The sequence below is a fragment of the Aulonocara stuartgranti genome, assembly GCF_965226115.1.
Source record: "Aulonocara stuartgranti genome assembly, chromosome: 8".
In the NCBI taxonomy this organism is placed as follows: Eukaryota; Metazoa; Chordata; class Actinopteri; order Cichliformes; family Cichlidae; genus Aulonocara; species Aulonocara stuartgranti.
Window position 1 is genome coordinate 25,442,919 of NC_138959.1, and position 53,296 is coordinate 25,496,214.

General features: G+C 39.9%; 2 protein-coding genes and 3 long non-coding RNA genes across 6 annotated transcripts; all 5 read left to right on the forward strand.

The window, feature by feature from the left end:
- The first annotated feature begins 8,884 nt into the window (after positions 1-8,884).
- Positions 8,885-10,752, forward strand: LOC309712881. Its single transcript, XR_014278441.1, has 3 exons — positions 8,885-9,041; positions 10,259-10,351; positions 10,457-10,752. It is a non-coding gene; the product is annotated as an uncharacterized lncRNA (long non-coding RNA).
- Positions 10,753-15,028: 4,276 nt separating this feature from the next.
- Positions 15,029-15,735, forward strand: LOC309712789. The gene is made up of 2 exons (XR_014278380.1): positions 15,029-15,201; positions 15,275-15,735. It is a non-coding gene; the product is annotated as an uncharacterized lncRNA (long non-coding RNA).
- Positions 15,736-16,218: 483 nt separating this feature from the next.
- On the forward strand, positions 16,219-21,157 carry LOC309712788. The gene is made up of 6 exons (XR_014278379.1): positions 16,219-17,056; positions 17,841-17,968; positions 19,226-19,320; positions 19,416-19,718; positions 19,799-19,843; positions 19,953-21,157. It is a non-coding gene; the product is annotated as an uncharacterized lncRNA (long non-coding RNA).
- A 2,614-nt stretch (positions 21,158-23,771) lies between these two features.
- Positions 23,772-28,067, forward strand: LOC309712876 (uncharacterized protein). The gene is made up of 6 exons (XM_082544042.1): positions 23,772-23,867; positions 23,961-24,227; positions 24,344-25,581; positions 26,836-27,201; positions 27,307-27,431; positions 27,524-28,067. The coding sequence occupies exons 3-6, from the start codon at positions 25,485-25,487 to the stop codon at positions 27,668-27,670; spliced, it is 735 nt and encodes a 244-aa protein (XP_082400168.1). The 5' UTR covers positions 23,772-23,867; positions 23,961-24,227; positions 24,344-25,484; the 3' UTR covers positions 27,671-28,067.
- Positions 28,068-30,050: 1,983 nt separating this feature from the next.
- On the forward strand, positions 30,051-43,802 carry fdxr (ferredoxin reductase). Of its 2 annotated transcripts, none has more exons than XM_082543068.1 (12): positions 30,051-30,105; positions 30,881-30,978; positions 34,085-34,180; positions 37,249-37,371; positions 37,464-37,577; positions 37,724-37,825; positions 39,532-39,639; positions 40,493-40,577; positions 42,054-42,253; positions 42,334-42,505; positions 42,591-42,764; positions 43,269-43,802. In XM_082543068.1, exons 1-12 carry the CDS (start codon positions 30,090-30,092, stop codon positions 43,397-43,399), a joined length of 1,419 nt encoding a protein of 472 aa, XP_082399194.1. In that variant the 5' UTR covers positions 30,051-30,089; the 3' UTR covers positions 43,400-43,802. The 2 variants fall into 2 exon arrangements, with proteins under 2 accessions (XP_082399194.1, XP_082399195.1); XM_082543069.1 differs by lacking the exon at positions 30,051-30,105 and adding an exon at positions 30,112-30,496.
- Positions 43,803-53,296: the final 9,494 nt, after the last annotated feature.

Here is a 53,296-nt window from a genome sequence, read left to right on the forward strand (position 1 = left end):
ATATGGAAATCCAGGCGAAATCAATAAGGACAGGACGATTGTGAATGCCAGCATTAGAAAGGCTGTCGACCTCTTTGATGGAGTGATTATTGAGCATCCGTGCTTCAGGTTTTTCAGCAGCTCAATTTTTTTACCCGACGGAGTTCATTTCTCCAAGAAAGGAAATGAACTGTTTCTGACAAGCATCCGCACGGCCATCCAGAAAAGTCTTCGGTCACGTCACTGAAAAGTGATTTGAGACATTTCTTTCACAGTCCAGAAAACCATACGTTGTTCGTTTTAGGTAATGTGAACAACATATAGCTAACGTGTGCTCTCATTTTTCTTTTCCTCTGCCTCTCACCCCCCAACCAGTCACGACAGATGGCTGCCCCTTTCTTAGCCTGGTTCTGTCAAAAGTTTCTCCCTTTTTATAAGGGAGTTTTTCCTTTCCACCGTTGCCCAGTGCTTGCTATTTAAGGGGATCATTTGATTGTTGGGTTGATACAGGGCTCGCAAAATCGCTAGCCCGACGTCCCAGGGCTAGCAATATCTCCGGTTGGGTGATTTTGGTCGCCCAACCGGAGATATTGCTAGCCCTGGGACGTCGAGCTAGAGATTTTGCGAGCCCTGTGATAGTTTAGAATTTAATTGGCTTAAACCAATAAACCTAAAACTTCAGGTGAGGGGTTCACATAGTAGGGAGCACTACAAAAATTACAAATAAAAACATGTAATTGGCGGCAAATCAAAATAAAGAAAGCAATTTTTTAAAAACATCTCTTACTGCTCTGTTTATTTCTTTAAATGAACACTTGTACTTTTTGTCATAGAAGAATAAGAATATGAATATGAATATGAACACCAAGGCGTTTCCAGGCCAGCCAAGAGATATAATCTCTCCAGCCTGACTTGGGTCTGCCCCGGGGCCAAATGCCTGGTTGCACCTTTGCCTCCATGGGCACCTTAACTCATCACTTTTGACGCAGAGAATGTATTTTATGAACTATGATTAGTAGGCTGAAGCCTTTTACTTCAGCTGTGATTGTTTTTCTTATTAAGATATATATTAATATGCTTTTTTAAGGATCAAGATGTGGGTTTGTTTTTCCAGCTTCATTAACAGTTGTTTTTTCAGAGATCAGATGTCCTCACAGGTAGGGATGGGTATTGATACGATTTTCACGATTCCGATTCCATTTTCGATTCTGTTTAACAATTCGATTCTTTATCGAGTCTTTTTTTTTTTAAAACACTGAGGTCGATTAGCTTAGAACTTTGTTTTATATCTTCTCTTTGAACAAGATAGAAATTTAGGAGTAACATGGCCTTACAAACCCAGCAGTGAGATCTTAAGAGATCCAGCCTATGGCTCTTCAATAGGGTGTCACAGGGTCCCCAGGAAAAAAAATTGTAAATGTAAAATAATAAAATAAATATTCTTCTGTAGCAATAACAAAGTATAACATAAATTATTCTGTAGCAATTACACAAGAATATCCAGTAATGTCCCTGCCTACAATTAAACACATTCCAGCATCTGCTGTGGCAAATGGGTGCAAGCCTGTGACCACAAACTTATACGGCTGCATAAATGTCTCGCAGCGCCTTGGCGTGCGCACTCACAACAATGGTTGAGCGTAATTGAAGTCATGTGCGGACTTATTTTACCTCCACAAACAGCTGAGACGTGGTTTGCGATACATGTGGCAAAAAAGTGCCCCAAGAGTGAGGTGTTGTAGCTACACTAGGGAGACATTCAAAAGGGCTGTTGGGGGTGGTAAATACATTTTACAGGGTTTATTTATCGGATAACATACGTCAAATGTCACCATTATTATTGGCCGGCCCAGAAACAGCGGGGGTGTCCAAATTCAGAGGCTGCTTCCACCTGAGGACCCGGCCTTCGTGGTCTAAAGAAAGCCGGGTAGTACGTCACGAGCTCCCTCGGTGGAGTGAAACTCTGCCGTCTGCTCCTTGCTATCTAAAATATAACCGGGCACTGACGTAAACTCTTCTGTTTAATCTTTTTCTGTTTGACGTTTATTCAGCTGTGTGAAACCCCGGAGGAACCCTCCCGAGGGATTAATAAAGTTAAATTTAATTTAATCTAATCTAATAACTTTAATCTCAGCCAAACCGATTTAGTCATGAACAAATAAAACACTGAAAAAGCCAAACAATAACATTTTTAAGTTATCAAAGTGACTTATATATCATGTTTAACCCGAGTAGCGAAAGACCGCAGGGGTTTGAAGACGATGTGTCGGTCGGCTCAGATATTTGAAGTTTACACAGCTACATTCTCACCTGAAAATATGTTAAAGGTTTTTTTGCAACCCAGAAAGAGAAATAAGAGTAATATTAAAACTAAGTATCTGCTGCCATTGTTGGAAACTGGAATTGGCTGGGCCGTGCTATGAATTCTGCAATATGGTTTTTCAATTTTGTTGTCCTGGAAAATCGGGAGAAATTCAGGAGAATGGTAGCTCCGGGAGATTTTTGGGAGGGCACTGAAATTCGGTATTCTCCCGGAAAAATCGGGAGGGTTGGCATGTATGGTTGTGGCAACATCACTAACCTTGTCAAACACCTCAAAGTAAATCATATCACAGAATATGACGAGCGTATGTTGGGGCGAACTGAAGAGAAGGACAGGGACAGGTGCTGCTAGGGCGAGACAGACGTCTCTCACGGAGTCCTTTAGTGCTGTAGGCAGGCAATGTGTTCAAATAGCACACAACTTCAGTTTTTTTATTTCTATATGATGAACCCTGCATTATTAAGTGATAAGAACAAGTAATCTGATGTCCTGTAATCATTATGATGCTATAATTTGAGATACAATAAATAAAATAAGTTTTTGTACAAAGTATCGGTATCGGATCAGTATCGTCGATACCACCCTGAATATTACTTGGTATCGGATCAGAAAGAAAATCAGTGGTATTGCACATCACTAATTTCCACAGAAAATCGTGACGGTGCCTCTGCACTGTAAAAAATCAAACTTGCAATTGCTGAGCTTACAGTCATTTCTTTCACAATTCAACAATAAAAGCTGAGTTGCCCCATAATCTCAAATACATTAAGGGTTTCAACTAATCCTTTAATGTTTTGGAGCAAAAGATGGTCTCAGATGAAATTTATTGCTGGCAAAATGAATGAATTCAAGTTTTACATGAGTTGAAGCTGTTGGCGCCTTTCTGCGCCTGAGCACGCATGCGCATCTCATATTTGTGGATACTACGGGGTCTACTTTGCACTTTTGCAAGGACTGAAAGCCACCTGGCCGTCTGCCTTAATGCAAACACGAGCAGTGTTGCCAACTTAGCGACTTTGTCGCTATATTTAGCAAGTTTTCAGACCCCTTAGACTTTTTTTAGAAAAAAAGTCGCTAAAAAAAGACGTGAAAGCACGTATCGCTTTTACTCTCAAAAAGCAGCGGGTGCTGTAACGCAGTCAGTTCTTCTTTTACTCTTTTACTCTTATGCTGTTTTGTGGATCACAAGGTTTAAAACTACTTATAAACACACACACAAAGTAACTCCACCAGAGTTCCAATTTCGTGTCACTTGCCGGTCCAAGCCCGGGTAAAGGAGCAGGGTTGGAATTGTGACATTAAAAAAACAATAATTGCTAAAAGAAATTTAATTTGTAGTTCTAAATAAACTCTAAATGCATTTAGAACGTTTTTTACTCACTTTATGTCTCTTCCACGATGTTATTTCTCTCTCCAACAACATAGGTTACAATTAGATTAGCATGACCAATTATGCAAATTAGGTGATGACGTCATTTAGCGACTTCTAGCGACTTTTAGGACAACCAATAGCGATTTTCCTTACTGAGGAGTTGGCAACACTGAACACGAGGCTTTTTACACCAGGAGCTGGATGCAGCTAAGGTGTTCATCTCAACTTTCATCTCAACATATGAACTTTCTACGGACCGCACTAGCAAACACTCACGAGTAAAAAAAAAAACACCCCTTCCCTATTGGTGTTACTTTTTTTTTTTTTTTTTTTTTTGCCTGTCCCGTTTGGCTCTTTTGCCATCAGAATTATTGTCTAAAGGCAAAGAAAGATGCCCAACGGATTTACTTTACCAAATTGACCATCCCAGCCTTGCCATAATGGTCCATTTGATTCACCTTTTATTGTTTATTTTATTTTCACTTACTGAATATGGGACAGACTTGACTGGGGGAAAGAAGGGGAGAAAGAAAGAGGGAAAGAGAAACAGCTGAGAAGAGGGACGGGGGAGAAGGGCAAAAAACAAAAACCAACAGAATGGGCAGAAGAAGAAAAAAAGAAAGAAAAAAAATGCATATATCGATCACCTGGATCACCTGCTGAGAAAGAAAAAAGAAAACAAGCAGAAGAGAACAAGAGTAATAGAATAAATAACATCACAATGATATATGGGAATATGACAGTAAATACTAAATATTAAACATTACCGTATTGTGCAAACACTCTCCACTTGCGAGTAAAAAAAAAACACCCCTTCCCTATTGGTGTTAGATTGTACCATGTCAGCCAATTTAAAAAAAATGATGTGCCACTTAGTTGTTTAGGGAGAGGGGGAAGTTTTAAGAGTGACACCTGCGACGGAAAGCGGGCGAGCAAAAGAAAGAGAGCGCGAGTTTTCATATGTGAGACATTAGTGACGTTTAGCGTGTTTGGAGGCTAGAGTTAATGTGTAGTGTAGTTATTGTTTTGTATTGTGTGTCAGTTATACTGCTGAATGTCACATTTGCTCCAAAAAAGCCATCAAAAGCAGATTCCAGTGTAAACGCGGTTCCCACATGGAAAACAGGACTGATACACCTCCTGTTGTCAGACCTGCAGGGTCTTCTGTCTTATACTGCACACAAACTATTTTTTGGACTGGCACAAATAATTTGTGTGCCTTCTTATTTGATGCAGAACACCTGATTGTTCTGTAAATAGATTTAAATGGTTATATAAAAAATTGCATTTTTAGGTAAATAGTACCATATAACTTTGTTTGCATAACTTGTGCATGAACCTGAAGTTCCCAAATTGATATAAAAATTGTTAGTTTTCAAAAAAGTGTCCTCCTGAATGGGATTATAAGATAAGAAGCAGCGCTGTGTGTTTGGCAGATGGCAGGTCATGATGGACAGTTCAACTCTCATCCCACTCATGCCACTTTTTGTTATAAATGTTTTCATAAGTGTGCTACATTGGTTTTGCATCAAAATTACTTTAAAAAAAACCGACAAAACCATGAGCAATTATCTGGAATAACTCATTTTAACATCTTATTTCTTAAGGCTGTATTTTTAGCAACAATTAATGTGTTTTTAAAACAAAATGGTAGGTTTATAAATGAGACTGAGTCTTATTTGATTTCCTTGTTTTAGGTCTCAAACATAGTCCAGCATTGACGAACCATCAGTTTGGAAGGGTTACCGATATTTGTTCGCGACGACGAGACCAAACTCTTCTTAACATGTCTGGTGAGCATGCAAATCTACTCAATCTTCAGTTTTGGTTTACAGAGACTTATATGTACTGTTGTTAATTTTGCATAGGATACAGATCCAGTTGAGAGGGCAACCCGAGGTGTTACGGCGGGCATCCTCACTGTTCTGGAGGACTGCGTGGGACCCAACTCGCAGTCCACAGGGGTCAACACTGCCATTGTTTTGGAAGAGGACATTATTCTTGATGATCTGCCAGACCTTCCCACTGCCTTTGCCTACCTGTTTGGCCTACTTTATGGGCTCAACATGGAGTTTCCCAAAGAACTCAAGTACACATTTGTTTGCTGTATGGAAACCAGATAGAAGAGTTCACATCCTGCCATCTGATGTTTTCATCTGTTTGTTAGTGACTGTCAATCAAGATAGGTTTGATATTCTGACTGACAATACCACACCTTTAAAATTGGATGAGTAACATTTATTACAAAAATTTGACCTTTTTTTTGTTTTTGGAAAAGGACTTTATTTGTGGCTGAATGTTGTCAGTATGTTAAAAATGGCTCATCTCAAAACATTGTCAGTGGTGCAGTTGTGTTTGAACACAATATAGTTATTTGAAAATCAACATTGTGTAAATATTCATTAATACAACAGGGAGCAACTTATGAAAACTATAAAGGGTACTTTTTCTAGACTTTAGGAAATTGATTGGCAAAACAAAAAAAATGTTGTGTAAACTTTAGGAAATACATTGTTAAAACAATAAAATATGAGTTAAGAAAAAGCACAGTTATTAATCTTGTAAACACAAAAACATTAGTTGAAGCAACTTTTCTCCTAAACTTGAAATTATAAGTTATCCATCAGAACCCAAAAGTGTAAATGCAGTGGGTTGCCTTGAGTTTTTTTTTTTTTTGTTTTGTTTTTAATATCACAATGATATATGGGAATATAACAGTAAATCCTAAATATTAAACATTATTGTGCAGCACGTAAGATCGACAGGCACACAGTGTGCTTTGAGGCAGGAGCCAAAAAGGGTGTAGTTTGTGTGTGTGATCACCCGTGTGTACACCTGTGAGCATGGACGCGCTTGTTTTTTTTAAAAGGTTTCTCCATGTAATGATCTGCTAGGGAGTGTGGGGGGGCCACAGCCCCGTCCTCCAGGGCATGAAGCAGGTATGGAGGAGATCAAAACTCCAGACATCCAGAGGCCCCCAGAACACAAGAGACCAAGGAAGACCAACAGAGGGGCAGCCGCGCCACTGTCCCAGAAAGAGCTGAGGAGAGTCCCAGATGAGGGCTCACTCAGCAGCTGCGGAGCAGAAGCCAGGGGGAGTTGCAGTGACGCGCCCGTGAGCTCCGCCGGCAGCCAGCTGTGCCTGAGTGACCAAGCCCCAGACCAAGAGGCCGGGGACACCCCACCTCCGAAGTGGCCCGAGCGAGCCCCAGGCTCCAGGCCCCAATAAGCGGCCACCAAGGAGTGAGCCGGTGTGTACCCGGACGCCCATCCCCGGACACAAAGAACCACCAACGCACCGATGTCTGAGGGAGTCCGCCACCGGCAGGGGAAGTGGTGGTAGGGGGAGATAGGCCTCCAAACCTTGGAGGGCCTGAGATGTCCCCAGAGAGGTGGCGTCTGATACCCAACCTGACATATAGACACAGACATACAGGCACACACAGACACAAACATCCATTCCCACCCTCATGCTCTCATATGCACTCACTCCACACTCAACCAACGTGGAGACAGACATAAAGAGACGCTGTACACACGATCACACTCCCCAAGCGTACTCTACGAACCGGGTCTAGGTACCCTTGCCCCTGGAGGGGGGAACTGCACCCAGACCCAGGTGGTGTTACCCTTTTCCCTGCGGTGGGGAGAGGCAGACCACCCCGACTCCGCAGCAGCAGGGAGGCCCCACACTCCAGACCCCAGAATTGAGTTTTTAAGTTATCGCAACAATTTTTTTTTTTTTTTTACAGTGTGTGACTGTATCGGAGCCAACAAAATCACAGTGCCATGTAAGAATTTTTTAATAATGTCAGGGTTAAGAGATGAAAACTCCTGCTTATTTCTTTAAATGTCCATTTTAATATATAAATGACCTTCTGCCCACAATCCACCCCCGGTTTTGTAATATTTTTGTTATTCCTGCGAAGCCTGACGTGTCCTGTGGATTGAGACCGATGAACTGAATTGCATTGAACCTGGATGTTGTCTTACAATCGCAGCAGGGTTATTCAAGTGCAGCATTCAAGTTGCTGCCATTCAATGTGATCACTGCCATTTGCTTTTGATTTTTTGTCTTTTTTTTTGCTTTTCTTTTTTGTCTATTAATCCAATTAAATTGTCTGTTAAGTATGGTGTTGACCATGAAGTAGGACAGGCTTCAGATAGACCAGAGGTCAACTGGATGTAGCCCCAAACAGAAAGTCACTATGAAAGCAACAAAGACAGCAATTATCAGGTGTCTCCCTTCATAAATGCAGGTGTGGCGTATAGAGGAGAAGAGCCGGAGACCAAAGGCAGTCGGCTGCTAGAGGAGGACCGATCACCAACCACTTACCAATTCTGCTTGAACCATCAAGTGTATTTAATTCTGGCCCAGGGAAAGACGAACCATGGAATAGTGAAATCTCAATAGGTTATTCTTACTTTTAACCACCTGGGGGAGCTTGTCTGTATTTGCCTGTGGCTCTTGTGTTGAGCCCAAGGGCACATGACGATCCAGAGATTAACAAAGAAAAAAAAATGATGCTGAGTTAATCAGTAGAGAGACAGACAACCATTCAAACTCACATTCACACCTGTGGGCAATATGAAAATCCCTAGTTAACCTAACCTCATTAACTGCATGTCTTTGGAAGCCAAAGTACTTGGAGAGAACCTAAACAGACATGGAGAGAACATCAAATTGCAGACAAAAAGGCTCCAGGCAGATGGCGGATTTAAACCCAGATGTTCTTGCAATTAGCCAAAGGAATTCCTAATAATCACTGACCCAGCAAACAGACCCACTTGCCCAGAGTGGGCAGCAACGGGATGTTAACATGGAGAGAGAACAACAGAGACACAGGCCCCAGTTCTGCTGTAAAATGCAGAGCACATCTCAGTCCAAATGTGACAACCTATTGATTGGGCTACCTTCACTAAGTAGAGAGGGACCCCCTGTGGAGCCCTGCAGTATACCCACAACAGGCCCACACTTAAGGCATGAGCTGCCCTTGACAAACAAAACGTAGTTTAACAAACACTCCCTTGAAAATGGTCAGTTACAAGGCCTGGGATCAAAATAAGTTATTAGTAGCCAATATCCAAATTAAAAAAAAATAAACTGTGGATAACTATTTTTCTATTGTTTTTCTATTCTCTTACTTTTCTTTATTAATGACCCCAAAACTGGTAGCTGGTGGTTTATTCTTACCTGAAGTGCCCCATTGGTAGAGTTCATGTTGAGCAACCTGTCTGCTTCTTACTTTCTCTTCTTCAGGTAACTCCCACTGGTGTCCTGTGGCAGCTGTGAACTGGATTAATGCTGTCTCTCCTGGTTTTTGAGTCATTCTCAGATACCCTGCAAGGAGTTAAGTTCCCTGCTAAGTAAGTATTACTTTTCAGTGAACCTAGTTTACCAAAATTGTCTGCAAGAGATGGTATAAATTGCTTCTTTTCCCTAGAATACGTAATGAATGATATGCTTGGTTTTATTTGGGTGATAGAGAGCTGCTGATGCAAACAGATTTGCTTTGATCATTTTAAACAGATATTGGGAGAAATATTTTATATTTAAGAAAAGTGCCTTTAGGTGAGTTTGTGGAAACAAAATGTTGCATATCAAAAGTAAAAGTACCACTCTTACCTGTCTAATTTAATTTTTTTTATTAATTTAGTCAAATATGCATTGCTTTGATCTGTATAAGTCACATCCATTACATTTTATTATTTATTGTTTGTTTACTATTTGTTTTGCTATTATTTGCTTTTATTACTTTTAATAGATGATGCCTTTAAATTGTAAATGATGTGGATGCATGTGCAGGAAGCTGGCTGTTTACCATGATGACAGATGTGCAAACTTAGATCAAAGCTACAAAACTTATCATATTCCAACCATCTTAATGTGGACAGAATAATTGTTAGTTGAGGAGCTGCAGCTGTCCGATGAATGCAGAGGTTTAAAGTACAATATTATTCCCTGAAATGGGAACAAAAGTCTACTTTATTGGGAAATTAAAGAGAAAAATTATTAAGGATTACTGTGTGCTGCGGAGTATTGTTGATCAGCAGACTCCTGATCAATGTACTGTGACACACAATGTTGTTAGTAATGTACAGCCAAAGTCTATCACAACAAAAGATCAGGCATCAAATATTACAGAATGGAGTATCTTCATACCTAACCTGGTTTCAGGTGTCTTCCATGGATCAGTTATTCCACTTTCTGTTTTTTTGCAGGCTATCAGCATTCTTACTATTCTTTAAGGAAGCTGTCGAAACTTGTTGCAGGGTTTTTTTTGTAATTCCACATAAAACGATCGCGCTCAGTAAAAGTGAAGTGTATTGTGTGTGCAAGTTCCTTTTGAGATGCTCACTGATTGCACAGCTTTAAACAAACTAACCTGACAAACACTGAAGCTTAAAAACATTCAGCTTTTGTTAGAGCATTTTAAAAGTTTGCTTTCACTCATTGTTTGCATAAATGACTGCTATGGTTGTTTTCTCAAATTTTATGATGATCTTAAATTACACAATAAAAAATAAATTAAGACTACAAAACCCTGTTTCTAAAACAGCAACACTTTTTTGCTTCCTTCCAGTTTTTAAAGACATTGAGGCTTCCAGGATGTTCTACCTGTGCATATGCTTGAGTCTGCTCTTTGCTCTACAAAGCACTGTATCATCAGATCAAGGTAATTATACAATGTGTGTATCAAAAATAGAAGTATTGCTATTCATGTAAATGCATTAGAAAGAAGAAATATAATAATATCATTTGGTGCTTTTTTTGCTTTCAGCTGTGTCAGTGAATTGCAGCAAGACTGCAGAAGTTAGACAAAGTGTGACTCTAAATTGTACCATAAATTGGAAAGATGGCTCAAACTGTAGCGTTTTTGATATATATATACCGTGGAGAACAAAAATGAGCCCATACAATGTTACAGGAGTTTGACAAAACACATCTGTAAAGGGGATCGTCTGAAGTATGTCTCAGTGACCGTCCCAAGTGTCACGAAAGAGATGAACGTTACAGTTGAAATCAGGTCAGGCTGTGGTATGGCTAAATCCCATCCTGCACAACTATTCCCTTCTGCAGGTTAGTAAGTTTCAGTAATATCATCAGAAATATACAGTACTGTGCAAAAGCTTTAGGCAGGTGAGAAAAAATGTTGTAAACAGAGAATGCTTTCAAAAATGGAAAAGTTAATAATTGATTTTTGTCAATCAACAAAATGCAGTGAATGAACAAAAGAGAAATCTCATTCAAATCAATATTTGGTGTGACCACCCTTTGCCTTCAAAACATCATCAATTCTTCCTGGCTAAGAGATAAGAGATAAGATAAGAGGAGCCTCTGTTAGTCCCACACGTGGGAAACTAACCACAGATTTTCTGTGGACGTAGGCTTCCTCACATCCTTCTGTCTCTTCATATAATGCCAGACACACACAATGATATTGAAATCAGACCTCTGCGGGCGCCATACCATCGTTAGGGGTCGTTGTCCTGCTGCACAATACATTTGGGGCCAATAAACAATCATTTATATTTCTGAAAGCATTCTTTGTTTACAACCTTTTTTTTAACACCTACCTAAAACTTTTGCACAGTACTGTACATTTACAAGAAATATGTCTGTGAATTAATATTTTGTATTTCAATTGTATTTCATGCTCATGTTAACTGTACTTTAATAAATGTACTTTACTTTGTCAGCTTCAGGAATGCAGGAGAAGTCACATGCGATGGCCGTCGTACTCTGTGTTTTTCCCACAGCTGTGTCCATTTTCTCTCTATAGAAGTCACAGACACACAGAAATGTAAGTGGCACAGATTCTGCACTGTGAATTAAAGACTGATTGTGGTGTTATGTGGCATGTATTTGATGTATGAATGTGGATCCACCTGCTTCCCAAAAACATTACTGTCATTACTCGATAGGTTTATACAAACAACAACAACGAGCACAGCTGCAGCTGAATATTGTCTGCTGTGCTCCTGAGAGGAGCTTTGTTACAAAACTACTGTTTACTTTCATTCAGTGATGTGTGAACACTGCCTCTGTACTGTACACAAGCCTACAATGTCTCCAGTTAATGGTGGGATAGTGTGACCACAATAAATTCTAAATATTGTATAATCTGTTTGTTTGTTTGTTTGTTTGTTTGTTTGTTTGTTTGTTTGTTTGTTTGTTTGTTTGTTTGTTTGTTTGTTTGTTTGTTTGTTTGTTTGTTTGTTTGTTTGTTTTTGGAGGGTATTTTATATTTGATTACATGTGGAATAAAACCTGAAAATCTCTCTGTTACGTCCCCCCACCACATTACAATCTAGCATCTACAAACTGCACCTTGACTAGTGTACAAAGAAATCTAATTGTGTTACTGTAATGTGGCCAGCTAGAAACAGACCCTGATGATGTCACTAGGGCTGTCTCAGCTATGTCTGGAAAACCTGTGCTGCAATCTTGCTGGCTGTTTTACAAAGATCATAGCCACTCCTTAAGCAAGAGGAAATTATGAGATGTCAGATAAATAGTCAATTTTCAGTCTGCTTGGACAACCACATATTTGATTCTGGCCCAATGTACGATCACAGATAATTCTTCCATTCAGCCAAGGAACTGGTCAAAAACACGGCTCCATTTGAAGCTGAGCTGACGGCACATGTGTCAAAAGAAAACCAAGACATTGAGAGACAGAGTCAGCGAGGAAAAAAACAAACAGAATAACCTTATTTTATGTTTTTATTTTACTAGTTAATAAGCAAGTGTACCCCCGGGTCCAAAACATACATACAAATACACTATACATAAGGGTTAGAATATAATATATATAAATGCACAAATTAATTACATAATCACGTTGAGGCAGTTACCTAACAGCAGAAGCATAGTCCAACCTGTTATAATACTTTGTGATATGTCGTTATATATGATGTCATTTTTATCTATTTGTTTACAAACGTCAGGAAGTCACAAGCAAAGTCAGGCCGATGTCACAGAATGTCACATGATATTAAATATAGGCTGGCAAATCAGCATCTCTCAGTGGGCAATCATAATACAGCAGTTTTCTTTTCATTTGTGGATTAAAGCTGCTGTTCATATTTGTGGCCACCAAATGTCACCAAAGAAGCATGTGTTGAAAAGCTTTTTCAATACATGAGCCGGTGCTGCAGAAAGCTTCATTTGGCCATTACCAACTCCTCATAATAAGAAACAAAACACCACAAAAGTTCATACCAGGCTTCACTGCTACAGTAAAGAATAACCCTTCCTTATAAAGCAGCAAAGTCATCAGGAACAAGTGTGCGATTCACACAAGGTGTGTGGAGACCAGTTTCTAGTTAAGTGACGAGGATGGAAAGAGAGAGGACAAGAGGTTGTGGAAGAACAGAAAGAACAAGCGAGGTGAAAAAAAACATTGTTTAATAAAACAAGGGTTTGTACAGTATGAATTCAGAAACTTTAATATAAAGCAACTCTATTACCAGTTTACTTCATGTACAGGTATATTGAATGGCAGCCTGAGTTTCTAGTGTCTGTACTGATTAATGCTACTTTAAGTGCTCAATGATTTGTATGTGATTCTGTGTAAATATGAGACTGCACTCATGTTGTGCGTGTATCTCATCTGATCTGCTTTGCCACAAATAGTTCTTTACCTTGAGCCCTTGCCTTGGGTATGGTAACTAAAGGCTCCACCCTGAAAAGGGTGGATGAGATTGAAATGTCTGATTATTCACTCTGAATTATTCTTAGACACTACAATAGGTCATCCAACTGATTAGGTTGCTTTTCAAGATAGCCTTATAATGTTTATTCAGTTGAGTTGAGGTTTGATGATGAGGCTGATTACATTTGCAAACAGCATATTTCATTAACATAAATTACAAGGCACTGCATGCATAAAAGTTTCAACTTAGAATCTCCCCCGCTGTCATATATTTGTCATGTGAAGCTCTAAAAAGTCTGAACCTCTCTGAAACAAGAGCTGTCTCATTTCAGTGTAGACACTCTGATGATGCTGAAGTTGATGTAGCCGCCATTATGTCGCCCATTTGTTTTGGGTTTTGCGTTTTTAGCTTCAGTGCTACCTCCTTGGCCCGCATAAATATTTAGAGGCGAGGCTAGAATGTATGTCACGAGCTAACATTCGCAAGTACCCCGAGGAAATGCAGTTTCCTCTTTCATTTCTTGAGTGTGCGTCTTGGTTAGCATGAGCATGCTCAAATGCAGAATCAAAATAAGTATATTTACCTGGTACAAAAAGGTGTTTTTAGCATCTGGCTTCCACTACAACTCAACAACATTAGTGCTGCTGATATTTACTTGTTTGTGATTTTGTGGACGATTTCCTGTCTTTAAACTGGCAAACGAATAAGATTAAGTTCCTTCAGAGGGCGTTCAGCACAGATTTAGATCACACATTAGATTGTTGATGTGATTGGCACTCTGTCAGTAAAAGTGAACTGAATCGAAATAGTTTGGCTCAGCATCAGCGCTACAGTCATGAGTAAACGTTTCTGTTCTCTCCGTGAGATTTCTTATGCAACACCTGCTTTGGCACCTATTTCACTTGTAAAGTGAAATAGGTGCCAAAGGAATGTAAAACCTGCTGCAGGGAGCTCTGTGAGGATTTAAATGACAAGCCGGCAGCAAGGTTGATGACTTCCTGGAGTTTTTTATCACCTTTACCCAGAAAAGTAGCTTAGAGTCAAAAGACTCTGCAGTTGTGTGGTTCCGCACACATTAGCTTCAGCTGCTGGTTTGTTTGTTTTGGATTTTTTTTTTTACATCAGTCATGTAGATTTATCATGTAGGGTTGAGTCATCCTGCAAGAAAATGGTAATGTTAAATAAAAGCCTTTGTGAATAATAAAAGGATACATTTGAGTTTTGTATAATCTGTTCAAAGTGGTTTCTGTTTTACAAATGCAGTGAATGGCGGTGCATTGTTTAGTGCTGGCACTTTTTCTGCAGAGTTTGTGAACAGGTCAGAGCTGTTGTTTGTTACGTTTCTTTGTTCTCCCTGTGCCTGTGTGGCATTTCCTCCCAGCACTCTGGTATCCTCCAAAGGCATGTTTGGCAGTTTAACTTGTGATTCTAAACTGGTTATGGGCATGTTTGTGGGGGTGTATGGTTGTCTTTAACTCTATGTCAGCTTCACGCTTTATTGAGAGGATAAACGGTCAAAAATGAATACACTACCAGTCAAACTTTCTCATTTAATGGTTCTTCTTTATTTTTACTACTTTCTACATTGTAGATACATACTGAAGACATCAAATATAGAGAGCGGGATATATGGAATTATGCAGCAAAGCAAAAATACTGATAAATAACTCTGAATATATCTTATATTTGTCATGGTCTACGGTGGGTGGCTGGAGTTTCCATTAGGCTCCTGAACTGACCTGGGATCCGCCCCTGGGCAGGGCCAACTCCAGCTCCTGCACACCTGGAGCCTATTGCAGGCTATCAAGCCAGAGGGATTTAAACCACACATCGATGTTCACTCACTGCCAGTTCGTCATCAACCCATGTTGGTAACAGGTCTTGTGTTTCAAGTTCTCGCTGTGATTCATCTTACTAACAAAGACTCTTTTGTGCTACAGTTGCTGTACCCACCCTGGCTCACTCCACCTCCGGACTCGGAATACCTAGTGATCATTTTGGAAATCCCTCTGTGCCTCACCTGCCTGCCCTCCTGCCATCACACTCCATCTGGAGCCCCGGATCTCAGGTCAGCCTTTCCACGCCACTCAGCCTCCCCTGGATCTTCATCATCCCCCTCTCAAACACTCCAGGTCCCTAACTGCAAAGTAAGAATTGCTGCTCTTATACTGGCCACTTCTGAGCTGCCTTCACTACCTGCCTAACTTCTATATCCTCTCCCCTCAGTGTGACTGTTCCCCACTCAGCTCCGTTCCACTTCTCAGGCCTCGTTCCCTCGCCCTAGTCACGTTCCCCTGGGCACGCCACACCAAGGCTCCACGTCCCGTCATTTTCTGTCTTTGCCACGTTTCCCTTTTTTTTGTTCCCCTTGCACTTAACCGTAATAAACTATTAAATCATCTACCGTCTCCGCTCTGGGTTTCTGCACCTGAGTCCTATTCAGTACCGGCCATCCGCCGCCGTGACAATATTTTAGATTCCTGAAAGCAGCCACCCTTTGCTTTGTCGACGGCGCTGCAAACCCTTGGCCTTCTTTCAGTGAGGTTCGTGATGTAGTCAAATGAAATGGTTTTCACTTCACATGTGTGCCTTCTCAAGGTTCATTGTGAGACCATCAGATGTGTTGTGCAGAAGTCAGGTTGGTACACAGCTGACAGCCCTATTTGACAGCGATTAGAATTCATATTATGGCGAGAACCAATCAGCTAAGTAAAGAGAAACAACAGTCTGACTGCTTGCTCAAAGGGGGTCATGTGATTGTTGGGTTTTCCTCTGTATGTATTATTGTAGGGTCTCTGCCTTGCAACATAAATCACCTTGAGGTGACTGTTGCTGTTATTTGTTTCTGGATAAATAGAATTGAATCATTAGTTTAAGAACTGAAGCTCAGTGAGTCCAGAAAATTGCTAAAACTTTGAATGTGTCCTCAAGTGCAGTGGTGAAAAACCATTAAGCGCTGTGATAAAGATTAGGGCCCAGATAAATGCCACACAGAGTTCCAGGAGCAGACACTTATTTACATCAACTGATCAGAAGAAACTGTGCGAATCAGATCTTTATGGTCTAAAACCACTGATAAGAAACCATTGCTAAGGAAAAGCAACAAGCAGAACAGCTTTGTTTGGGCAAAGAAACACAAGGGATGAACATTAGACCTGTGAAAATCTGTGTTTTTGTCCAAATTTGAGATCTTCGTTTCCAGTCGCCGTGTCTGTCTGCGACACAGAAAAGGTGAACGGATGGTCTCTACTTGCATGGTTCCCACCGTGAAGCATGGAGGAGGAGGTGGTATAGTGTGGGGGTGCTTTGGTGGTGACACTGTTGGAGATTTATTCTGAAGGCACACTGACCCAGCAACAACATGCCTTCCCATCCAGTTTAGTTCTACCATCATTTATTTTTCAACAATGACCCCAAACACACCTCCAGGCTGTGTAAAGGCTATCTGACCAAGAAGGAGAGTGATGGAGTGCTGCGCCAGATGGCCTGGCCTCCACAATTGCCTGACCTAAACCCAATCGAGGTTCGGTTTGAGATGGACCGCAGAGTGAAGGCAAAAGGCCAACAAGTGCATCTCTGGGAACTTCTTCAGGAATGTTGGAAACCTATTTCAGCTGACGACCTCATGAAGCTCATCGACAGAATGCCAAGAGTGTGCAAAGCAGTGATTAAAGCAAAGGGTGGACATTTTGAAGAATCTAAAGCATGAAACATGTTTTGAGGTATTTCACACTTTTTTATTTTCTACATAATTCCATATGTGTTCATTCATAGTTTTGATGGCTTCAGTGAGAGTCTACAATGTAAATAGTCATGAAAGTAAAGATAAACCATTAAAGGAAAGGTGTGTCCAAACTTTTGACTGGTAGTGTACACGTGAAGGTATGAAAAAAACTCAAAGCAAAAATGTGTGACAGCTAAGTCTGTATGAGTTCCCTCTTTTACCTTTAAATTAACTAATAAATTAAAGTGAATGGTGGCACAGTGGGTAGCACTGTTGTTGCGAAGCAAGAAGGTCCTGAGTTCCGGCTTCCTCCCACCGTCCAAAGACATGCACCCCCTGCGACCCTGAAGAGGATACGTGGATGGATTGATTAAACTGGCATTAGCAATAAAAACAAGACTACAACTTATGTTCAATACTAATTTGTATTATATGCTGATTAAAAAATATAATATATGAAAATAAAAGAATGAAACTAATAACAGCATTCTCATTAGAAAGCATTGTCTTTAACCTTTGCTTATTTCTTTTATTCTTACCTGAAAGGCCTCACAACTAGTTTTTGAATTCAGTCTGTTTTTTAACTTACCAACCAAACTTTTAGTAAAATCTAAAAAATCATTTCAAGCCAGTGTTATTCACTGACGAAGAAAAAAAGCATTTAGATCCAGTTCATTTGTTCTCTCATAAATGAAAAGTGTCACCTTAGACCCTGTTTTAAGGAATGTGTTTGCTTCTTGTTTTCCATTCTTCTTTGCCAATAAGTCTTGTAATCTCTGCAGGCAGTTTCATTTCACCTGCAAGAAACTCCCCCTGGTATCATGTGTCACCTCGACTGGATAATCTAATCTGCCCTGATTTTTTACGACTCATTCACAAATGTTGTCCAAAGAGAGACGTTCTCTACCAAGTAAGTATTAATCCTTTTTTTATGTATTTTAACTAATTCTACATGCTGGTAATTGTTAACAGTCTCGTTTTCTTTCAAAAAAGGTTATAAATCATATGCATCTTTTTATCAGGGTAATCAAGTCATTTAAATGTAAATAATGTTGCTTAGAAAACCTTCAACAAATTGCTCACATAGTAAAAGTTACTTCTTTACTTAATGCTTAAAGAAATTTACAAAAGCAAAATTTTGACTAACAAAAAAAAAAGTGCTTATTATGTAAAAAGGCTCATTTGGGGTATCTAAATTTTTATTACTATATCTATCTATATAAAAAAAAAGTGAATACAACAATTAATTCATTTTATTAGTTTAAACAAAAATTATTATATTTTGTGATTTACAGTTTCTACACCTTACTACTAAATGCTTTCCTCTGTTTTTCTTTCTGCATCTGACAAGCTGTAATTTATAAGCAATCTATGCCACTTGTAGCTAGAAGCTAACAGGTAACACGAGTTTCCAGGCAAAAAGGAGAAAGAAGAATATTAATAAGGAAGTACTAGAATAACTGCAGCACTCCATGAATGCAGAAGCATAAAGTGTCGGAATATGAATCTGCTTTTATTGGGGAAACCACCAAAAATGCTTCTTGGGTGCTTTTCACTGTCATCCAGGAGACTGTTTAACAATATTAAGTCATCCTAATCTGGGGAGTCTTACAGAATACAGAAGAATGTACCGAACACATATGCTCAGAAGCACATAAAATGTGACACTAAAAAAAAGAGGTGGGATTATTCCAAACAGTCCATTTTGTCCGTTAACACCCGTAAAGTTTTCTGTTTTAATTCTGCAAAGCTATGAATCTGGTCTCAGTAGTGCCACGCGACTTGATGATGGCACATGACCTACAGAAGCTCCTGTTTGAACCAACATTCTTGGCAGCTGTTGTGGAGCTGTTCAAACTTGTCAATCTCACAATTGTTTGGTTTTCACAGCAAACTAAAGTAGGAAGCGTGACTCCACATGTGACAGAAGATACAATGCGTGTAACACTGCTGATATGTCTGTTTATGTCTTAATAGAACTATTATAATCATATGTTACTGTCGCTGCTGTTTTTCTTGCATTCTCAAATGATAGAAATTTAAATGATTTTTTAGGTATAAGCACATTTTACTTTATGTTTAATGTGTCAAAGAGAACATGTTTCTTGTGTTTTCTAAAACAGCATGACTTTATGTGAACCTGCAGTAATGACTTTGTTCTTTCCAGCCGTTTGGGGTGAGGTGAAGCTTCCAGGATGTTGTACATGTTGACATGTTTGAGTTTGTTCTGTGCTCTACAAAGAAGTGTTTCATCAGATGAAGGTATTTCTATACTGCTTGTACCAGATATGTTACTAATAGACATGAGCGCTCTAAAGGAAGAAGAAATTGAACATCAAATATTTCCTTTCTTTCAGCTGTGTCACTTAATTGCAACAACACTGTCAGTGCTACAGCTGGAGAAAATGTGACTCTAAATTGTTCCATAACTTCGACTTTTGGAGGGAAAGTGTGTACTGGTCAAAAGTATGACTGGCATAACACAAATGGCAACAAACTATGTGAAACTGATGCCACAAAATACACCTGTGCATGGGATGCCCTTACCTACCTGTCACTGACCATCTCAAATGTCCAAGAAGAGGCAAATGTCACAGCTGAAATCGTGTCAATCTGTGGAATGGTGAAATCACTTCCTGTCAGAGTACAGCTAATCATTGGTGAGTGTATGTTTAGTTCAGATATCCAGAATAAATTGTTGTCATTGCCACTGTTAAAATAACTGCAATTTACTATCCAGATCCAAAAACGGACGTTTTCCAACCAACAACACCACCAGATAACGGTAAGCTGAAAGACAACGACTTAACCATTGTACATTATTACATATTGTAACAAATTTTATTCAGTGAATCAGTTAGAATAACTGTATTCCACTTCCATGCGTGAATCAGGTCCAGGAACAGAACGCAGCGAGCAGCGGGAGGAGTCAACACGCGTGACCACCATTGTACTTTGTGTTTTTGCCTCTGCTGTAGTTGTGTTCATTTTGTATTTCCTGTATAGAACTTACAGACGCAGAGTAAGAGAGAGGACAGTGACATACACTGCACCAGTCAGTAAAGACTTCACGGTTGTTTAAAAATGTATTTTTTCTTTGTATGATTGTTTATCAGTGCGAGGGGAATATGAATGTATATGAATGTATGTGACATATTTTCCATTTGTAAAAGATGCTGCTCATCACTGCTGACTCTTTGATCATCATATTGTTTGTTTGTTTTTTATTAACCTTTTTTTTTTATTAGACTTCTTTGATGTCTTATATACAATATATAGATATACAATAACAGGATGTGAATAACAGAGCGTTCACATGACTTTCAGTCTGCTCAGTAAAATGAAACAATTATGGGGAAATTTAAGAACATTTGGGACTGAACCTGTTATGTGTCTGATGAATGTCTACAGATTTGTCACAGCTCTGACTCTTCATTGTGTGAACATCAGGTCAATTTTGTTTACTTATCATCCACGATCTAATAGGGAAATGATCCAAAGTTGAATTACATACTTACTTTGTAAATCCACTGATGTTTCTGTACCTTGACTTCTTTACATAATTGTGACCACAGCTCACAGTAAAAATCATCCAACTGTTACTTTAGGTTGTGATGGATGAATGAATGGACAGATGGGACTCTCGTGGGCTGTGGATAATGCATTTCCCTGTTCCACACATGGATTTTTTGCCACCTGTGTAGCATTATTATATGTTAACTCAAGTAAACTCAAAGACTGTGGCAAGACAGTCCGTCCACATCGTTACATCATTACAGTGCTGCTGTTTTTGTTGCACATTGGTTGGCACATTATCAGACATATACTTCCTTCAGAAATGACAGAGAGCAAAAAAAGAGCAAAAGGAAGATTGACTGGTAATATTTTTCCAGGCCTACGTGTAAACCACTGTTTGTTAAGATGTTAGCCCAAAATTAAATGCCAGTGTTGTGTTTATAGATGTTTACAGCTAACACCTAATGCTGGAGTTAAAAGAGTCACTTGTCACTACAAAATAACTGTAAATGTAATAACTGTGTAAAATTGAACAGTGTTTTGTTCAAAATACACTCAACTTGTAACAAGTCTTTCAATCAAATGTGTCATGGGTTTTTTTCATCCCATTTGAAACTATTCAAGCCTCCTGAAATGACCCATACGAGCATTTCTCCCTGAAAGGATTAAAGAGAATCTGTGTTAGGTGAACCTTTAGGTCAAGTGACATACAAAAAAAAGTTTTTAAAAATTCTTTCATGTAGTTTCAAAAGACAGTGAAGCTTCCATGATTGACTCAAACATATCCACAGGTAGAACACCTGGAACACCTGGAACCTGGAACACACTGGAACACTTTTCTATTATCCCTTCACTTTCAAGCCTCAGCAGTTACTTTTTCACAAGAGGCATGAAAGGTTTAGGTACTCGTCTGACTGCGTGAACTGCATATGGCTGTGCATCTTGTTTAAGAATTATTTTAACTGGTTCAGTTTTTCATAGTCTACTTGTACCAAAACAGTACTGATGTTTTCCACTCATCTGCTGAGTAAACTGCTATTTTGCCCTTTAAACATTATAGACTTTAGGAAGTGTATTAAAGGTTTCTTCACTTCTTACAGTCACATATGGTCCAGTATCTATTTTTAATGTCAGAGGAACATCATCAATGTTCATGGTGACAGTTCACTTATCCTGGCTATTTTTTATTTATTTTTTTTTTTTTTTGCTGTTTTTGAAGTCACCTCATGCATGAGAATATCACCGGGTTAACACGAGACATTATTTTATGTATACTGTTGGCCAAGCACAATAAAAATGACCGTTTTTAAATTAACTTTGCAAACATCACAGATGAAATATTTGGGGTTTTATTTCCTGGACTGAACCACTGTACTTGCTGTCATTGCTGAACATCTGCCCCCCTTCCTTCTCTCACATAACTGTATGAACACCGAATGGTGTGCCATTCAAAATAAAGTCAAAATAAAGTCTCAGCAGGGCTGATGGCTATTAATAACTGAAATTATCTCACAGACCAGATGTGGATCACGGGCTGTATGTTTGTCACCACTGACCTAATCTGCCCTGTTTGTTATGACTCCTTTTCAAATGTTCTCCAAAGACAGAAGTTCTCTGCCAAGTATCACTGCTTCTTTTACATATTTTAACAAAATTCTCTTCATGCTAGTGTTATTTGGCTTTTCTTCCCTTGACAAAGTCATGAAACATATGCATATTTTTATATGCAATGCAAGTCTAATAATGCAAATAGATTTGTTTAGATAACCTAAATTGCTCACAAAGTTTTATTTAAGAAAATTAAGTTTACAAAAGTAAAATGCTGAGTATCAAAATTAAAAGTTCTTATTATGTAAAGAGACGAACTAATTTAAACAAAATTTATTACATTTTGTTATTTAGTGTTTCTTACAATAACTACTAAACTTTTTGCCCTGTTTTTGCACAATATGAGATTAGATGTCACATTTACAGGCATTCTCTTTTATCTGGAAACTGACCAGTTATTCTGGCAATAAAAAATCTGTTAATTACAAATCCTCTGAGGACTGTTACACAATAACATATTTATGGGCAGAGATAAATGAGAATTCTGCTGCTGCTTCTGTAAAGTCTATAAAATGTTACACTAAAGGAGAGCAGTTAACGTTATTGTTATTGAAGTTATCTATGTATTTGTGCTGAAATGTGGGAAAAACTCAAATAAACAGAAAGCTTGCATGCTATCTTTGCACTTAACTGTTTCTAGTATTTATCTCTGCTGTTTCTTTTGCACTCTCAAATATGAGAAATGTTTAAATCTGTATTTTCAGTAATCAGTATACAGTATACTTACAACTACTACTCAAAGAAACATGAACTAAACTTAGCACAAAGGACATTTGTGTTTGGCCAATTATGTCTTTCTTGTAACAACGCTTAATGCCAATAAAGCTTATGTAGCAGGATACTTGCTCAGCTGGTGTCTGCTCCAAGTATGCCATGTTTCACTGATCTGAATAGGGTCTGTGCTATAGGGCAACTTCAAGCTGGCAAGTTGCAGCATTACTTGGATCTGCTCATAGCCAGTGTCCGGCCTCATAAGGCTTGTCATGATTCACGGCCAGACCTGTTTGCGCTGGTGTCAGCAACATGTGCACTCTAACCTGAATATGCAGAGGAACATTATGTTTAGCGATGTGTATTTGCGAGTGGAGCTGATGGCATGGCCTGCCTGCAGACTTGACTTTTTGAACACTTGTGGGATCAGCCTGGGCGTGCTGTTCATATCAGAGTGACCAGCACAACTACACTGGCTGACTTGCAGTGAATGCTTGTTGAAGAATGGGATTCTACAGCAGTTTGTGACCAAGGTAGTGAAGAAGAGGTGCAAGGCTGTTGTGGCTGTGTTTGGTTCTTTCATATAAATAGGGTTCAATTGCCAGTATGTCGTGTTTCTTCAGACTTATCACTGGTGGAGAATATCCACCAATCCACATGCTCAACTCTGCTGCTCAACCCAAAAATGCATTTGACTGACAAATGTTGCACCATTTAAGGGGAATAAACCATATAAGATTTCACTGCCATGAAGCATTGTTACAATAATGATGTAATCAAGCCAGTAATCAGATTTTGAGATGACTTTTTCATTTAAAACAAATATACAGGCAAAACCCTGTTTCTTGATTCATATGTGTTTTTTTTTTTCTTTCCAGTAATTTCAAGTGAAGTGAAGCTTCCAGAATGTCCTGTGTGTGGAAATGGTTAAGTCTGTTCTGTGCTCTACAAAACAGTGTCTCATCAGTACAAAAGTATGTACCAAAAAGCATGACAACTCTAAATACATAAGGAAGAATAAATGTAATAATATATTAAACAATATTTTAATATTTTTTCTCTTTCAGTGGTGTCACTTAATTGCAGTAACCCTGACTATGTTACATTTGGAAAAAACGTGACTCTAAATTGTTACATAAATTCAAAAGGGGGCTCAGACTGTAGAGCTCTAAATTATTCCTGGATAAACCAAAATCATACCAAACTCTGTGGCTTGTCACAATACGGCTGTAAATGGGATCCCCCGAATAGCTTGTCAGTGACCATCTTAAATATCCAAAGAGAGGAAAATGTCATAGCTGAAATCGTGTTAAACTGTTGCGTCCACTTACAGAGTGAGTATCTATCAGCATCTTAAAATTTATGTGTTTGAATGAGTGTATGTTTTGTTCAGACATACATAAATTGTATTCAGTGCATCTGTTAGAATAACTGTGTTGTACTTTGTCAGGTGGACCAGCTCCAACACTAGGTCACATCATTAGGCCCGAGGAGTCAACACGCGTGACAACCATTGTACGTTGTGTTTTTGCCTCTGCTGTTGCTGTAGTAATTTTGTATTTCCTGTATAGAACTTACAGGTACAGAGTAAGTGAGAGGACGGTGACATAGACTGCACCAGTCTGTAGCAGAACATAAATGCATATGTTTGCTGTTTGTGAAAGATTCGGCTCATCAGTTACCACAGCTGACTCTGTACATAGAGAATAATTTTTAGAATTCTTTGATGCAGTCTAATATGCATACAATAATAGGATGTGAATAATAAAGCATTCCACGTGACTTTAGTCTCCTGAGTAAAAGGGAAAGACTATGGGTCAAACTTGGGAATGTGAATTTCTTGCCTGATGAATAAACATTTAAGAAAAAATAGGACTGTACCTGTATGTGTTGTAAAACGGAGTCTAATTAATGTCCACAGAGTTGACTTCTCATCCATGTTCTCATTATGTGAAGTGACGAGAAGTTGGATAACCTACTTACTTTGTAAATCCATTGATGTCTGTCCACCTGGACTTCTTCACATAATTCTGATCACAGCTCACAGTAAAAGTCATCCAGCACTTGCTTTAGACTGTGATGGATGATGAAAGGGGATGTCATGGTGGAAACATAAATTCTTATCAATACAGTCCATATTTATACAGTAGACTGAATGAAGCATTGTAAACATGTTATTATGGAAACAATGTAATTCCTCTGAGACAACTCTTCCTCTGTTTCATCTTTTTTTTACCATTTCTTTCTGTGTATATGTGTCATTTGAAAGTGAAAACCATAATGGAAATAGGAATCATAAGAAAATGTACCGTGAAACTGAGAACTGTGAAAAGTGATTAATATCCTGTATGTGCCGCTTGTACAGATTAACTGTAAATCAGACAGTTTTCGTACAATGGAACATCTTTTCAAATAAATTTATGTCAGTAACAAACTCTTCCACATCTTTGATGTTATGTAGCACATATGCACACACCCACGTACAGCTGATAAAATACCAAGAGTCAGTGTCTCATTTCCTCTTTACGCCTCATTTCTCTTTGTCACACTCGTTCATGTTGTAGTCAATCTGTCTGTCAGTCAGAGAGCATATGCACGAGCCTGACTGCATGATGAAAGCCTACTGGTGGAGCTGTGTGCTGGGACTGCTCTGCATGCCTGCGGAGGTAATATTAGACATCAGGAAAGGTGAGTGTGTTTTGGAATTTTTGAATCCACAAAAATTATAAATTTATGTGGGAAAAAATGTTTTTCACAGGTCTCTCTGCAGTCCTGTGAAAAACTAAGTGCACCCTATGATTTAGGAGCTTGCAGAAGCACTTAGGCAGCACTAGCTCGCAGTTATGCTTTGTCTGTGTGATTTTATCAGTCTCTTATGTTCTTTTGGAGAAATTTTGGGCCACTCTTCTTTACAGCACTGCTTCAGTTCACTGAGGTTTGCAGTCATTTGGTCATACACAGCTGTCTTAAGATCTGGCTGCAACATGATTAAGCTGAGTTATTGAACGCCTGGATTCTTTTGCTTCTCGGCCATTCTGTTGTAGATTTGCTGCTGTGCTTCGGATCGTGACACAATTTCAGCCATGCTTTGCTCTTAGACAGGTTGCCTCACATTTGAGTCTTGTTTTAGTACACAAAACAAGATCATTATGTGCTCATTAACTGCAGAGTGCCCAGGTCCTGTGGCTGCAAAACAAGACCAAATCACTACCCCTCCTCCACTATGCTTCACTGTTTACGGTGAGGTGTTCGCACTGATATGCTGTGTTTGGTTTTCTCAGTGTCGTGCATCATGACCAAGGGTCCCCACATTGCTTTAACTCTGTCCAAAGTTCATAGTTCCAGAAGTCTAAACCTAAGCTCTTACGTTTTTTGCCTATTTCTCTGAGCCCTGCATGGTCTGACCCCAGGGTGAATTTATTGGGTTTTCTGCTCCTGGGAAGAAAACCCTGTTTTTTACATAACTGTAGATGTCATTGAAGATGAGTCTGAGTCATCTTTTCCTGTTTGTTTGCAGCTTCATCCTGTTTTGGGCCTCTTAGCAGTGTCTCAAAAAACCCATCATTTAAAAAGGTCTTTTTAAATCACTCTTTACAGTAAATGTAGTGATGCACCAAAAATATGTACGTAGAAGTTAGTTGTCTACAAAAAAAGCCCACTGCAAGTGACATGACTGGAATATGTTGCTGCAGCTAAATCTAGGTTAGGCCACTTTATATACAGTTACTGGGTGTAGTTTGGTTTTGTGGTTACCTTCTGCAGCCCCAACAACTGTACTGAACTGAGCAAATGACGAATTGGATCAAATTGTGCCTTTTCTGCTTTATTGCAATTAAAGTTTATTTGCCAGTGCCCTGTGGTGGAGCTGATGTATAAGGTGTTAAAACAAAACAAAAATTCTGCATAAGTGATTCTTTTAAACGATCCATCTCTCCCTGACAGCTTTCCAAAATCCTTCAGCCATCACTTTCATGAGAGTCAATTCATCTGCTGAAATCGTGTGCACCACATCCTTGGAAAATCCAATGGGGCTGTACATGCATAGGCGTTTCCACAAGGAACAAGATGTTGTGTACCTGGACTTGAATGGATTTTCAGTCACCAAGAATACCACATCTAACAAATTCAAAGGCCGAATAATCATAAGTCCAGCCAAAGAGATCACACAGGAACTTCGTGGGTTCACTTTCCAGTTGTCTTTGCTGGAGCTCGAGGACACAAACTTGTATTACTGCGAGTGGATTTACACGGACGAGAAATTCAACAAGCTGCTCATGACCAGCAACGGCACAGTCATTATCGTCAGAGGTGAAGAGAATTGTGCATTTCAGTATATGCAATCCACTTCCATTAAAAGTGGTGTAACTTTCAATTTAATTGTCTATAACGTGCTTTTTTCTCTCTCACACACAGAGGGTGGCCCAGAGGAACAATGCACAAACTCCATACTGGATCTGACCTTGATTTGCTCTGTCGTCATAGGATTTACTGTCATACTGTCCCTCATCATTGGAGTGCTGATTATGAGGTGCAAACGAGTAAGTGTGAAGTAGATAGACTTGTTGTTAAAAGTCAAGCAAAGAGGATGTGACTGTGTTCGAGTGAAAACGTTTCCTTTGTCTTCCTCCAGTATAAAAAGAAATTCAGACCTGCCGTGCCTGAATTACCACCAAGATCCCAGAGGCCTCGGCAGACCTGCTCTTGCCACCATCACAATGCTTACTTAGTTACATCTCTAAGCATGGATGTCAACACAGACTTCAGGGGTCTCCTGTAATGCTCAGAGACGGTGCAGTGCTAATAATTCAACACGCGGTGATGCACAGTTAATTGCACAGACGGCTTCAGATGGCTGAACTCGTAATCTTTAACCTTTTGCTGTAGTGCATCTCTCTTCCTTTTACAGAAATTTGTGTTTTATCTGCAGTAAAGTGATTGAGCTACCACATCCTGGTTTATGCTTAGTGTTCAGGTGCAATGTGTGAAGAGTGTGGGTGAAAAAAAACTGCAGACCAAGCACTTTTTCCTTTGATTTAGCACACGCTGGCTTTACCTGTTGAGTTTTCAACAGCTTTGTGTTGTTTTGTTCTTTTTTCTTTGTGAATGCTCTAAATGTTTTGAACCATAGTTTTCTACCTGATTTGATGTGTACAATAAATCAAAGATATTTTTAACATTTTGCCATTCCTTTGAAAAATCTTTGTTTTGTTGTATTTGTTTTTTAAATGATAAGAACAACTCAATGGGGCTCAATTCAAAGTACTAGTAAAAGTACAAAAGTATCAAAGCATCAAAATATTCTAGAAGTGAAATAGTGAATAGTATTAGTCAAATAGTGGAAGTACTGATATAACGCAGAAGGATCAGTTTCACAATCCCATACCGTGCATGCATATTGATTTACTGTTGAAAATGATTCTAACTAATTAGCCTAGTAGATGTACCACTGGGTCATTTAGCTCTATTAACACAAATGACTTACTAGTAGAGAAAAAAGAGATGCTTTCAGCTGCTCCCTTGTCATATGGATTGCCACAGCAGCAGGTGCTTCTGCATATTTGATTTGGCAGAGTTTTACAATGGAAGCCACTGACTTTCAACTGTGACTAGGAAACAGCTATGCCTGCAACAAATATGTGAATACATGTGAATTAGTCATGAGATAATCCCAATCCAAATAGTCCACTATGTTCAGGGAAACTGCAGAGGTGGCACTGCTGCCACCTAAAATATGATTAGAAAATGTTTCTTGTCTTTAAAGTGAATAAAGTAAAATACATGGCAGAGTAATCAGGAAACAGAGTAATCAGCAAACAGAGTAATCAGGAAAGTAATCAGGAAAGGGAAACACAGCTGGGACTAATTGGGCAGGATGAGACAAGGGAAGCAAAACAGAATACACTGACATAAGACAAGGACCTTCAACATAAAACAGGAAACACACCAACTGAACTTACAGACTCAGAGATATGAGCTTCACATTATGATAATACTGACACGGTACAGAGGGAACACATGGACAGGGATGACTAGACAGGACACGTGGGACCAGAGCAGGCACAGAGACACAGACTAGACACTGAACAGAAGGAGTATGGAAACCAAAACCTAAGAACTAAACTCTTAACAAGAATTAAACTGAAGCATAGGATAAACGAATCAAAACAGCTCAACTAGTAAATCAGAACATAGACCATAATACAGAATAACACCAGGACACCAGAAACTCAAAATGCTGGGTCAAAATGACCCTGACTCGTGACAATAAGAGTACATTTAAACACCTAAACTTAACTTAATCATTATGCAGAATGGCTATTTTCAGTTAATTAAATAATGTCGGCTAGTTTGACCTATAGTATTGCTATTTATCCGCAAAATAAAAACTAAATGGTAGAAAGGAGATGGGGTGCAAAGCACAGTAGTTACCAAAACAGTGGAGTAGAAGCCGAAAGTAGGATGACACATATACCTACATGAAAAACACATATTTTAGCAAAGTATTTGAGTGAATGTTCTAAGTTACATTGCACTGGTACCTACTAGCATAAAAAAGCTTCAATAAAGCGATTCCGTTTCTCCATTGAAAAAAACAGTTTAAAGCCTTGAACAACCAGCTGCCAGCTATAAGGTAAATCATGACTAAAAATACTTTATTTGGATTTAAAAAAATAAATTTTAAATAAATACATACATACAAAAGTAAAAAGGAAACGTACAAGATTGTGCTTATAATTACTTTTAACGCTGAAGGAACTAATCATCCCATAACCCACTCCAAATCCAAGATTCCACAGCAAATAACTCCCAAATTTATTGAATTTAGTCCTTTTCATTCGCGTAGTAAGGTATTATTATAGTTTTTTTATATTTTTTGTTGTTTGTGTTGTGTATGTGTAATGCTTTGTTCGCCTGGTTTCTTTAACTTCGCGGTCACTAAGTATCCTGTTTCACCAATCACTGTTTCAATATAGTTTTATGGGTAAAATAGTTCCTTTCCGATCCTTTACAAATAACTCATAATTTTTGTTAAGACAAGGTTGAGATAAATACCATCATTTCACAATATCATAGCTTGAAGTAAGTCTGACAGTCACGTGTAAAAGTCAATGGAAGGCGCTAATAAATGTATACTTAACCATGTACGCCGTCATTGTGGAACTTTAATTGTCAATGCCGGTTTCCCACGGACTGTTATGGCCGTAACGCAAGGTACAGCCTTGAAAACAGTTTGTTATGGTAATGATGTTTTACGTGATAAAGTGCATATGTGTAAAATAATTAATCGATATTAGCATTAGCTAGCCATTTGAGGACACGAAGCTTTAAAAATAAATAAATATAAGGAAGAGTAAAGATAAGCGTTTTCCACCTTGGCTTCTGAACTCAGCGCTGCTCAGTGTCCAAAGCTCAGAGGAGAGGCAGCTATGCAGAGCTGGTCACCACGGTCAAGGAAAGCAACGGAGAGGGTTTAAGCGTTTCATGCTTTAAAACGAGGCAGCTCGTCTAAGTCAGGAAGCTATGGGCGCTCATAAACTGCTGTTTTCCGAGCTGAAGCTGTGGACCTCAGGAAGAGGTGGATGGATAGCGCGACTTCACAAAGGTGCGGTAATCAGGAAATGTTTACTCGTAATACACTTGATATTCAGTGTGGACGCGTGCCAGACCCAGAACAAAATTTAGCCAACTTAACGTTCTTATCGGCTGATCTACACACCTGCTTGAAGAAACTTTAACAGGCTGATTTAACTCAGCAGTACTTAATATATCAAGCAACTCTGAGCATCAGTAAAACAAAATACTGTATAACTGCATGCCTTACTCTGCTAGCCTTTCATTAAAACACTGTAGGCTGTAGCTGTACACTACACTGCCTTAGCTTACTGAGACCCTTTAGCTCACTAAGAGGATTTAATTCAAACTAAGGCCTTGCTGTTTTGCTGCAACTCCAATGAGTTAGACGTGAACTTGTCACGTGTTTTTGCAGGCGGCTGTGGAAAGGCTTCATTGTCCTCATGCAGCCCAAAGGTGTGTATTGTCGGAAGCGGTCCAGCAGGTTTCTACACAGCACAGCATCTAATCAAGGTATGGACTGCTTGTTATGACAGACACAGGAGTAATAGTAGGCAATACTGATAAATATCTGAATATGTAGTACTGTGCCAAAGTCTTGAGCCACCCTTGATTTCTTTTTAATGTTCTTCCAATGAGCTGGCCCTTCTTGTCATTTTTAAAGCGGTGTCTTAGTTCAGCAGGCTTTTTAAAGAGTTTTCTTTAAACTCTCATTTTTGGCCCACTTATTATACCTGAACATTTTCAAAAAGTGCTTTTGTTTAAGAAACCACTTAAAAAGGCAGCTAACCCAAGGGATGGGGCAGCAGGGATGTCAGTGTGTGCAGGATGTCCTTAAAAAAAACTGGGCAAAGTGGGGGAAAAAGGAAAAACATATTTACTGGGGGGGGGGAACACATTTACAAAAAAGGAAAGGAAAGCTATGTTCTTAAGAAGCAGTTGTTCTTAACCTACAGTTACCAGGTAACTGTAGGTGAACTCTTAATTTAGTATGCCACAGTGTTTAAATTACACAGCTTGCTGAAGACTGACAGCAGCCTTCCTACTTTCTGTCACAGTGATACCTACAGCAAGCAGGGGTGAGTCTAAAGGGGGGGGGGGGGGGTTGGTAAGGTGTATTAGACCATATTTCTTTCAAGGCTTAAAAAGTTTAGATTAAATTAAATAAATTCTGTTAATTTAATGGTAATTGGTGCTGTTAGACTGGACAGTGACTTATTAAAACATGCACCATCATAGCATTTGTTTTCTGCTCCAGGAAACATTGCATCAGTTCTGAGAATATTGATATCATCTCTTTTCTTCAGTGCAGACACCGCATACTCTTTAAAAAGATTACAGACATGCATATTTACTCACTCACTAGCACACTCAAAGACACACACACACACACATTCATACACTTGTTAAAAAACACATGCACATGAACAAACACCAAATCTACCTCATCCGTGTGATGCAATAGAGTCAGAAATCTTTTTTTTTTCTCCTATCGATGCAAGAAAGCATTTTGAACATTTTGAATTAACTTGGAATATCAACAATAAGACAGAAGAATTTCTTATACAATTTTACAGCTGATGGAATAATAAGTAGAATTCTCAATTACTAAAATAATCAATAGCTGCAGTCCAATTCTAAATGAATTTGCTAATGACTACTAATTTATTGCCCAATAGTTGTGTGTTAATTACATGTTAATTTTTCAATTTGTGTGTGTGTCATTAGTTTCTCCAAATCCGGCCAGCATCCTTTAATGTGAAGTCAAACAAATGAGCGTGCCCCTCCCTGCTTAGTACACAAAACCACTACGCTATCACACACTAACCAAAATATAGCCTTTGAGCTGCCTACTGAGTACATGCTCATACATACGACTGGAAATAACTTGCAGGGTATGCTGTGTCTTTGAGCCCAAGGTTATGTCATTGCAAGCTATGCCCCCCACACACAGCAGCACGATGTGCATTGGCCATGCAGCACTGTGGCTCTTTGATGTTTTTCATGTTGTGTTTGTATGATTTTAAGTTCATATATTAATTGTTGTCTGATTCAGCACAACATACTTTAACTAATATAATATAAAATTATATAATAACCAGTTTCTGATGATTAAAAAAAAATGTAATCAAATTTTAATTTCATACATTTTGTCATTTTTATTTACTTTGTGTTTGTACTTCAGAAAGTTTGTAAAACTGTTGGCACGAGGAAGCTGCATTCGATACATGACAGTAATTAATATTAATATAATGGTGGATGTTCATATTTGTCAAGCTTCAAATAAGAGTTTAGTGTGTGTGCAAATAAATGGCTCAGTGGCTGTCTAGAACCAACCACAAGAGCAATAATGTAAAGTAATAATTCTCTGTATGACTTTATGTGGTTTACATCATTGTGGAGGAACCGAAGCAGTGAAACAGTTCGTCAGTTCATTAAGGTTTATACATATTTGTTGTAAGGTCCCAACATACTTTTCAGTCAGTGTTACTGATTAGTCCAGTGTTACAATGGACTAATCAGTCCATTGTAACACTTTGATTCTTTTCCTTTTCAACCGTTCAATTGAAGGTTTTCTGGTGCACGTGTGATCATTGTCCCGTTGTGTGACCTAATTTTGGTCAAGCTTTAGCTGATGGACAGACAGCTTCACATTTGACTAAAGAACACTTTGTCATACAGAGGAGTTCATAAGTGACTCATTTATGGCAAGGTGGCTGCAAATCAAACCTAAATCATCACCCCTCCACAGGCTGTGAGGCTCCTGAACTCTCTGCCCCCCTCTCACGGACAATAACCATATCCAACTTCTTAATAGCAATGAACTGGTCTGCATTGGTGCATCATATCTTTATTCTCTTCCCCCTCCTGCCCCCCCCCCTCTTTCTTAAATAGATAACTATCATATCTGATATCATATCTCACAGTACAATAATATTGAATGGGTTGCATTGTTGTATTTTGTCATGTTTCTCAGGTCTTTGTCTGAATTTCTACGAACATTATTGCTAAGGATTGTCTTATTGCATTGGAGTCACACTGGGTTAAATATGTACACTTGGGTTTTAAGGGGTATTTATTATTTTCTTCTTTTTTTTGGGTTGTATGGAAGCCCCAAACGCAATTTCATTGTTCTTGACAATGACAATAAATAAATAAATACAAAAAAATACTCCACCACCAACTTAACAGTTGGTTTGAGGTCTTTGTGCTGAGACCCTGTGGTTGTTTGGCTTTCACCAAACATCACACCATGCATTAATGCCAAGCATCTACACTTTGACCTCATCTTTCCAAAGGATCTTATTCCAGACGTCCTGTGGTTGATTTTCTAAGCCCTGCTGCTGTGTTCTTTTTAGAGAGATGACACGAACAAGCAATCCTTTTTGGTTTGTTTAAAAAAATTATTTAGATTATTTAATTTTTAGTGGTTTTATTGGTTTTGAGGATTTTTATTTTTGGGCTGTGTTGAAAATATTTCAAGACTAAAACTAAAGATATTCCAGTTAGTTTTGTAACCACACAATATTTGTTTCTGTTTTTTCTAAAGCCTTTATTAACGGTTCACTTTAAGCTTTACGCATTATATTTTGGATTTTGTTTCTGTTTTTTCTCTCAGGCTCGCCAAGATGTTGAGGTGGACATTTATGAGCGTCTGCCTGTCCCCTTTGGCCTGGTCAGGTTCGGAGTGGCCCCAGATCATCCTGAAGTCAAGGTGTCTGCCTCTAATAGATTTTAAAGAACAGATAATTGCCTCAAACCATTTTCTGTATATTACCTGTTTTTAAGCAAAAAGGACAAAAAAGATTCATTTAATTAGTCCAGTTTCTCCTCAGTAGTTCTAACACCAGATGCAGTGAAAATCTTTTAACACAGGGATTAGTTTTGTTTTGGAAAAAGAAACTCTTCAGACAAACCCGTTTCTTAAAGTCTGTTTAGTTTCGCCAGACTGTGTAACGACCTGTGGTACCGTTAATGGAAAATTAAAAACCAGTCAGTGGTTAATGCAGACCAGTCAAACAGAAAGAGACACGTTAGATAAGTCTGTCAGTGAAGTGAAATTCCATTAGAAGTGTGAATAACATCACAGTGAACGGGTGTTATCACGTTTATGTCTGAGGTTGAATGCAGTGTTTGAAGCTCGCTATATTTCCATGTCATCACACCCAACTCATTAAAATGTAACCGAACAACAAAAGCAATATTATGCAACCCTCAACAGGACACATATCCCAACATGCTGGCAAATATAATGACAGATAAATACTGGTAATAATGAGACCTATCTGCTTTGTTTCCCACAACCAATAATGTCACCTTTGCATGTCTGATATAATCGTGGTTAGAGATGTGGTTAGCCTAGCTCAGCAGAAATACTACTTTGAAAGTAATACACCAAGACTTTTAAATCACTAGTGTGTCTTCTTTGTTCAGTCAATACTGAGGCAAAACATGCGAAAACAACAACAAGGTTCTTTTCGGTGACGTGCAACCATTTCTTGTGAAGCAGCAGTTGATTTCATCTTTAAAGCACATGAGTGAGTGCATGAATCGATCTAGTCTGGTCTGATATTTCTGCTGAGCTGTTCCCTGCTTTTAATTCCACTAATCATAAAGGTAAGAGAGCGGTGGGCCAATAGTGTAGTGGTGTACACATTTGGAAAAGATCCCCAGTTTGATCCCAGTAGACACAAATCTATTGGGGGTTGGGTCAGGAAGGGGTACCCAGCATAAAAATCTACCAAATCATGTGGAGCGAACCCATGTGAACAAGATAGCAGCCAAAAGTATTTGTTTGAATGTAATAAGATAAGATAAACCTTTTTTAATCCCACACGTGGGAAATTTTCTGCTCACGGCAAAAAGTACAATTAAAGAAAAGTAAGATTTAAGAAAAACGCGACAGAATAGGAGAAGATAAAATAGAATAACATACTGTACAAAACAGAATAAAATGCTCTGTCATAGTAGGAAAAATTGCACTTGGTACTATTGCACATCAGGGAAACGGGGCGAAAGTTACAGCTGTGTATCGATGCATGTGTGTGTGTCTGTCTCCACGTATGTGGTTATCTGTAGAGGCGATGTTGTAGAGACAATTTCAAGCTCAGTCTTGCTCTTTCTGGTAGTTTTGTTTGTTTTTGTTCCTGATCCCAAATCTTAACATCAGATTTTTCTCAGAAGCAACATTGGCTCCATAAGCATTATTGAGAGTTCAAAAAAATGTTATTGTAGTTGTTAAAGCAGTCACACGGACAACTCAAGAATGTAATAATAATTAAAACTGGGTTCCACATTCATCTATGAAGCAAATTCAAGTCCTGGAGAAGGCACAAATATATTGAAGGTTGCCTTTAATGCATTAAAATTTTGCTTATCAAAAGATGAATTTGTGTTTTTGCTTAAAGCTGTTTCTTAAAGTCTTTATTAAATATATGCAGCATCATACAGCAGCAGGATCCATATGAGCAGCTCCATTAAGGCGCCTATATTCAGACAGGATTATCATTACTGTCTAAGTAGCCTCTGAACAACCACAAATGTCTAAAGTTAAATGAATTATTGGTATTTGTGAATTTTCAATATCACTTCTCACAGATTGTTTGGTCCTTCCATCATTATTATTTTTAATATTATACAAACATTTCATCGCCAACATCAGCCTTTTGTCTCCTGAAATCTTCCGATGACTGTTCACCCAAATGAAAGTATATTATTGTGTATTTATTATGAAATATAACTGGCATTTAAAAATTACAGTGAGGATAATTAACATAGTCCCATCTACCATGTTTTCTCTTCCATATCTCAGTGCAGCTGGGAGGTGAAAGGTGGCAACCTCTGCACTCATTGAGCTGTGCTCTTATTACAGTCTGAGTCTAAAGTTCAATTCAGTTTTATTTATATAGTCATCAGTCAGTTTCCTGCACTTTGTCAGCAAACAGTGAAGTGAAGGAAATCCATTTTTCCTCCAGCCCTTCTATCGTGAAGACGTTAGAACTTCTTTATGAACTCTTTGTTCTTACAACATGCAAATAATGGGCTCTGTGATCTGTTCTGTACTTGTTTGTAAATGCAGGTGAACACTTTGAACTGAAACTAACATGACGTAATTTTGCTGGCTTTTGTATCTGGCATAGTTATTAAGGCATCGTCTCCAGAAATAGATAATAACACTGTAAATAAATGCACTGCAGCATTAAAAACTAGACCTGCATGTGTGAACACAGATGTCTGCTCGCGCCGGGTCTCTAATTACACAGATGTGTAAAAAGCAGGTGCTGGCGTGTCGAATTCACGGAGAGAGTGTGGACGTCATGCGTCTTATCTCCTGCCAAACTCTTTTGAGGCTGCGCCCTCACTTCAGCCAGAGTGTTCAGAGAACTGAGAGCGAATCTGAAGCAGGCTATCTCATCCTGTGTGCTACATAAGAAAGGCCAATACTGCACTCAAATCTGAGTTCTTGTGTGAATGTGGACACAGTAATGTATACTTCATTTATTAAAGGGAATTAGTTTTCCCAAATAAGTCTAATAAGGGTTTGAGCACCACTACAGGAGCTATAAAACTATAAGACAAGAACAAGAAACCTTCACAAAGTGGAATATAGTGAAGTTTTATGTAAATATTCTTAAATCAGAGTTTACCCCAACAAACTTTAGTCATCTGCTGTCCTGAGGTCATTAACCACTGGATAGAGAATTACTCCCATAATAGGTGGAGTTGAAATACAGATGGAGAGTCCAGCTTGCTAACTTAAATTTTACCGATTCTTGTCCTCAGAACGTCATCAACACATTCACGCAAACGGCCAAGCATTCACGCTGCAGTTTCTATGGCAATGTGAACGTAGGCAAGAATGTGAGCATCACCGAGCTGCAGCAAGCCTACCACGCTGTCGTACTGGTAAGGATGTGAAAGCCCACTGCGGCTCCTTCACCTTAAACGTGTGAAAAATAATCATCTGTTTCTGTTGAACTCTGTAAATTGTGCGACAGAGTTATGGTGCAGAGGGAAACCGGAGCATGGGAGTACCGGGCGAAGACTTGGCTGGTGTGTACTCTGCCAAAGACTTTGTGGGCTGGTACAACGGACTCCCCAGCTGTCGAGAGGTAAGACTTCCAAGTAAGTGTTTCACATAGACACACAAGATGTTTCCATCCATCAAAAAGAGCCTCAACAAAGTTAGATCATTTCACAAGAAAAACCGTCAGGTGAAACTGCTTCTCTGTCTCATCTGTTCGATTTCTTTCTTCAGCTGAGTCCAGACCTGAGCTGTGAAACAGCAGTCATATTGGGACAAGGCAACGTGGCCTTGGATGTAGCAAGAATTCTGCTATCTCCCATCGACATTTTAAAGGCGAGTTGGTTATCAGTAAATTTATAACAAAAGAAACAAAAACAGTAAGAGCAGACATGTTTCAGTCAGCAAGTCTTGAGTGCTCTGAGATGTATGAAAGAACCGCTTAAGCTGAGGAATTTTATCTGCTTAAATAATCACAAATGTTTTGTTTGTCTGTTAGGCATGAAAAGCAAAAACACCGTTGCTGAAACCTCAAAAATATTTTTGTTTTTCATCGCATCAGCGTGAAGCCAAATGGAGAAATGTTGTGTCTTTATCTGTTGTTGTTTCAGAATGCAAAACTAAACTAAACTGAACAGAAAATCATCAATAGATGAAGATAAGATAAGAAATAGTGCTACAGAGTAGTTTCACTAGTTTTGACAAGTAAAGTTTGACCTTTCTAGTTTCCTGATCACAGTCCTCCACCTGACACTAAGAATTAATGGGCAAACGTGACTGAAGAAGAACATGAGGGGAAAGTAAGAGCCCCTAAAAAGGCTGGTAGGTTATGTAAAATGTATTATTGTAGGGTCGTGCACCTTGAGAAGTCAGAATGTTTTCAAATAGTGAAGATATTTTCTTTACCATGAGACAAATACATGACTTTGTTAATAATTACAGTTGGTTTCCTTTTAAACCTTGGGACCTGTACTAATAGCAGCTTCTGACCCGCTCGGGCTCAGTTTAAGTACACATGGTTTGGCTTTTTAAGCTAGCATCTCTGAGCCTGCATGACATCATAGGATGTACAGGAGGTAACCACAGGAAGCTTTTAGGGCTGAGAAACACAGCTAACGTCTTTTAAAATGTCTAACTGAACTAACAGTCTCTGAGAAAAGTCAACTTTAGTGGAGTCATTTTCATCAGCTTCAAGTTTCTCTGATGTGTCATTTCATACAAAAGCACCACTGATAACCACAAAATTAAAGGTCAAAGATGACAGTGACCTTTTGTACTTGACTGGTAGATGTAGGACACCATGGTGTCAGTTATAATAGTGAAGTTTGATTTGTTTTGTTTGGAATAAATAAGTGATGAGCTGCTTTGTCAGACTAAAGTGGGGAAATTGGGCATACAAATATCAAAAGGTGATACAAGAGCTCACATACATTTGTTGGACTAAGACACAGTTCCTGTAGTTTTGCCTCTGTGTACCAATAAAGTGGATTTTAAATGAAATGATGTATATGAAGCATACCATAATATTTGTTATATACTCTACCGAGGGAGCATTATTGAATGGGAATGTATGGCTGCCAGTGGAACAGGATCGCTAAGGTTTATCGATGACTTGACTGCTCAGTCAGTCAAATTCTGCAAATTGGTCGGCACTTCACAAGTGAAGCCCAAAGCATAATCCAAAAGAAAAACAAAAAGAAAAAAGGCCCTGGCAGTGCATCTCAAGAGAGGAAGCGCAGCATTTGGTGATGTCTGTTGGTTCTAAACTGCAGGCAGTCATCAAATGTAAAGAAGTTACATGCTGAATTAAAATCAATCACATATTGACTGATTGTTTTTAAAATGTGTCTGTACGCCTGTGATGGTGCAAAATTACAAAAGTTGGGTATTTGTCCAAGAAATTGTGAGTCAAACTTCCTGTGTTAACCAGCAATATGAGCTAACAATAAATAGAAATCAAATCACTTGGGGAAAAAAAATCTCTCTAAGCTGTTCAGTTTTCCAGCTGAAAATGTAATTTACTTGTCAAACTTTTTCTGCAGAAAACTGACATCACACAACCAACACTGGAGGCTCTGGCAGAGAGCCAGGTCCGCAGGGTGCTGATAGTTGGCAGGAGAGGACCCATTCAGATCGCTTGCACAATCAAGGTGTGTGTCGGACAGAAAAGACAACAAGAGGAAAGAATAATATGTTCTCTAGTGCCTCTTCCTCAGGTCACCATTCATCTCCACGCCGCATCTTCCAAAACCTGTTTCTTAACACCACAGACACGCAGAATATTATTAGAAGGCTTTATTTTAATCCATTGGAGTGGTACAAACTGCACTTTTTAGCCACTGTGCAAGTGTTAACCAACTGTTTTATCTGCATCTTTGCCTAATGCTTATTGATAATTTTAGCCGTTTTTAGCATTTTCTTAAATGACCTGTTTACGTGTTAGCTTTGGCTTGCTTTTTTAATTCCACTTCATTTTGGGGTAAAAAAATTCAACAATTTAACTATTAAAAGTTACTACAGCTGGGTCCAAGAGTAAAGAATAAAAATATGGAAAATATAATAGTCGCTTTAAGAGTTCCCACATATGAGAGAAAGCCAGAGCACTTTCATGCACACTTGGTCAGTGACCTTGTAATGTTACTGCTGAGGTTGGTAGAAAATGTGTCCTCTGCAGGGAGTAGCTTTATCTTGTAGTTTAAAGTGAAAAAAACAAGACCAACATCACATTATTTTCTTTTCTGCTTATATTATTTGAACTATTCTTCAGTCTTTCAGTGTCACCCTGAAAAATCAGAGGTTCGTCCTGTAAAATGAACAGTTTGGTTGTTGTTGCCAGACTGTTTCAAACTTGTCTGATCATCACCCCTCTTAATATGTTCGCTGTCATTGTTGGTACTGCAGTAAATATAATTTCACTAGAATTTTACCAAAAGAGATTCTCCATGTTTTTAATGATGCTTTAATTTGGCCCAGTGAACCATAACATATGCTCCTTTTCTACAGGAGGTCAGAGAAATGGTGAACCTGCCGGACACCAGGCCGGACATGGTGGCGGCTGATTTTGATGGAGTCAAAGAGGCTCTTAAAGGTGAGACCACATGCAGCTTTATCTTCATGCTTTCCCCTCTAACTGACCTGCTGTGTTTTTAAAGCCAATAAATGTTTACATAGTTTCGTCTGCCTTTAAGATCTGTAAATTTCAGTGTTTTTAGTTTTTCTGGTGCAGCTGGAAAAGATGCCTGGTGTTTTTAAGTGAGCAGTGAAAACATGTTAGATATCTACATGTGCATGTAACACATGTTCAGACTGCTGAAAGCGCCATCAGGAAGGAAGAAAGGTAAGCTGTGGTTAACAACAGCATACCCAGCTGAGACGTATAGCTTATACATACTGTGAGGTGAATGGAAACTGCCAACCTGCCCAGACTGCTGCTGCTGCTGCTGCTGGCTTTAGTTTGAAAGATTTTCTGTTGTTGTGTGGGAACCTGCAGGTTAGGGTGCAAAACAGAATTGTGCAACAACCCCCCCCCCCCTAAGCTGGCCTCGTCCTTGCCAGAGAAATGCTGCTGGCCTCTTTGATGATGGCAGGCACTCTCAGATTTATAACGATAACCTTGACTCTGGTCACAGATTGCTAAAATAACCCTGAGCGTATGTTTCGTTTTAGTGATAAATAGCAGTGAAGGATGGTAAAAGAAGCTGGCTATGTTTATCTGTGTTGTAATCGTGCCTGCTGAGCTTGCATTACTGGAGTGACAAGTCTGTGGTCGCAGCAGCACATCAGAACTTTGCAGTTACAGGAAATTTATAAAGACCAGTTCCTTAAAGCCATTTCTAATGTGTTCATATGTGCACATACAAGGTGCATGCACAGCAACACTCACATATCACTTACTGAAAGACCACATGCACACTTGTATGTAAAAAAAAAAACACAAAAAAAACACATGCATTCACAGCCATATACTAGTCATGAGACCACAGCATGTGTCCATAAAGTTCCCAAGTATAAGAGTAGCTGCTAGTGACAAAATTCTAAGAAGATTGTTAAAATTATGGAGTTTTGTTGGAATTTCCTTTAAAAATCAAAAGACTAAGTAAGGAGAAAGATAAAAGTTATTCACAAAGCATCTTATCCCTTAAGATGAAAACAAGTATAGGAGTGGAGATGGGGACTAGTGTTTCCTAAGGAGAGGGAAGAAATGGTACAAAGTACAGAGCATTGATTGGTCACGTCTCTCAGGTGCCGTGTCAGGTTTCTTAAGGATATGATTTTCGGATTCAGTTCATCTGCTGTAGATTGATAAGTTGAACGGCAGCCAATGTTCAAAGAAAAACTTTGAAAGACCTTCAGAAAGGCTCTTTAGAATGTACAAGAAGGTCCTGGCTCCATGGAAGCAAAATATAAAGACATAAGGGATGATCAAGACTTTTGCACAGCACTGTATATGTTGTTTTCACAACCTATTCTATCCAAAAATAATAATTGGAAGATTAAAAATTTGGACGTTATAAATGCAAGCAAAGCAGGGCAATTTTAAGCTGAAGTATCTCTGCTGTGTCAGACTTGCCGAGGCCCAGAAAGCGTCTGACAGAGCTGATGCTGAAGACGGCCCTGGAGGTACCCGGAGAAAAGGAGCAGGAGAGACGGAGCAAGGCCTCCCGCACCTGGGGCTTTCGATTCTTCCGGAGCCCCGTGGAAGTTTTGGCCGAACCCGGCCACAGCAGAATAGCTGGCATCCGACTGGCGATCAACAAGCTGGAGGTTAGCAGGATTTGGTTTTCCAAAAGTGCCTGTCACTGTGCTGCTGCTCCTTTTAAAGCAGATATCCTCTCTGTGAGCAGGGTTCAGGTGACGGAGCCCAGGCTGTGCTCACAGGAGAAGTGGAGGACGTGCCCTGCGGCCTGGTCGTCAGCAGTATCGGCTACAAGAGCCTGCCCATTGATCCGTCAGTGCCTTTTGACTCCCGCAAAGCCATCGTTCCAAACACCATGGGCCGCGTTAAACAGGCTGCAGGTACCCTGTAAACACTCTAAAGAACAAGCATTATATTATATTTTATTACTTCAATAATATTTAATGATTCGATTTTTCTTTGTAGGTCTGTACTGTAGCGGCTGGCTTAAAACAGGCCCCACAGGTGTCATAGCTACCACTATGAACAATAGCTTTGACACTGCACGATCCATTTTGGAGGACATGGACTCGGGAACGTTGGATATGTCTGCCGCTAAGCCTGGATCACAAAGCATTAGTGCTCTGCTGGAAAAGAGAGGTATAAAAATGTTAGTTTGTCATTCACAATACATCCTATAACTGTGCTCTCGACGTGTGCTGCTATTCTATGAGCCAGTATAGAGTCATGAAAGTAAATGTGCGTGGACCAAAAACAGTTGGACTAAAAACAAGGGAAAATGAACTCAATGCTGGAACAGTCACCAAAAAGTCGGGCTGTAGAGATTCTGTTTGAAGTGACTGTTTGTGTTTATTGTGAAGTTCATTAAATGATTACATAAGAAGTAAAATGACGAAGAGCAAAAAAAAAACAAAAAAAAAAACAAAGATGCAAAGAGATTTGAAAGAGAAAATTACAAAACAAAACTAGCAATAAATCCTGCATGCCACCAAAACATTTGCTACGGAGAGCCATAAATCAGTAGCAACAGCAGCAGTGAGGTATGTCGTCATCATCTCAGTGCACACAGTGACCCGTCTGTATAATCCTGTTCTCTGAAGTTGCCACTAAGCCACAGCCAAATGTGATTTTTCTCTTCTGTAGGAGTGAAACCAGTGACTTTTTCAGACTGGGAGAAGATTGACAATGTGGAAATGAAAAGAGGTGAATCCCGTGGGAAACCCAGAGAAAAGCTACTGACTGTGGAGGAAATGCTGCACGTGACTTGGACATGAAAGAATGAAACCGTTTTCATGTGAACAGGCAATGCTACCTAAAAAATGACTGCACTTGTCTTTAGGGATCTCACTGATTGATCACACAATAAAAATGACTATTTGAACTCCTTAACATGGATTTAATTCATATTGTATACATGGCACTACTAGGAACTGTTATTTGCTACAGTGTAATTTAGTTACCTTGTTACCAATACAACACACTGACTGAAAACAACAAGGACTGAAAACCTGCTGCGCTCAAGACCAAACTATAATGGGTACGATTTTTATGGAAGTTGTACACTGTAATGTACCGTTAACTAAAAACTATGTGGCAACATTTTTTTGCACTTTTATATAATATCATTGAACATCTTAAATCTGTATTTGAGGAAATAAAATGACGTCTATCCTTTGATTCCTGTCCTCAGAGCTTCAATTGTTACTGCTGGGATCCATCGTTAGGTCCACAAGTGTTTGAAAATGTTTTGGCACTACTTTCAAGCAGAGTTGCAGTCTTACACGCTTCTCTGCAGCTTCTCTCCTCCTGCTACCCCCCCAAAAACCCATCTCCATAGAGACTGTGTCAGCTTCCAAAAAGACAAAAAACAAACTAAAAACCAGCAACAAACAACTTAAACATAAACAATCACAAAGAAAGAACAATACAGTATCCACATCTGAACCAAAGAGTAAAACAGTGAAATGTGGATTATTAAATATTAGGTCTCTCTCCTCCAAGTCTCTGTTAGTACATGACTTAATAATTGATCAACAAATTGATTTACTCTGCCTTACAGAAACCTGGTTGCAGCAGGATGATTATGTTAGTTTAAATGAATCAACACCCCCGAGCCATTCTAACTACCAGAAATCTCGAAGCACAGGCCGAGGGGGCGGTGTGGCAGCAATTTTTCACACCAGCCTATTAATTAATGAAAGACCAAGACAGACTTTTAATTCATTTGAAAGCCTGATGCTTAACATTGTCCACCCCAGCTGTGAAACTCAGAAACCAGTCTTACTTGTTATCATCTATCGTCCACCTGGGCCTTACACAGAGTTTCTGTCTGATTTCTCAGACTTTATATCTAATTTAGTTCTGAGCTCAGATAAAATAATTATTGTGGGTGATTTTAACATCCATGTAGATGCTAAAAATGACAGCCTCAACATGGCATTTAATCTGTTATTAGACTCAATTGGTTTCTCTCAAAATGTAAAAGAACCCACCCACCACTTTAATCACACCCTAGATCTTGTTTTAACATATGGCATCGAACCTGAACATTTAACAGTGTTTCCTGAAAACCCTCTCCTGTCTGATCATTTCCTGATAACATTTACTTTTACAATAATTGATTACACAGCGGTGAAGAGTAGACTTTATCAAAGTAGATGTCTTTCTGAAAGCACTGTAACTAAGTTTAAGAATATAATCCACCCACTGTTATCATCTCCAATGCCCTGTACCAACACAGAGCAAAGCAGCTATCTGAACGCTACCCCAACAGAGGTCGATTATCTTGTTAATAATTTCACCTCCTCACTACGTACGACTCTGGATACTGTAGCTCCTGTGAAAACTAAGGCCTCAAATCAGAAGTACCTGACTCCGTGGTATAATTCTGAAACACGTACCCTAAAGCAGATGACTCGTAATCTGGAGAGGAAATGGCGTGTCACAAATCTAGAGGATCATCATTTAGCCTGGAGAAATAGTTTGCTGCTTTATAAGAAAGCCCTCCGCAAAGCCAGAACATCTTACTATTCATCACTGATTGAAGAAAATAAGAACAACCCTAGGTTTCTCTTCAGCACTGTAGCCAGGCTGACAAAAAGTCAGAGCTCTTTTGAGCCAACCATCCCTTTAACGTTAACTAGTAATGACTTCATGAACTTCTTCACAAATAAAATTTTTATCATTAGAGAAAAAATTACCAATAATCATCCCACAGATGTAATATTATCTACAGCTACTCTTAGTACCATTGATATTAAGTTAGACTCTTTTTCTCCAATTGATCTTTCTGAGTTAACTTCAATAATTACTTCCTCCAAACCATCAACGTGTCTTTTAGACCCCATTCCTACAAAACTGCTCAAAGAAGTCCTGCCATTAATTAATTCTTCGATCTTAAATATGATCAACCTATCTCTAATAATCGGCTATGTACCACAGGCCTTCAAGCTGGCTGTAGTTAAACCTTTACTCAAAAAGCCATCTCTAGACCCAGCAGTCTTAGCTAATTATAGGCCAATCTCCAACCTTCCTTTCATATCAAAAATCCTTGAAAGAGTAGTTGTCAAACAGCTAACAGATCATCTGCAGAGGAATGGTTTATTTGAAGAGTTTCAGTCAGGTTTCAGAGCTCAGCACAGCACAGAAACAGCTTTAGTGAAGGTTACAAATGATCTTCTTATGGCCTCTGACAGTGGACTCATCTCTGTGCTTGTCCTGCTAGACCTCAGTGCAGCGTTCGATACTGTTGATCATAATATCCTATTAGAGCGATTAGAACATGCTGTAGGTATTACAAGTACTGCGCTGCAGTGGTTTGTATCATATCTATCTAATAGACTCCAATTCGTGCATGTAAATGGAGAGTCCTCTTCACACACTGAGGTTAATTATGGAGTTCCACAGGGTTCAGTGCTAGGACCAATTCTGTTTACATTATACATGCTTCCCTTAGGCAGTATCATTAGAAGACATAGCATACATTTTCACTGCTATGCAGATGACACCCAGCTCTATCTGTCCATGAAGCCAGATAACACACACCAATTAGTTAAACTGCAGGAATGTCTTAAAGACATAAAGACCTGGATGGCCGCTAACTTTCTGCTTCTTAATTCAGATAAAACTGAGGTTATTGTACTCGGCCCTGAAAATCTTAGAAATATGGTATCTAATCAGATTCTTACTCTGGATGGCATTACCTTGGCCTCCAGTAACGCGGTGAGGAACCTTGGAGTCATTTTTGACCAGGACATGTCCTTCAACGCACATATTAAACAAATATGTAAGACTGCTTTCTTCCATTTGCGCAACATCTCTAAAATTAGAAATATCCTGTCTCAGAGTGACGCTGAAAAACTAGTTCATGCATTTATTACTTCCAGGCTGGACTACTGTAATTCATTATTATCAGGATGTCCAAAAAACTCACTGAAAAGCCTTCAGCTAATCCAAAATGCTGCAGCAAGAGTCCTGACAGGGACTAGAAAGAGAGAGCATATTTCTCCTGTTTTGGCTTCCCTTCATTGGCTTCCTGTTAAATCCAGAATTGAATTCAAAATCCTGCTCCTCACATACAAGGTCTTAAATAATCAGGCCCCATCTTATCTTAATGACCTTGTAGTACCATATCACCCTATTAGAGCGCTCCGCTCTCGCTCTGCAGGCCTACTTGTTGTTCCTAGAGTATTTAAAAGTAGAATGGGAGGGAGAGCCTTCAGTTTTCAGGCCCCTCTTCTGTGGAACCAGCTTCCAGTTTGGATTCGGGAGACAGACACTATCTCTACTTTTAAGATTAGGCTTAAAACTTTCCTTTTTTCTAAAGCATATAGTTAGGGCTGGACCAGGTGACCCTGAATCCTCCCTTTGTTATGCTGCAATAGATGTAGGCTGCCGGGGGATTCCCATGATGCATTGAGTTTTTCCTTTCCAGTCACCTTTCTCACTCACTATGTATTAATAGACCTCTCTGCATTGAATCATATCTGTTATTAACCTCTGTCTCTCTTCCATAGCATGTCTTTATCCTGTCTTCCTTCTCTCACCCCAACCGGTCGCAGCAGATGGCCGCCCCTCCCTGAGCCTGGTTCTGCCGGAGGTTTCTTCCTGTTAAAAGGGAGTTTTTCCTTCCCACTGTCGCCAAAGTGCTTGCTCATAGGGGGTCATATGATTGTTGGGTTTTTCTCTGTATCTATGAAGCGCCTTGAGGCGACTTTTGTTGTGATTTGGCGCTATATAAATAAAATTGAATTGAATTGAATTGAATATATTTGGCTCTTCATAATTTGAATTGAAATTCTTATTATATGCGATTAAAGTGCAGATTTTTATATTTTATGGAAAGGTCAGGAGGACTAGAACATCTATAGGTGGCAAAAAAGGATGGGTTTTTGTTTTTTGAAAAGGAAAACTATGTGAATTGCAAAATCAAAGGTTTGGACAAGGAGGGTGTTCATACTGAGCTTATCATAAAAAGGCCTGGACATCAATGAAGACTGGTGGATGATCACAGCATCCTTTCCATAGTAAATATAAACCTCTATAAAATATAACAAAATGATTCTCCAGAAGGTTTGTGTCCCTTATTGTTGGTCTACTATAATGAGAAGACTGCAGGAGCACACCGACTGTTACCATAAGGTGCAAAGTGAAGAAAAAAAGAAAAGCCAGATTAGACTTTGCCAAAACATCTAAAACCTCAGCATTGGAAGACCATTCTTTATTCCTTAAGGCCTAATACCAACCTATACCGCAGTGTGAGGTATTTGGACATTTGAAACATGCAGATTGCAGTTGGGATGATTTGGGCCACAAACTGACAGGAAAATGTGACAGTTCACTCAGTCTCAACACTGTCACCACTTTGTGTGAACTGACAAATTCACAGGTTTTCAGTGGTACAGCAGATGTTGGCGGTGTTATTGATGAAACCTGAATCGTTTTCACCCTGATAACAGTTTAAAGTAGAAGCAGAGGTGGGAAGCAACAAAGTACAAACACTGATACTGTACTCGGCTCAGCAGCTTAGAACCAAAAGCTATATCAAAAACATTGACAGGTAAACTTATGTAACATGTTAACATAGGACCCTTTCTTTCATATAAGCTTTCCAATTCTTGCATCCATTAAATGTGGAGAGATAAGGCAAGACATCACAATTGCCTCCAACAGCTGCTGTTTTCATGTGAATTGCCTCTCACCCTCAGACCTTTCTCAACAGGGTTGAGGTCAGGGGAGTATGGGGCCACACCATGGGTTTCTCTCCTTTTATTCCCATAGTAGCCAACGCGACAGATGTTCTTTGCACCATGAGATGGTGCATTGTCATGCATGAAGATAATTTTGCTACGGAAGGCACAGTTCTTTTGGTACCATGGAAGAAAGTGGTCAGTCAGAAACTAAAGGTAACCAAATTACACTGTTGCAAATAACATTACATAATACATTTATGTAAATTGCCAAGGTCATTATCACAGACCTTAAAGGTGCACATCCACATAGTAGTAAACCTCAAGAGTTCTGCATTTCTGCTCAAGTTAAAAATAATTTACATTTCTGTATTTTCACCATTCTTTAGTGCACACACAGTAAATTGACATAGCTACTGGCCACTATGAAGTTTGGTGTTTTGTAGGTTAAAATTCAGCTTATTTAGGGATATTATTTCATTATTAGGAACTATATCTTTGAGGTCCGTATCATTTTCATGTCATACCTATAAGCAATGAACTCACCACCCTTCCCTATTCAATTCAATACAATTCAATTTTATTTATATAGCGCCAAATCACAACAAAAGTCGCCTCAAGGCGCTTCATAGATACAGAGAAAAACCCAACAATCATATGACCCCCTATGAGCAAGCACTTTGGCGACAGTGGGAAGGAAAAACTCCCTTTTAACAGGAAGAAACCTCCAGCAGAACCAGGCTCAGGGAGGGGCGGCCATCTGCTGCGACCGGTTGGGGTAAGAGAAGGAAAACAGGATAAAGACATGCTGTGGAAGAGAGACAGAGATTAATAACAGATATGATTCGATGCAGAGAGGTCTATTAACACATAGTGAGTGAGTAAAGGTGACTGGAAAGGAAAAACTCAATGCATCATGGGAATCCCCGGCAGCCTACGTCTATTTTTTTTTCTGCCTGTCCCATTTGGTTCTTTAGCCATCAGAATTGTTGTCTGAAGACCAACAAGGATACCCAATGGATTTACTTTGCCAAGTGGATCATCGTGGCATTGCCGTATTGGTCCATTTGGTCGATCTTTGTTTTTATTATTTATTATATTTTATTTTCAGATGTTACAGACGGGACAGACATGAGTGAGGGATAGGAAAGGGAGAAAGAAAGAGGAAGGAAAGGAAAAACAGAAGGGGAGAGGGACAGTGAGAAAGGGGGGGAGAAAAAAAAAATCTCCTGGATCACCTGTTGAGAGAAGAATAGAAAACAAGCAAAAAAGACAAAAAAAAACCAAAGCAACATACTAAACACAACACCATCGAATTAATCTAGCTAAGTGTAAACAGCAGTAAATACTAAATATTCAATGTTGTTGTGCAGCACGCAGGACAGATGTGCTTCGGAGTAGCAGCTAGGAAAGGTGTAATTTGGGTCTACGAGCAGTGAACACCCGTGTGCATACCTGTGTGGATCAGCGCGCTTGTATTCCAAAGGTTTCTCCATGTAACGATCTGCTAGGGAGTGTGGGGGGGCCACAGCCCCGTCCTCCAGGGTGTGAAGCAGGTATGGAGGAGATCAAAACTCCAGACATCCAGAGGCCCCCAGAACACAAGAGACCAAGGAAGACCAACAGAGGGGCAGCCGCGCCACTGTTCCAGTAAGAGCTGAGGAGAGTCCCAGATGAGGGTTCACTCAGCAGCCGCGGAGCAGAAGCCAGGGGGAGTTGCAGTGACGCGCCCATGAGCTCCGCCGGCCGCCAGCTGTGCCTGAGTGACCGAGCCCCAGGCCGAGAGGCCGGGGGCACCCCACCTCCGAAGGGGCCCGAGCGAGCCCCAGGCTCCAGGCCCCAATAAGCGGCCGCCAAGGAGTGAGCCGGTGTGTACCTGGACGCCCACCCCCAGACACAAAGAACCACCAACGCACCGACACCTGAGGGAGTCCGCCACTGGCAGGGGAAGTGGTAGTGGGTGGAGATAGGCCTCCAAACCTTGGAGGGCCTGAGGTGTCCCCAGAGAGGTGGCGTCTGATACCCAACCTGACATATAGACACAGACATACAGGCACACACAGACACAAACATCCATTCCCCCCCTCATGCTCTCATATGCACTCACTCCACACTCAACCAACGTGGAGACAGACATAAAGAGACGCTGTACACACGATCACACTCCCCAAGCGTACTCTACGAACCGGGTCTAGGTACCCTTGCCCCTGGAGGGGGCCTACGTCTATTGCAGCATAACTAAGGGAGGACTCAGGGTCACCTGGTCCAGCCCTAACTATATGCTTTAGCAAAAAGGAAAGTTTTAAGCCTAATCTTAAAAGTAGAGTTAGTGTCTGTCTCCAAACTGGAAGCTGGTTCCACGGAAGAGGGGCCTGAAAACTGAAGGCTCTGCCTCCCATTCTACTTTTAAATACTCTAGGAACAACAAGTAGGCCTGCAGAGCGAGAGCGAAGTGCTCTAATAGGGTGATCTGGTACTACAAGGTCATTAAGATAAGATGGGGCCTGATTATTTAAGACCTTGTATGTGAGGAGCAGGATTTTGAATTCAATTCTGGATTTAACAGGAAGCCAATGAAGGGAAGCCAAAACAGGAGAAATATGCTCTCTCTTTCTAGTCCCTGTCAGGACTCTTGCTGCAGCATTTTGGATCAGCTGAAGGCTTTTCAGCGAGTTTTTAGGACTTCCTGAAAATAATGAATTACAGTAGTCCAGCCTGGAAGTAATAAATGCATGAACTAGTTTTTCAGCGTCACTCTGAGACAGGATATTTCTAACTTTAGAGATGTTGCGCAAATGGAAGAACGCAATCTTACATATTTGTTTAATATGTGCGTTAAAGGACATGTCCTGGTCAAAAATGACTCCAAGGTTCCTCACAGCGTTACTGGAGGCCAAGGTAATGCCATCCAGAGTAAGAATCTGGTTAGATACCATATTTCGAAGATTTTCAGGGCCGAGTACAATAACCTCAGTTTTATCTGAATTAAGAAGCAGAAAGTTGGCAGCCATCCAGGTCTTTATGTCTTTAAGACATTCCTGCAGTTTAACTAATTGGTGTGTGTTATCTGGCTTCATGCACAGGTAGAGCTGGGTGTCATCTGCATAGCAGTGAAAATGTATGCTGTGTCTTCTAATGATGCTGCCTAAGGGAAGCATGTATAATGTAAACAGAATTGGTCCTAGCACTGAACCCTGTGGAACTCCATAATTAACCTCTGTGTGAAGAGGACTCCATTTACATGAACAAATTGGAGTCTATTAGATATGATACAAACCACTGCAGTGCAGTACCTGTAATACCTACAGCATGTTCTAATTGCTCTAATAGGATATTATGGTCGACAGTATCGAATGCTGCACTGAGGTCTAGCAGGACAAGCACAGAGATGAGTCCACTGTCAGAGGCCATAAGAAGATCATTTGTAACCTTCACTAAAGCTGTTTCTGTGCTGTGATGAGCTCTGAAACCTGACTGAAACTCTTCAAATAAGCCATTCCTCTGCAGATGATCTGTTAGCTGTTTGACAACCACTCTTTCAAGGATGTTTGATATGAAAGGAAGGTTGGAGATTGGCCTATAATTAGCTAAGACTGCTGGGTCTAGAGATGGCTTTTTGAGTAAAGGTTTAACTAGAGCCAGCTTGAAGGCCTGTGGTACATGCCGATTAGAGATAGGTTGATCATATTTAAGATCAAACAATTAATGGCAGGACTTCTTTGAGCAGTTTTGTAGGAATGGGGTCTAAAAGACACGTTGATGATTTGGGGGGGGAGGCAATTATTGAAGTTAACTCCGAAAGATCTATTGGTGAAAAAGAGTCTAACATCAATGGTACTAAAGTAGCTGTAGATATTACATCTGTGGGATGATTATTGGTAATTTCTTTAATGATAAAAATGTTATTTGTGAAGTTCATGAAGTCATTACTGGTTAACATTAAATGGATGGTTTGCTCAAAAGAGCTCTGACTTTCCCTCTGATTGTTCTTGGCATTTTGGTAAACTAGCTTTTTGTTGGGCTTTTTTTTTAAATTAAAAAAAATATAAAACCACCCAGAGCTTACCACCTACGCAAATTATACCAATAATTTAGTTGTCTAGGATTACTATGGAAATGACTAAAATGTTAGAAATAGGTAAAGTACCTTGATCAGTGGACAAATAAACACATAACTTGAAGTTAAGAGTTTTATTCAAGAGCAAAGCAGTTTTCTTGCTATTGTGTCAGGACTGTGGAATTAGTGTAAGATTCCAAAGCCAAAGTCAAGTCTTCCAGCACCAACTTCAGCTGCTTCACATTTAGTGAACTGGAGTCACTCAGCAGGCCGCCCGCCGTGGCGTTGGAGTCACTCAGCAGGCCGCCCGCCGTGGCGTTGGAGTCACTCAGCAGGCCGCCCGCCGTGGCGTTGGAGTCACTCAGCAGGCCGCCCGCCGTGGCGTTGGAGTCACTCAGCAGGCCGCCCGCCGTGGCGTTGGAGTCACTCAGCAGGCCGCCCGCCGTGGCGTTGGAGTCACTCAGCAGGCCGCCCGCCGTGGCGTTGGAGTCACTCAGCAGGCCGCCCGCCGTGGCGTTGGAGTCACTCAGCAGGCCGCCCGCCGTGGCGTTGGAGTCACTCAGCAGGCCGCCCGCCGTGGCGTTGGAGTCACTCAGCAGGCCGCCCGCCGTGGCGTTGGAGTCACTCAGCAGGCCGCCCGCCGTGGCGTTGGAGTCACTCAGCAGGCCGCCCGCCGTGGCGTTGGAGTCACTCAGCAGGCCGCCCGCCGTGGCGTTGGAGTCACTCAGCAGGCCGCCCGCCGTGGCGTTGGAGTCACTCAGCAGGCCGCCCGCCGTGGCGTTGGAGTCACTCAGCAGGCCGCCCGCCGTGGCGTTGGAGTCACTCAGCAGGCCGCCCGCCGTGGCGTTGGAGTCACTCAGCAGGCCGCCCGCCGTGGCGTTGGAGTCACTCAGCAGGCCGCCCGCCGTGGCGTTGGAGTCACTCAG

What these genes read in the sequence shown, in the direction of transcription:
- LOC309712876 (XM_082544042.1), top strand. Translation starts at nt 25,485, where the DNA reads ATGCACGAGCCTGACTGCATGATGAAAGCCTACTGGTGGAGCTGTGTG. An exon ending in AATATTAGACATCAGGAAAG is followed by an intron (nt 25,582 to 26,835) that starts GTGAGTGTGTTT and finishes TCTCCCTGACAG; the next exon opens with CTTTCCAAAATCCTTCAGCC. An exon ending in TGATTATGAGGTGCAAACGA is followed by an intron (nt 27,432 to 27,523) that starts GTAAGTGTGAAG and finishes GTCTTCCTCCAG; the next exon opens with TATAAAAAGAAATTCAGACC.
- fdxr (XM_082543069.1), top strand. Translation starts at nt 30,415, where the DNA reads ATGGGCGCTCATAAACTGCTGTTTTCCGAGCTGAAGCTGTGGACCTCA. An exon ending in GATAGCGCGACTTCACAAAG is followed by an intron (nt 30,497 to 30,880) that starts GTGCGGTAATCA and finishes GTGTTTTTGCAG; the next exon opens with GCGGCTGTGGAAAGGCTTCA. An exon ending in TGGCGATCAACAAGCTGGAG is followed by an intron (nt 42,254 to 42,333) that starts GTTAGCAGGATT and finishes CTCTGTGAGCAG; the next exon opens with GGTTCAGGTGACGGAGCCCA.